This window comes from Ascidiella aspersa, chromosome 6 (assembly GCF_963924565.1).
Source record: "Ascidiella aspersa chromosome 6, kaAscAspe10.2, whole genome shotgun sequence".
In the NCBI taxonomy this organism is placed as follows: Eukaryota; Metazoa; Chordata; class Ascidiacea; order Phlebobranchia; family Ascidiidae; genus Ascidiella; species Ascidiella aspersa.
The window spans coordinates 23,864,150-23,936,238 of record NC_139452.1 but is presented as its reverse complement, the minus strand read 5'-3'; the positions used below and the strand labels follow the sequence as shown (position 1 = coordinate 23,936,238).

At 36.9% G+C, this 72,089-nt stretch overlaps 3 protein-coding genes across 4 annotated transcripts; 1 reads left to right on the top strand and 2 right to left on the bottom strand.

The window, feature by feature from the left end:
• Window positions 1-15,708: 15,708 nt before the first annotated feature.
• LOC146140910 (uncharacterized) lies at window positions 15,709-36,520 on the bottom strand. 2 transcript variants are annotated; one of them, XM_083391378.1, is made up of 2 exons: window positions 34,658-36,520; window positions 15,709-16,314 (listed from the first exon to the last, which is right to left on the bottom strand). In XM_083391378.1, exons 1-2 carry the CDS (start codon window positions 36,385-36,387, stop codon window positions 16,143-16,145), a joined length of 1,902 nt encoding a protein of 633 aa, XP_083247504.1. In that variant the 5' UTR covers window positions 36,388-36,520; the 3' UTR covers window positions 15,709-16,142. The 2 variants fall into 2 exon arrangements, with proteins under 2 accessions (XP_083247504.1, XP_083247505.1); XM_083391379.1 differs by lacking the exon at window positions 15,709-16,314 and having other exon boundaries at window positions 34,067-36,520.
• A 9,937-nt stretch (window positions 36,521-46,457) lies between these two features.
• LOC146140909 (mirror-image polydactyly gene 1 protein-like) lies at window positions 46,458-59,463 on the top strand. Its single transcript, XM_083392737.1, has 14 exons — window positions 46,458-46,636; window positions 47,496-47,542; window positions 47,690-47,750; window positions 48,233-48,502; window positions 49,172-49,265; window positions 50,467-50,586; window positions 50,921-51,026; window positions 51,717-51,860; window positions 52,241-52,269; window positions 53,920-54,090; window positions 54,995-55,087; window positions 55,986-56,080; window positions 57,712-57,900; window positions 59,349-59,463. Exons 1-14 carry the CDS (start codon window positions 46,521-46,523, stop codon window positions 59,461-59,463), a joined length of 1,650 nt encoding a protein of 549 aa, XP_083248863.1. The 5' UTR covers window positions 46,458-46,520.
• Window positions 59,464-60,987: 1,524 nt separating this feature from the next.
• On the bottom strand, window positions 60,988-69,618 carry LOC146140908 (organic solute transporter subunit alpha-like). The gene is made up of 8 exons (XM_083392019.1): window positions 69,132-69,618; window positions 67,680-67,828; window positions 66,223-66,308; window positions 65,870-66,043; window positions 63,531-63,642; window positions 62,876-63,016; window positions 62,088-62,193; window positions 60,988-61,828 (listed from the first exon to the last, which is right to left on the bottom strand). The coding sequence occupies exons 1-8, from the start codon at window positions 69,184-69,186 to the stop codon at window positions 61,689-61,691; spliced, it is 963 nt and encodes a 320-aa protein (XP_083248145.1). The 5' UTR covers window positions 69,187-69,618; the 3' UTR covers window positions 60,988-61,688.
• Between the last annotated feature and the right edge of the window lie 2,471 nt (window positions 69,619-72,089).

Here is a 72,089-nt window from a genome sequence, read left to right as displayed (position 1 = left end):
TGTTATCAGTGCCTAAACGATGATCTAAAATCAATATCATGGTAAGTTTAAGGCAACTGTTTACCTTCCTAATCAAGTCGAACCGCACTCGAAACATTACAATTAAAACCGACTCCATTAGTAGCCCTAATACGGCGCCAGGAGATCACCACATTACTTTTAGCTGTAAATCCCCAAACAGATATAATTTGCCTTAGATCACCGGCCGACCAAAGGCCCACCAAGGGCGCACGGCCACGGGCAAAAGCCTTCATTGCGAAGTTCGACATTCCTCGTGCAAAAGCTTTTCGAAATTGAGGGATCCTGTTGGCAGGAAAATTGTCCTACCTTGCCTGGCCGAGCGGCGATTGAACTGTCTTCGTATGTTGACTGAGTTCCGCTTGGCCGCCCACTGCTGCCGTCAGAAAAGCAGACTCGAAACCATAATAGACGAAGGCCGAACGGTAAAAAAGAAAAAAAGTTATTCGAAAACGCTTGATCCTTCTGCGTTGATTTAATTTTCGCAGACAATGCAGCAATCAGCGTTTGAAAGCGTGGTAATATTTCGCTTACTTCTGTTTCGTCTTCGTAGTTTAATGTCAAATAGGCTTTGGGTGAATATTTGCGATTTCTTTATTTTTGTGAAAACGTAAATTCGATATCCACGCTTTCTAAGTGCAAGTTCTCACCCTTTACGCTTGCCAATTTGTTTGATTTTATGTTATCCATCGGTAAGATAACATCTGTGAAACTGAGCAAACTGCATATGGATGAATAACGCGCTAAATAAGACAAACTGCGTCCCTTCATAAAAAATAAGAGTGTGTAATAACACCGCAAATACATCGCCCCACTTTGCTTCAGCAAATGATGTCTTGCCGCGAGAACTCTTCGAATATGTTATTTGAGTCAATGAAGCAAAATTTTCTGCAGATTTGACATATTATACCCAATAAATGGTCTTCTGCTGCTACCCTAAAACCACGCCTGACATGCTTACGAAAAGAATATTTTCGGAATTTAAATTAACCGTCGGGCATCGTCGTTTTATTCCGGGTTACTGTTTAAGGGGATTTTGCAAACCAGCTATGCAACTTGCAAGTCCCGGCACGGCGGCCATTTTGTTTTTGTTCGAATCCTTAGCACAGCGAGAACAGCAAGTTCATTTTGTTAACTCGGTGGTATAACTACATTTTTCGCATTTTGTAAAACTATTAATTTTTCGTGTTGAAGGGTCCAAGTGTAAAGTGTGATGGCAAAAGTGTTTTGGAGTACACTTATGTCGACAAAAAGTGGTAAATGGAGGATACCAAAGTCTATAGCATTTTCGTTTTCTTTTGATTGATTTCTATAGACTTTGCTAGATACCAGCTACATAACTAAAACCTAAATATCTGTTTAACTTTTTATTTATTTTAAAATGTTGCACAATTTATAGCAGTGGAACTTTATAAATTTTGTCCTGATAGAACGTTGAAAAAATCATTGTGTTTGTTTGATAAAAGAGATTTTCGAATAATTTTATGAGACATAAGTAGGATTTTTAAATATTGCAATATAATATTAGGATTTAAATATATTTTTTCCACCGGTACGCTTCTAATCGTCCCCCGCTTTTAAAAACCCAAACTATTATAACCTACAATTTAAATTCAGTGATTCCTGGATTCCATCGAGCGAAAAAACAAGTTGCACTGGTTTTCTAAAGTTCCTAGGCGAGCAGCGGTTATTTTAGGGTAAACTGGACCAGAGGGCTTTGTAGTGACTCCGCACGGCAGCTGGGTCTTAGTCATATTACTCGACCCCTTTTAATCTCACCCCAGCGCGTCGGCGACCGAACACAGCAGCTTGAAAGGGCGCGAAAACAGTCAGCGCGATTTCCGATGGCTACAGCCCGCCACCTTTTTAGCCGCCGACTCATATACGCTTTGAATTCCACGACTTTTGGCTGAAATGCGAAGTTGGAAAGACTATTAGGGGTTGTTTCTCTTCTGCCGTTGCTTCTCTAACGCCTGTCTTCGTATCCAGTCACACGATCTGCGAAATTGCCCCCGGTTTGTTGACGCAATGCAGTCGTTGCCCTTTCAAGTCGTGTTGTGAGGGTGCTGGTTGGCTAGGTCAGACAACACGCTCGGTGGCAGGCCACAGATTAGATTTTGTGTTGCTTCTTTAAAGCGCAGAAATCGAAGCAAAAATTAAGCCTAAAATCTGCATGTGTAGTTTCTCACGAAAAGTTAAAACTGCAGTTTTATTTTTTTTTACAGAAATGGGTCAACTAACTTTTGTTTAGATTTCCTCAAATTTGTACTTAATTGACTTATTTTCATTCATTCGAATTAAGAGATTCTGACGATGCCTTTGCCAGCGAAATATATAGGTATCTTTTAGAATCTTCTAATAGTGTCATATACCTGAAATGCTACATTTACTAGAGTATTCTGCTGAATTTACATTTTGTTAATTATTTTTTTCCTGACAAAAAGAACACAATATTAGCCTAAACCATTTAGGAACAAATTTCAAGGCCTTATAAATAAAAAATAACGTTTTCTTTTTCAGAATTAAAAAATCCGTTAAAGTTCCTTACCCTCTGTTGTTTTCTTCATTGGATGCTAAATAGACTCACAATATTACCTTCAGTGAAACAATTAACAAAAAATGATTTGTGCCTTCGAGACGAGTTATATTTGTATGTAGCTTTTATACTGTATTTTAATTACGGGTTACCTAAATGGACACAGGCCGAGCTCTCGAGAATTGGCAAAACTAAATTAGCACGACTCTAGTGCGTTCGGTCAACCGAATCTTCGGGACGTGACAAATTTGACAACACCCAGATGAAAACTGCGCGCACAACTCCCCACCCGCGCTGCCCCCTTTCCCTCACCCTAACCCACTAACCCGTAGCTTTCTCCCCCCCATAAATGTTCCTCCATGTTAGTATAGTATGATTTCAAACCTTTTTGACTTACAGTTAACTATGTTGCGTCACAATGACTTACTTTCGCTCAGTTATTTTTTACTGTTACAAAAAAGGAGATTGAAACAGAACATGTGGACTGCGCACAGTGTAACAAGAAGAGTTATTTTACTGTTCCAAAAATGAATTGAAACATTACATATGGACTGTGCACAGTGTACCAAAAATAAGTTATTTTACTGTTCCAAAATATAAATTGAAACATTACATATGGACTGTGCACAGTGCAACAAAAAGAAGTTATTTTACTGTTCCAAAAAGAAATTGAAACATTACATATGGACTGTGTACAGTGTAACGAGAAGAAGTGATTTTACTGTTCCAAAACATAAATTGAACAGCACACATAAACAGTGCAACAATGGGATCAGAAAAAAACTATGTATTGAACATTAATCGTACACAAACAATTCAAATCGCCCACAAACAATCAAAACTTAAATCGTACATAAACAATTGAAAAGCTTACCAATAATAAAAAATACCCCAAAAGATCGAAACAATTTTTTGGCATTTTAGAGCTGTAGAATTGGTATCACGGTGTGCGGCAGAAACCCGGATGGGAACCAGTGCACTAAAATATACTCAGTATACAACTCAGTACAGCCAGTTAATACATCACATAGACAATGCTATTACACTATATTACATAACAAGTATTACATAACACACCATAAATCTGCCGACCATGTCAAACAACTGACAAGAGTTGATATTGGGCACTGTGATTCTGTACAATGCTTTTTATTAATAGTGACACTGTCGGGTTCAATAACGATATTAATGTATACAAGCCTCCATAGCATTCCTAATTGGCATTTACTCAATTCGAAGAAACTGTTTGTCACCAACGCATTGTTCACGCCTCGGTTATTGAGAATAGATAGATTGATTAGCAAAGTCAAATAGACCGAATAAATGAACATCGTACAAACTGTAGACGTTTTAAAACTATATACAATCTATCATTGATAATTTTTATTTCACACGATTTTGTTTATTCGGATCAGTGGTTTTTAACCTGTAGTTTATCACCCCCATTGGGGTTATTTTGATAATAATATGAGATGCTGTTATGAAAAAGACTGTTATATAATTAATGAAACTGAGTAATTAGCCTACAAATTGTTGAAGTTTTTAATAGACGTAAATTATAATTATTAGGGCATTTTTATGTTGTTAAAATTTTAATTGTAGGTCATTATCTTATAATTTAAAGTTCTTATATGGCACTAAAAAGACTTATATGGCACTAAAAAGGTTGATAAGATACTGTTCTAGATCCCAATCAAGCTGTAGTTTTGGAATATTGTACCAAAGGAAATACTTATATTTATAAATAGCATTTTCAATCAAGTACTGGATACAACAAATGTTTTGCATATTTTGATACTTCAAGGACAAGTTATGACAAAAATAAATTATCACAACATATTATAATGATTTTATAATGCATTATCCACAAGCTTTATATTGATTATTATATTAGATCTTCATGTAAGTTACTGAAGATCTGTAAAGGGGATTTGGATTCCGACGTTACTTAGACCTTTAGTTATTTTACCGGATTTTTCTGACCTTAAGCTTTTCCGTTTTACTTAACAAAAGGCAGCTTTCAGGTAATCGAAAACTGTGCAATCCTTTTGTGCTTTTACCCACACATCGCATAGCCTCATGGTCACTAAAGATTCCGACTAGAGCTGCAGACGGGAGACCGAATTGCGTTGCCGGCAGCTACAAAGAGCACTGCTGTTTGCATTTGGGCATCAGATCGCAAAGGCAAACAGCAGCGGTCACGCCAAAAGGAGTACGACTTGGCACAGCTTTTTATCTATCTCACACCCGGCAACCGCGCACCCAAATAGGTTTTCAGCCCCGAATTATCCACACAATGCCACCCCCAGCTCTCCCCAACTGAAAGGGCCCCGATCGTAAAGGACTTAAGAGCCCGTTGCGTCTCGTTTAAGGTTGGATTTCGAGCGTGTGATTGGACGTTTATGCGCGAAACCGCCTTGCACTTGGCTCACTTTAGGGATAATGAACTTGGCCGAGCTAACTTAGGCTTTCCAGTCTTTTTCACACATGATGTGTCCGCCATAAAGGCAGCTGCCCTGTGTGGTTTGGATCAGTTTCGGCAGAGCAACTTTGTTTCGACCAAACGCGAGTTCTCTCAACTTAACGTACATTTTTGATGGTTACCTGTAGGTGTTGAACAAATCGTTTAGGATATTAATGGCAGATTTTAAAAACCTTTATATCGGGTTGTTTGTGTTTTAAAGTTAGGTAAATATTTTATGAGTATATAACCTGCATGGTAAATAGGTTAAAAAAACATATTATTTAGGAAATCAATAATTTAACCATGCGTCAATTAGTTCGGATATTACTATAAAATTGAGAGCGTCGGTACGAACTTTTTAGGCTTAAAAATTTTCTGTGCCTTGCTTTTTTGCAGGTAATATAGCTGATTTCTTGTATTTTCAAAATAAAGTTCTGTCTGCTGATAACATTTCAGTAACAGATTTATCTTCGTCTAGGCCTTTTCTTTAGCCTGCTGACGAAAGCGTGTCAGCAAAACGCTATTACGTCAGCATGCCGTGTCAAGTTCAAATCCGTCTAACGGCAAAATGGCGGCTTTGAAAGTTTGGATAATTACTGGAAATTACGGTGATGCTTATTGGGTGTCATCGATCAACGAATGATGCAGGTAAACGTTTACGGATTGTTGTCACACATATTGAATGTGTATACAATTAATATGTATTTTCTAATTTGTTATTTTTATGGTTTAGGAATTTAAAATTATGTACCATAGCATATATAGATAAACGATTTCTGTGAAGTGTCGGTCAGCTTGATTTTATTTTTTTATAATCGGAGACTGTAAAGCAGACATCTCAGACGATGCCTTGATTTTGATTTGTCAATCAAAAATTATTTCAAAAAGTACATAGAAATAACAAATCTTGCAATAAGTAATTTCAGAATGTAAAAAATGTAATAAAAGCGCCGACGGAATTAAGATAGGTATCCCAATTGAAATAAGGTAGTTAAAAGGAATTAAAATACCTGTGGGCCCTAGTCCATGTCATCTTAAAAGTAAATCTATTTACATATGGGTGTACATTACAGGCTAATAAATGCCAATGCTCAAGCTTGTATAAATTGTATTAACGGTGATCAGTCTTCGTCCCTTATATCGTTAAACAAACTTGTAAAAATGATATTTTCCGCTCCGGTTGGCTACCGTTGTATTGACGCGTGGTATTTCCTTTTTCGTCGTGTAAATGCATTATGGCGGTCAAGTTCATAAACAAAATGGCGCCAAGCCTGTGTAACCAGCAGTGAAGCCATTCAGTTCAAAGCTGAGTTCATCAGCCTAATTTTTTGGCTTGCAATAATATGTGATTTTTGCTTGTAAATACGCAGCCGATCAGCTTTTATAATATTGTTTTAATAGGATGCAAAATAAACTAGCAAAAGTTATATTAAAAACATCAACAAATGTCATAATATTTTATGTGCTGTTTTTTTTGCATTGCTTTGAAAATGTTTTTATATACATTTCTGGTTCACTTGTTTTTATTTCAAACGTTTTACCAAATGAATTATATCCAAAATTAACGAATTCGTATGCAAGATACAATAATCTCTTAAAATTTCAAACAGTTCTACATTTTACTTTAATTCAAACCCAGAGATGTAAGTTGTTTATTATACTTTGCTTCTTTGCAACCGGTGGTATAAATTAATTGTTGCGACTGACATATACAGCAATGCTATACGCACACTGATCATTATAATTGGTTACAGCGATGTATATAGAAACGTGTTTATAACAATTAATTTTTGTTGCAATATTTAGGCTTGTTTGAATTCACTGAAACAAATTGGATGCAATTAGTTGTAGAGTTACAGCCGTTGGCGTGTTTTGCATCAGAACGTTTTTTAACGCTTTCACCACTTGGGTGCAGTATAACCCAATAACAGTGGGAGAATGCTCTCTTCGATCCGTATCGAAAAACACAGTATTTTTGACCGGCCGATAGCTATTGGTAGTTTCATCAGTTTGCGAGTTTTACCGGGCGAATTTTAATGGCGGCTTTAAAAGTATAAACAGAAATAATGAGTTTGCGTATAAAACAAACAATTTATTTTCGGAATGGTTTCTCTGAATTGGGCACTAAGCGAAAATACACCAACAAATATACTTATCCTTTACTAAAACGTGAAGGCCGGCGAAAACAAAAAAACGTAAACCATGTACAAAACCCATGGAAGTTTTAGCATTATACAATAGTTTTGTTAAAATTGTAAATCCACAAGATTTGGAATATGCCCAAACGCGTGTTGTATTTGTTTCGCCCGATATTACATTTGTAATAGCCTACTTTAAATCAGCATTTGGTGTTTCGCAATGAAATATAGTCTGTAAAACTATATTGCGCAAAGAAATATAGTTTTACAGGGCTAAATCATATTTAGTTGGATTAAAATAAAACCAAATAGAAAATAGGGAACACTGAGTTTTTTTAAAGCAGTATAATTCTTTTTAGAGTAGTACCCTCGAGTATAGAGCTTACTAAACTTCAATTTCATCTTTTTAAAGAAATTGCAGTTATAACCAGGGCGTCTGTTTGTTTTACCTAAAGAAATAATTTAGACCTAAAATAATTTTTGTAGACTTTGACAAACTTTTAACTTATTAGGAATACATTGATTTAACTAAGCATTGTTTTTTTCGTGTCTTGTCGTCGTTCGTCACTTGTTGAAGCCTTTATTGGTGTTTCGCAGACGACCAGTAAAACGCAAATCATTTTTGTTTTCTGGTGAGCGCAATACTGTTTAAAATGCTTAGTTGACATTTTTGGCATAACAAAAATACAAAACTGCTATTAAAATGCCATTTGTGTAAAATGCCATAAGTACAAGACGCTTGCTTTAAAAAGAAATTGCTTAGTAAACAATTTTGTTGCTATACAAGGAGAAAAGAACGGAGATACCGCGTCATACCGTAGTCAAAATTACCCTCATCGTCAATATACACTTTTAAGAGGAAATTATCCATATATGTTGAGAACCACTGTTTTAAGGTTTTTACAGCTCAAAGCGCTAAACCCAATTTCTATTTTTTGTAAGAGCATTTTCGAAAAAAATGCGATTGTGTCTTTTTGTTTAATTTGAAAATCACGTTTGAAAAAGAGTTAAAGACTATAATAAAGGAAAATTTCATACTATTTGCCAAAGAGTTTTTCTTTCCAGTTATATGAAAGCCTCTTATATTGGGGCTAGATTTGTTCTTATATAAAAATAGGTTATGTAAATATGTTACTGCACAATAAATCTTCTTGGTTTCAAATTTTTGATGGCAACATCACGATATACATAAAGAAGCGCCTACGTTAAGTTATTAAGCAGAAAAAATAATAATTAGAACAATAATATAGTTATTTATACGAAAAACCGTTAGAGTATAATATTTCTACGCCCCACCCTACTTTTCTTCAGAAAAATTCCGAAAAGGTTTTTATTTTATTTGCTTTTTAAAATGTATATAGTCAAATAAAAATGTATAATACAAAAATAAAGGAATGTAACAAGGTATACCGGCAAGTCAAACTCGAATATGAAATGTTGATGAGAGTCACATTCATTTTATTAAAAACAAATTTAGTGCCAATGGCTATAATAACTGTACGTTTAACAAAAAAATGTAGGAAATAACAAAATGACAATTACACATGGCATCGTGTCTTGTATTTGTGTCTTTATGTGACACCTTCCCTACAATTATATACAACAAACATGAAAAATATGAATAAACTTATAAAGATGGCAATAACACTGGCTGAAGACAAATTTTCCAGTAATGTTAACGTATTTCACTGCTTAGCTTCAAATTTTGAAAGTAAATCATTATTCAGTTCTTCACAAGACGCTTGATGCTTGCTTTGACGCCACATTGGTAACAGCCGTGGTAGAATAAATTCAATGGTAGTGTGGCCACTGGCCAATGATTTTATACACAAGGGGTCGCCCAACGTTTGTTTATCAAGGGCTGGATAATTTTAAATTATGGCGATGGCGGGCAACTAAAACGATTAAAGATGACGGGACGGATCAGATAGATATTGTAAATGGACGAAAACATAGAAAAAATATTTCTCAACATATAGAGTGAGCTACAGAAACTGTCGTTTGGTTAAAAATTTTGACGAAATTAGCTTATTTTTGTTAGTTAATTAGCTTATTTTTTTTTGTTAGTTAGTTCGAAATTAGCTTATATTTTTTGTTTGTTAATTTTTTAGAAATTATTTTTACATTGTAGGCCTATTTGAACTGTTTACACAACACTTTTCTATCAACCAGCGTCTTGTTAGTTTGTCTTTTTCAAATAACAAATATATCAAGTGCGCATTTCCATGAGTTTTTCATAAACTCGTGCTCGACCGGATAGTCAGTAACATCTAAAACGTGTGGTTGACGACGCCAATATACTATAATGCAGTACTTCAAACAACAATATGCAGTTTAAATCAATGTTTTTTTTATAATAAGTCAAAATTTTGTCAAAACAATAGATTTTTATGTCAAAATTTCAAATTTTTAGGTCAAAATTTCTCATTTTCTAGATCAAAAAATAATCGCCCTAGTTAAGGACTTGTATAGCAGCCACTTTTACTGAACAAACAACAGTTTTGTTTGATATGTGAAAAGAATAATACAAGTTCGTTTACCGATTTGAAAATTGCAAACTTGCATATTGTAAAACGGCGTGAGATATGAACAAACAGTTAAAGTTAAAACCAATAATTCTCATTTTTGGCAATACTGCATATTGCTTTTTTTTGGCATACTGCATATTGAACAACTGCGCGGGAAGGCAATAGATAAATATTCTTTTTTTAATATGTTCAATAGTTTATACTGCGCATTAAGTCTTACTATGCTTGCTGTACGAATAGGTTATTTTTTCGCAAAACGTTTTCGCGTGCCACGTGAGTGGAATTCGCTGCATTAAAGACCTGTTTGTTTGGTAGTTCCGTTTACTCTGTATTAATGTATTGCAACTACATAGCCTACAATAACTGTAGACCCCTATTTTAGGTGGACCGTTTTAATTTTTCATATTTTCGATCCTAACCAGATTTGCACAAAATTTTGTGGTTGTTGAATAACAACCCTAAGTAACAACTTAATGGATAAGCTCAAACAAATTTTTAAATTCCAAGGGTGTTTAGCGACTAGAACTTCTTAACCAAAGTGCTATAGAACTTTCGAGATGATATGTAGTTGGCAATTATAGTCGCCTTTCTACGTCGACTTTTCTGATACATTGTGTATATTGCAAAAAGCTTTATTTTATTTCCAGGACCCGTCACAACCCATCAGTTCAAATAAACTGTTTCATCACAACGCCAACATATTGGCAGCGATTAGAGACGTTTCACCAAAGTGCCAAAGGAGGATGTGAAGATGTTATAACGGTGCGAATCGTTTCTGTTTTCCGCTCTTGTTGAATGACTTTTCGCGATGCAAATCAAAGAAGAAAATCAACAGAAATGCCCATACGCAGTTTGTGACATTTAATATCGAGAAATATGATGGCGATTAACCAGTGATTTTCGAACCTGCAAGTTTGTGATTTTATTAAATGACGAAAAGTCTTGCCTTTTTCTTTATACGTCTCTGAATCTTGAACTATAAATGGGACTGAAATTTTACTTTCTGTCTTAAGGTGCCTAGATATTGTTTGACTTAATGTCGCTATAGCAAATATAGCCGCTCTTCGAAACGCTCTCGCCAGAATGCCAACTCTTCACGAAACATTATTATGATTGACCATTTTTGTCACTATTAACTTTTTTTACAAGTTTATGCAACCCGTTAAGTTTTACCGCAATACTTGTGTTTGCATTGAATCTGATGCAACGTGTCGTTTTGGAGCCAACCAGGGCAAACAAAATTTCCCGTGAATAAGTTTGAGGTGGTTGTTGTCAATGTTTGTAGCAAGAAAATTGTAGGGCATACCAACGCTGCATTAATAAATTATATATTTACGCTATAGTTGTTTACAGTTGCGTATAAATATATTTTTGTTTTAAATTAATTGCTGAAAATGTGACTTTATCTGATAGGGTGAGAAACTGTGAAATTGGATATATCTTATAATAAAAATCATAGTTTAGGTTTAATCAAACTTTATACTCAAATTCTAAGCAAAACTAAAAGTCCAATGTTTTTTACAGTAATGTTTATTCCTTATATACCTATGGAATGAATATATCTAAGACTATATATAGAACAAAATTAAAATGGATGCCAAAACACATTATAAAGGAATGAAATTAATGGTTTGTAAATGCCAGGGCCAAGGTAACATTTTTTTTATCTGCAAATATAGTCTTAGAAATGTTCATTTAGAATTTCAAAATCGTTCGATGGGTATTTTTTGACATCATTGATGCGAACGATTTAGCAAATAAAAATAGTCAATTTTTTAAATAGGTGGAAATTTTTCAAATGGGAACGTTTTGTATATCTGTGTGCATTATTGGAAACAGCACAATACAACAGCAGCTTCATTACTATAAAATGATGATAACACATCATTTCACACGTGACATTTACAAAATTAATGAGAAACACCACAGTATAAATATATATATTGGTCGATAAAATACCAAAGTCTTTCTTTCCTTTATTGTTGGAATAAAACATTGTTCAATTTTGTTATTTATTTTTTATTGCGTAAGCGGAAGAAAAAGACGCACGAGAGATAAAAGATGGATAGCACTTTATAATAAGCGACAGATGTACGTTTAAAGACTGGCCCATTTAACCCCAAAAGCAGCAAGATTCTTATTTCCTAGCGTAATATGGCATTCTGAATTTTCCACTGTTTTTACCGTGTTCTTGGACATCATTAAAGAAGGCAAAGCTTTTGCGTACTTACATTAATAAATTAAAACGTTTTTCAAAGCTTTTTTTTTTAACAGGCTGTAGCGCCATCACGGGAAGAACTCTGTGCTTGCATTTTAAGGCGAGAGATAAAGGGTCGTCGAAGCGTCATAGGGCCCATATAACATCAGCGCAGTGCTCGGTCGCAGCGTGTAGTCTGACAAAAAAAACGGTTCCTCCGCCTCGCCAGCCGCTCAGCGCTCATTTTTCCCATCAACGAAATTCGCGTCGATCTTTTGCGAAAGTGCGTTTCGCGCAGCTGAAGACGAAGCGTCGACGAAAACGATCCGGCAAATATTGACAGAGCCGTCGGCTCTTCTCTTTTTCGACGCTCTTCGCGTCCTAACGCGCGGCCATTTTTCGAGGGCCCGCGGGTGGTAGGGGGGGGGGACATGAGAGCCTGGAGTCCTCTCTGTGATTGCTGCCAGCGGTTGCACTCCAGCGCCACTTTCGCGTCGCCAAAGAGCGAAGATCGCATGAGCGTCCCCGTTAGAAAGCGCTTTTCCGTTTATCTGTAGGTATATATAGCTTTTGGGCGAATACGGTTTTCAAGCAACGAACTGGTATTGGGCGTACAGCTGCTATAGGCTCGTTGCAATTATACTGGGATGGCCACATGTTGTTTTCAAGTAAAATTAATTAAACTAGAGCTTTGGAAAAATCTAACAATTTAAAATGCACACAACTGTACGTTAAACCTTCAAACGCTTTAATTGTCAGTTTCACCAAACACAAATGCTCGTTTTAGCGAGAGGTTTGTTTCAACTCTGTATGCTATCAAAAATCGTCATTATCAAATAAAAAATCGCCTACATTTTTTACAGGCATTTTATATGGTGGTCTTCAAATCTAGCCAATATTCTGATAGGCGTAAATGTCGATCGACAAATAACACATTTTAATTTATGAAATTCCATATATAGATCGTAACGTTTGAGACGTAGAACCTTTTTGGCAAATTTTGATTTTACCTTTACATTTACACCACCAAGGTCATTATTTCTCGCCATGTGACACTTTTGAAAAATAAGAAGCAGTATAAAATTTGCTTAAATATCTGTCGTTCTCTTGGTTTAGTTATTCTATGACAGTCGTTTTACGTATGGGAGTTTTTGTTTCTTTATGGAAGCACAAACGTTTTAAACAAAATTATATATATAGTTGTGATATTGTCTAGCCGTCGTGTTTAACATTCTTTTTAACGTTAATATAAATATTTATTAGAAATATGTTTTTCTGTGTAACATAAAGACACCACTCTGTGGACTAAATTACAAAAATGTCGTACTGTAAGGCATTCATTTCCATCTTATTGGGCCAGGAAAAAATCGTAATCATTATTTTTGAGAATTTATTAAAAGCTTAAGCTGTCGGCAATAAATTAATTATTAGACAATAAATCTTCCAATACCGACGCATGCATAATTTATCAGCTCCCCTTATTGGAACAGATGCGTCATTCCTAGTTTATGACGTCACAGCTAAAGACGTGACGTCATGCCGGGGGTATTAGTCAGCGACTGGCTGACAATTGAATGAGCCAATTTCACTACACATCGAAGAGATAAAAAGCGTTTTATCGATTGATGACTGATCTCCTCACAGTTTTCTTTCTTCGTATATAAAAAATAAATTCACCAATCATGGTATTACAAGAGTTTTACCGTGTATTTCGATTTTTTTAGTTATATCGGTTTATGAAAACTTTGATGTCTTCCCACATGTATAACATTGGGCAATTTCAATTAAAATTTTTATGATAGCCGCTGGTACCATCAAAATATAGCGACTCTTATAAAACATTAAACAAATGCACTAATTGTCAACAAAGGTGGAAATTTCCCTTAACGATATTTTTGTTATTTTACAGTCGAATCACTCCTCTTAAAATACATCGAACGTTGGTTTGTAAGCACAGCAATTCGCCATTGATTATTTGTCAAATATATTACTGGTAAACCACGCAAAGGCTTGTCGAAATCAGAGCAAACATCCAGTGAATGGATTCCGTGTTTGCCGTGCTGATCAGAAAAGCTTCCACACTTTGGAAAATCGGAACGGTGCCCACCCGTTCGCCTCTCTTCGCTAAGCAATACAACTGCTGGGGCCCGGGTCTGGCTCAAGATTTGAGCATATAGACACAAGCCATACAAGTCTATTTGCTCGTCCCGCGAAAGTACCCAGGGCTAATATTTGCAGAAGCCGCCTCCCCGTACCCCACATAGTAGTTCGCACACGTGTTTGTAGTTGTACAGTCACACTTTTGCATAGCATATCTACTTTTTCTGAATGGATTGGCGATTATTAGGTTTTTTTAGGGGTAATATTTGTATCGTGGTCCTGTTTATCGTTCTTGGTGTGCGCAAATTTGTCTATATTTTTTTTAGTGTTTTTAACTTTGTACTCGGCCTTATATTTATACATTTTATATATCACTCTTTACCTACCAATAGCGTTTTGTAAGTGTTTGATTTTTGTACAGAAACTGATGATGTCTATTTATAAGGCGAAATAAATTTTTGTGTAAAATTTTAAGAAATTATTTTATGTTTTACACTTGTTTTATATACAGCCTCAAAATATTTTAAGTGATTAGAAATATATGAAAAATTAAATAACGGTTTGCTTTCAGGTAAAATAGCAAATGTTGCAAAGTTTTGCGTCTCGTACTTTTCGTTGTGACCTCGTACTTTTACGTTTGTTGTGAAACCTTTATCGCACAAGCAAACTTTGAAACAAACGAACGCATCAGTCAACCAACCGTTATTTTTGTTTGTAAAAGGCTTTAATGCTTAATACTCATTGAGTGGATTTCTGAAAGAACTGTGAAACGGTATAGAGTATGTAGCCTTATTGGAAATTGTATTTAAACGACGTTATAAGTGTATGAAGCAGCAAAGACGCCTGATCGGTTAAAACAATATAAAACAGTCAAACGCCGTAAAATAAGGAACAAAGCACAAACAAGCAACAATATGGCGTCGCGAAAAATCAGTCGCGTTACGTGCAATATACAGAGTTGAACTTCGAACGTTGGCAGAATAGGGCGATAAACTGTTTTATGAGTTTGGGATTTATAGCCTAACAAAACCTACAGTCTGTATATTGTTGAAGAATAAACTGGCAAATTTGCAAAGCAGGCAACGTTTTCGGTGTAAACATGCAACTTTTGATGTTTCACTGTAATTTTTTTTATATTTAGATTTCGTCCTAATTGACGAAACATATAGTTTTAAGTCATCAACCGCAAAGCGAGTATATTAAATGGCGACAAATTTACACATTTGTATAAATTCATTTTTTAAATATTACAATAACAAAAAAACACTGGAAAAATATCAAACTGAGAGGTATAGCAAGAGCAAGGCGACGTATTGATACAAAATACTTCTTTCGTCTTGTTTTTAAACAAATTAAATCAGTAAAATAAAATAGGCATCACAATAATCTATTAAAATCGCCAACGGCGTTTATATATTTTAATTATTACAAGCGCTCGACATAAGGTTAAGCAAATAGGAGTTTTCAGGGAAAAAAACGGTAACAGGTCTCTTCTTCAAAAAGCGAAGTCGTTTTGGGCTTGAAACTAAGAGATTTCGTATTTCAAGAAAATGTATTCCTAAACCAAAATCGTCAGCAAGCGCCAAGTCTACAAGTTAGGAACATTTTAAGTTTCAAATAACTATAACATCCTACTGGGCTTTTATGTTTCTCTACCGTCCAACACAATCTTCAACAATTATGGTCAAAGTTTCATACCTAAATTACTAACAGCATTATAGGCATCACTTTTCTCAACCGGGGTGCCGCGGCGCACTTGTGTGACATTTTTAATGCTCAAGGGTGCCAAAAGGTATTTGAAATTAAAAAAAATGTGATTTTTTTCTCCATTGGTAAGCTTTCTGATACAACTATTTGTGTAGGATTAGAGGCCATTTTATCAAATGACATTTTCCTACATGTAAGTTGGTTGTATTGTTCCAGTTCCATTTATAGATACAAGTCATTAAAATACTCGACGAAAATTACAGTCGGGGTGCCGCGAATCTATTTACTATTTTTAAGGGGTGCCGTAAGCCATAAAAGGTTTAGAATCATTGAATTAACCTATCGGCTCGAAACAACAAAAAACGGACAGTAACCTTGCACAGAACCATCGCACTCATCTTATTCCTAAAAAAGCTTTATTTTAATTTCGCATTACGCTATGGCGCCGTTGAGCTCATCGTGTGTAGGGGTCCCTGTAGTACCCCGGCTTGTGATGGGGCCATCGCCTGTGGGCCAGATAGTACCTCCTCGGGTGCTGCGAGGGGTAAAAGGCCTGGGGCTCCACCCTGGGTGTCATTTCGCCCTTGGAATTTTGTCGACCGACCCGGCAGGAGGGGCGAGAGATTCTGCAAAAATAGTAGATTTTTTTTATTTTAATTGTTTTTTAATTTATGGTAGGTATAAGAAGGAAAAAAATTAAACCGAGTAGAGAACTTAGTAAACCGAAAATCAGTTTGTATTGATGTTATATGATATATATATATTTCGCTGCTAAAAGCATAATCCGTGTCTTATTCAAATTGAATCAAATTATTACATCCATAACTGATTTTCGTTAACTTAGCTCTGTCGTTAGTTTAATCTTTATCATTGGTGTGCAACCAGAATCGTTTGTTATTTATTGGGATTCAGGCATATTCTGTTAATCTAAAGAAATTTCTAATTATGCGATTAAACTCTGATCAAAATATTCCGATGGATCTGGTTACCTATATTTGTTCCAAACAGCAACATTAGTTCTCAAAATTTATGCGTTTTAAAAAAGCTACTAAAAAAATTGTAAGATAAAAGTAACGAATTGGTAATAATGAACTAATATATAAAATATGTTTTATTTTTTAGCGGTATTATTTCATTCGATTGGTTCCTATATGTTCTTATAAAACAGATGGAATGTGAAAACGACGTACGATTAGTCATTAGCATGCATTTGGGTTAAGAAAAAAAACATGGCATTTTTTTAATTTACAGTGCTAGACATTAACTAGAAAAACCATTTTATTTAATATATGCCTTTAACTGCTACTATAAAAATACAATTTTTGTCAATAGTGATTACGTAATAAATCCAACGCAATAAGTTTCACTATAGATAACTCCAACTCAACAACGTTTGTAGACAGCAAAATATGGTAAACTGCCAGTGTAGACGTGTTAATGGCGGGCAAGAAAGAAACAAAAACTGTGCATGTCTATAGTTTTGCCAACATCCAGCGGGAATTCCAGACTCACGCAGAATGAGAGCTTAATTGGTGGCAAACGAGTGCTCGTAAATCAAACTGAGCGAAAACTGTGCAAAGAGCGTCAGGGTTCTCGTAATTGTTGCGAACCGAACGCGGGGCTTGTAATACCCTTTTAACCGCTCTAACGTTTCTTTCTCATTTGCTACACGCGGGAGTTTAAATTTCATTTTTTTTTTTCAAGTTAAAGCTAAGCAAGTGTCAAACTCGACCTATTTTGGGCTTCTAACCGGAGTAATGCGTGTATGGTTGGAATAAGTATTTTTCAAATCAATTTATTGCCTTGAAATTTTTGTTTTTTATAATTATTTAGCATGTCTATTGTTTTAAAATAAATCACATTTAAGCATAGCAAATATATGAAATGCTTTTATGTTGCTCAATTACCTAGACATTTTCTACGACAAAATGATTTAAAAAAAAAGAAAAAACTTGTCAATATAGGTCTTAGGTTCGGTCTAAACTTTAGCCTACCGACACAAGACGATAAAGAATCAACTGTAGGCTAGGCTAGAATAAGCAGTTAATCTGAACTAGCAAAGTAGGCTACCAATACCTACAGCTGGCACAATTTTTATATCCCGTCAGCATAAAATGTATATTTTGATTGATAGCTAATTTACCTCCTAAAACCAGGAAATTTTACCCCAGATTAAGAAAGGCTGATCTAAAGGAACCACAAACACGTTGCAGTTCCATAAGCTGGATCGTTTAGCCAAAATTTTACCTGGCCGAATTTATTGGCTGATGACAGCTTTATGGGCACGACGATTTACGGAATACGTCTTATTTAACAATTTTATAAGTCAAGCTTTTAAAATAGCAAACGTGTTTCCCTTGTTGGGTTCTTAACAACTGATAGAATGTCGCTTTTAAAACACCCAATATAAAAAAACACCCAATATAAAAATATTGACATATAGATATCATTTTCATTTTATGTTAACATTTAAAGTTATTTAGAAGGATTTTATATCGGATGTCATTGCAAAACCTTAGATTGCAGGAGTGGAGTTACTTAACTTAAATTGCCTTTTTGAGTTATGCGTACAAATTTTTAAAGTATACATCAGAATCAGAATCATTGCTAAACAATACTGCCGTTCTAAAAACTTTCAATCTGCCACACCTTTAAATTCTTGAAAACATATTTTTAACATTTTAGGATTTTTAAATCATAGTCTATAGACTCTAGACCAGAGGCTCTTAAACTTTTTTTACCGCGGACCCCTATTTTTGTTTGCTTAGCGTGGACCACAGTAGGCAAAAAAAATAAAAAATGACGTCATAAAATTACGTCACAATAAAATTAGACTTCATAAATCTGCTGATTTCGGTCCAAAACAGTGAAAGTGAAATGGGGTCTAAATACATTCAGTGCAAATCCGTTAATATTTTAAATTAAACTGTTTGCTTTAACAAGTTGATTACTTTTTAATTATACACTAATATTTCAAGTAGGCCTTCATAGACCCCCTAAAACAAAATCACGGACCCCCAAGGGGTCCATGGACCCCAGTTTAAGAACCCCTGCTCTAAACATTTAATGAGAAAATGTAAAGTTTACTTGCAAAATTAGCAGCCTCAGTAACGTCGGCTAAAAAATAAAAAAGACGTACTTTGGCTTAAATTCCACCTAAGAGCTTTTAACATTTACATATAGTGTTAAATAGTGGATATATTCAGACGAAAATTAAATAAAAGCACTAGAGTCTCCGTAGGGGCGATTTCAAAAGTGGATTTGATGACTTGGTCAGGGAATACGGTGATATTTGGGTAAAACGGGGTCACACTGAGATTTTCATTTTGAAATCTATAAATAATGGGATACAGGGCACACCGAGTCGAAACGTTCAGTCAGAGCGATTTACATCAGCCAGGTGTATTCGATAAATTGAACCAAGCTTCACTTCATATTGTTGAAAAAACGACCAAAAGACATCCAATCACTCGACTTATCGATTTGAAATTTAACAGCTACTGCCATTGAGAGATATTTTGCGAAAGCGAACGCATTCCACTAGCTTCATTTCCACTAGCTTCTCAGCGTGATGCGGCAAAAATTTCGATCCAAGTTCCCCTAAACACACGCACATACCGCTTTCTTCATCGCATGCGGTCGCCAGAAGCAAAGTCGTGCCGGTGCGGTTTGGTTCGCTTACGTGCGATCTGCCGGGTCGCACAGGGTTCGGGCCTGTCTCTGTGCTGATCTTTCTGTAGCCATTGAATCGCGCTTACGTCAACACTTCAGCAGTGTTGCAAGCAAGTCATTTTGCAATGGCTTAAGTCCAAGTCAAGTGTCCAACAAATACAGTCAAGTCCAAGTCCAAGTCATCGATTGCCCTAGTCAAGTTCCAGTCAAGTCATAATTAGAACGACTAAACTTCAAGTCAATCCCTTTTCATAAAAATAAAACGTTAACTGATAAACTCGTCCAAATATGAGCAATACCTCAAGTAGAATTTATCATAAACGAAACGTATAGCAATCAAATTGTGTGGCATGTAGAAATAAGATAAATCACCCAATTGCAAAAATATAGAGAAATAACCCCATTAAAAAAAAATTAAACCATTTGTCCAAAACGACTTAGGTAAAATCAAGTCATTTCAAAATACTGACATAGGTGTACTTAAGTCAAGTCAATGACTTGAGTCATTACAGCATTGCTATACAGTATAGCGATCGTGTCGACCTCCACCCCACGATCCGGTGTCAACCCAGATTTGTTATTTTTTTTCAGGTGGTGTATATCGAACGCGTTTGTGAATACAAGATGATCGCCCTTGTGTCTGGGTACAGTATTATGTCAATACATCTTAAAATTGAGAACTGTCTTTCGTAAAATAGTGCTGGTAATAATTAAAGATTTTGTGGTACTAAATTAGAATTAGAGCCCTAATCTTGAAACGCAAACCAACAACCTCAAAAAATGTGCTCTTGTGTAGAAAAACATTAACTGAAAATAAATTTCAAATTAAACGAAAATCCTTATGGAGCATCGTTTTCTTTTTTCCCTGTTTTATTGGACAAATATTATATTGTGCGATAATGGCCTAAAAATGACATTCTTGATTACCAAAAATTCCAGAAAAAGAAATTTGCATTTGTCAATCAGGTTGTTTTGAAAGATTTTGGTAACTTTAAGGTTTACAACATGTTAAAATACTTTAACTTTGACCTCCATGGCTTAATCAAACTATTCCAACGTGGTGCACACTGCCACAGATTTCACGTTCAAGGATCTTGTTTTTTTAACGTATAAAGTATTATAGTAAAAATGCCTAAAATAATTACAATCAAATAAACAATAAAAAATACGTTGCTTTATGCTGGGTCATTAACTAGAAGAGACTGTAATACTGTAGTCAGGCAGCAAACACTAGGAATTGATTTTTGCAAGCAAAGCTATCAATGCGAATTGGCATCCATTTTACCAAGTAACTACGTCTGCGGGAAATTCACGCCCAAATCCCGGCAAAACATTCGCAAGCAACACGATATACGACCTAGCTAAGAAAAATAAAATCTCCTAAATTTAATGGAAAATCTAAAACAAAACAATTGCAGCTTTGATTCTTTGACAACAAAATATTTTTTAGGTATATCGAATTAAAAACGCTGTAATCACAGCTCGAAAAAAAAAATGTCGGAAAACCGCGAAATGTGCACCGGGCAGTCGCGCCGCGCGAGATTTACTTTCGGAAGGGCCTTGTTTGCGCGGGCAAACAAACGACATTATTCGTTTATTTGCCAAGGGTCACACCCCTGAAAATCTGGAGCGTGGTTTGTTTTTTGCTTTCTGAACCATGGCCGGGGCTGGAACGAGATCACATCCTTGTTGTTTTTGTTGTATATGTCTCTAGGGACTTTCCCTGAGAATAATTACACGGGCTTGGCGACCGAACTGGCGAATTTAATTTACTGGTTAGTTTTTTCAGGCTGTAAGAAAGGTATCAGTTGCAAAATTTAGCATACTGCTTCAATTTTAAAGTTTGATTAAGGAAGTCTTTCTAAAAACCGCCGCATATAGTAACAACGAATCTTTGAGTAATTTTCTTGTTAAATTGACATGCTTGCTTTTGAACTTTTATGATATTCTAAGAAAAACATTTTTTTATTTTTTTGTTGGTGTTAAATAAAATAAGCGATTGAAAACAATAAAATCGTGATTGCCCCAAAATCAACATTTTTTTTAAGTTTTACTTCACTTGAAATTCAGTTCTATTGTTTGTTTTCATGTGAGAGTTATACATTTTTGTTTTGTGCTGTACTTTAATGTGGCAAATATAATGCTTTTTAAATATTTAGGTTAGTTTAAAACATCTTTAAATGCAGACAAGGCCTGCAAATAATTTCTTTAAAAATATGCAGCGCTTCAAAAAAAATATGCAGTTGCTTCAGGTGTTGCGTGAAAATCTTTAATTTAACAACATGTACTGTTGCAAAGCATAATATTTTCTATTCGGACATATATTTTGCTTTTAAATACAGATTTTACATTGTATTTTAAGACCGAACGAATGGTTTAACATTTTTTTATCCATGTATTCTTTATTCGAATAACATTAAAAACTTATGGGAGAGTTTAAGAAACAGTTGAATAATATTTTGGCAATAAAAAACTCGTTACCTGCGTTCAATTGGTGTATGCTACACCATACATTTTGGATCAATACATAGCTGCACCCCTAAAGAACATAGTGATAATTTAATCAATATAAATTAACTTTGAAGAGAAAGAAAGCTTCGCTTGATATTTTAAAATTGAAATTTTAAAAAGAATTTTTTTCACGGCCGTGGTACAGAGGAAATTGGTAATGACCATACAATAAAATAGTAAAAATGGTGTAGAAAAGCGTATAACTTGAAAACGTCAATAAATCTTTTCAGCGTCGAAATTTGTTGCATGTGTCAAAACAAATAAAGTTGAATGAAGACTTAACGACATCTTATGAAACAAGTAACTGATTTAACTCTTACTCAAATATCTTGGCCGAACTTATCATTTCGCTGAAATACCGTGTTTTTCCCATGTTTTCTAGTCCACAATCCCTTTTTCAGAGAACTTTTGCAATAAGTTTGACCTAGGAAATGCCAAAACTACCGCCATATTTGACATTCTGTGAAAACGCATCGCAAAATGATTTTATACTTCTAATTGCGCGTTTCATAGTGGTACAAACATATACCAACACACTTGACAAATATTTTTTACTTTGCGACACAACAGAGTGTTGATCCAAACTCTCGACCAAAACATAATTCAAAACTTGGTCAGATTAATACCAGGATAAATTATACGTGACGCTGGTAATTACGCGTACAACATTAGAGCCGAAAGGTGTGACGATTTGACACCGTTACCGCATCTCTTCAAACAAAATCAATATATTTGATTGCTGTTCTGTTTTGATACAAGCGGAACAAAACAAACAGCCCAACAAAAAGAGCAGAGAGCCGGGCTTTTATAAGGTGCTTACTACTACATAATAAGGTGTATCGTGTGTCGCTGCTGTTTACCATTCGGGTTTACTTAGACAGTGATACGCGACCGGTACAATCAACATTATCATAAGCGCCGTGTTGTAGGCTCGACGGCGAGACAAAAAGCCACTTAAACCACGATTTTTGTGCCCCCTCTTGCCTTACTCGTGTAAAAGGCTCGTCAAAAGAATGGGCGTGCTTTGTTTTTCGCGCGCTTTGGGGGTTAATTGAAATTCACTTTTCAGTTTTGAAAGGCTTCTTGAGGTTGCAAAAAAAAAACTGCCTGGCATAATAACCATTAAAGGGGTTACATAGACCCTTTGTGTATTATATTCTCGCTTCGTAATTATAGAGCTCTTTTATCATCTTGTTTGGCGCTTAAAGTGTAAGTAAAACACCCAAACCAATGGGCTTCAAAAGCTGCTTGCGCTACCAAAATGTAATGATAACTTGTCCATAGCTGAGAGAATTATCTACCAATTTCCATGCGCAATTTTAATTGACATTAACGAATTAAGGAATTGACGATGCCAGTGAAATATGTATTCCTTGAAAAGTGTCTGATCCTGGTTTTACTCGGGTTTTTAAACTTTTAAGTTTTATTGTTAATATACGCGTCAGCGTTACAGTGACCGACAAGAAAAAACCTGCTGCCACTAGTTTTGGATTCCACAAAGATACGCCCTTTTATATATTTAAATGGCATTGTACGGCAAACCGGCCTGCACAGCAGTGGTCACTCATAATTGCAATGTGACCGCGGGACGTGTTGTTTTAAACTTTGTTGTGGGACACTTGACGTTCGAAAACCACTCGCCCGCGGTATTTTGGGTCAGGCGCAGCGGTGTCAGAAAGGTGAAAGAAGTCTTGACCCAAACAAGCTAAACCGGAAAATGCCCGGTAAATATACGCAAAGGGTACGGCGTTTAACCACATACAGATAAACAATTTTCAAGCATTTTTTCGAAAACATACGTTTGATAAAATGTCATACGTAAATAGAGAATCGGCTATTATATCGGACACATGAAAGGAAGCATTAAAAAATCAACACACCTTTATAGCAGCCGACAATGAACGGAAAATGAGGCATTATAGCTGGGAAATCTTCACACAGCAACCTACGAACAGATTAATGGGTTTGCCTGAAACCCTCGCGCCCCCCTTTGGCCCTTCAAAGACGTCACCCTTTCGCGACAGCGCGTACCCTGGGGGCCACCCCGAAGGCCCATAAACAAACCAGTTTCAATTACGGCCCCCACTCATCTTTGGCGCTAAAGTAACGCCCCTGCTTGTCCGCCCGCCGCTACTCCAAAGGTCCAGCAGTGGTCAGCGAACTGCGGCTTCTCTCACGGCGATTGCGTTTTAATGGGTTCCTATCGCGTCCTTTGCAATGAATCAGAAAGGAGAGTGCTGTCGTTCCCAGCCAAAACATCGCTGATGGCGTTATATAGGGGTGTGGGTCCTGAACCGCACCAAAAGAACCCCTATCGTAATGGGAACCGATCCGAGAATTAAAATTCCATCAGCGCGAACAAAGGGCTTATGGCAGACTCGCCTAATGTGCATATAGTGGTCGGACGCGTCGCGCATTTTTAAGTGGCCACATTCGAACTGCATTATCGACACGGCAGTGTTGCGGTCTACAAACGAGGAGCGGACCAAACTGATGCCAGTCTGTATGTGAACAAATTGTAGCTCTATGTGTGTGAAAAAGTGGCCTTCCGGTCGCACGTTTGAAGCCAACAAACAGAGCCTTTTTGAAATGGATAATTTGACAATCTGTTCAGCTTAAAAAAAGAGTTAGCTCCGCCAGGCAACATATATAGATAAAATCGCTCTTCTGGTGAGCGATTCTATCTATTAATCTGTTCAGCTGTTGAAAGAACTATAGATGCGGGAAGTTTTACGACGTTTGCAAGTCATCATGCACGTTCACACAATAAAAAACACACCAAAATTGTGGTACTATAGTGAAAACCAACCGCTACTTTCACACAAGCTCTGACGCCGCCCGGATTTATTTGTTGACTTTCCATTTTTTGTAACCTTTGGGAGAAAGTGGTCGTTGATATGAGTTCATTTTTTAACCTTGTAGTTCGATAGAGCCGCCTCGCAAAAACTGACGGCGCCTTGACAAATTGCTTTTAGTGTTGTTGCCACCAAGCAGTTATTATTGGCACGGGGCTTAAGCAAGGCCGTGGCAGGAAAAAATGAAATCCGTTTTGCATTTTCCGCCCGCAAAGCATGCCCCGGCCGCACAGCCAGGCAACATCGCCTTATTTAGCTGGACGCCGCACATTCGAACTTCGGGTCTCGTCAATTAAGTAACCTTTTAACCCCAAAGGAAAACTCAATCCCGATTCGAGCCCGGGTTAAAATTCTCCGGGCGCAAATTCTGGCTAACGCTTTGCGAGGGGGGACTCGGGTTTCCTGAGTGCAGGGGGCAATTATGGCCCCCACTGGCGCGTGACAGTGTCATGAATTGGCGCATTTCTTGCCAAGAACACTCGTGCGCGTGTGACTGTTAATCCGTTTACTGGCGTCGCTTCTAAGGCAAATACGATGCGTGCATTTCAGGGCAATGGTTTACTCTGGCTCAGTGAATCCAAACCTTTTTGTTTTCGCGACCCTTTTCAAGTTTTCGACAACTTCGCGACACCCAAATTATAGTGTATGATACATACACCAGAGTCATAAAACACATTTCATAATTGGGAAAAATCTAGACGGGTTGTATCGAAGTTTGGCTAAATTGTCCGGATTTCGTTAATTTAAAAGTGTAATGGTGACGTCATAAACACGACTGGTTCACTTTAGCAAAAGCCACATAAACACAAGTGTTAGAACGGTTGCTTTTGTTTCTTCTATACTGCTAATTTTGAGTTCATATTGCTTATTTCTTACACAACCCCTTGCGACACCCTTGAGGGTCGCGATCCCCAGGTTGGGAACCACTGCTCTGTAGCTGGACCAATATTTCCCATTTTATGTTGTCAGTTTTTAAAGCCTACTCGACCCCCAAAGTTTTGTGTGTTAGACATTACCCTGACTACTATCATATCCTATTTGGCAACATGTCTGTATTTATTAACGCCAGACGGAAAAGTGGAAAAAGTGTGATACTGGAAATTACCTTGACCCTTGCAAGATAAATGTCGGTCTTAATTCCTGATCAGTAACAGCAGAATAATTTAGCCAAGCTAGCAATTCAGGTATCAAAAATATCATATTTCGCCAGCAAAGGCATCGTCAGACTATCTTAATTCGAATGAATCAGGCCTGATATGAATTGCTATCTTTAAGTATTCTGGATTTGCGTATAGTTTAATATTTTCGCGCAAAAAATTAAATTTTTGCTTTGTAAAAGACCCGGTCATTACTAAGTCGGTAAAGCGGCGCCGACTGCAAAAACGAACGTGTGTGGCGTAAAAACGTGACGCATTGCGGTTAGACTTTTCACAAAAATGGCCCCCAAATAATCTGGCCATTCAGAAGCAAATAACGCGGCGCAGGGCGTCGGCGTAAACTGCGGTGTACGTTTACTCCACGGTCCAGCGAAGTTTTTCGCACGCTTATATGACCGCCCTGTTTTTTGGTAAACGCAAATTGCCTTGGCGAATGAAGTTTAGACGCGGAAAATTTGTGTCGGTGTTATTGGAATATGGTTTCGCGTATTAACGTAGGCCGACGACGCCCTGCATTCTTTACCAAGCGTGGTTTTACCGCAGTAAGGGTGTTCGCGAAGTATCTCCCAGTATTCTTAGCAAGACATTTTGAAATTACTTAAGTCCCAGTCAAGTCATTCACTAAATAACTTAAGTCGAAGTCAAGGCTTTTCGAATAAATAACGTCAAGTCCCAGACAAGTCGTAATTATAGAGCAAGTTAAAAAAGCCCTATAGTCACAAAAATTAAACGTGCAATCAAATTGCTCTAATTAAAAAAAAAACGCTTACTGAAAAACATTCATTTCAACCCAAGTCATTTGTCCGAAAGACTTAAGTCAAGTAAATGTATTTAAAAACAACAACTTAAATACACTTAAGTCAAGTCAGTGACTTAAGTCACTACAACACTCATGGTATCTCCACAATGTTATGTTCTTCTTAGTCTTAGTACAGAGTAACACGTGTCTATAGAGTTTTGATTGACTGTTGTTTTTTGTACAATGGCTTGCGTATTGATTTTCTTTACACTGAATAATAAAAAAATCGTTTTGTTCAATATTCGATACAAAATACGATTTTACAGATATAAATAGCAAAATAATAGCATCCAGTCGCTTCAGTTTGTTAAGCTGGTCAACCGCCGAAATATATTAAATTCTTTAAAAATAAAATCGATAATGATGACTTCCAGCAAAGATTCATAATTTTATGCTAATGCTATAGCGACCTTAAAAAACAAGCCCATGACTTGTAAGCCACACAGATTGCCAGTATTAACAACTTCAAATTAAATGATGACGCTGTACGACAACAAATCAGTCAACTTTATCGGTTGATTGTTATGTCACAGCACATTGCCTCCGTAAACAAACGATGGGTTACGCCGGACACGGTAGAATTCTTGTGATAGACCCTCGCAATAGCTAAGGACCCGGAAGCTTTTGTCAATTGCACATAATCGTCACCTTAAATATTGATTCAGTGGGTTTGATTGCCTTAAATTCCTCAACGAAAAACGCAAATCATTTCGGTGCATCGAAAGAGTGACACCTAAATGCAGGCCCACATGGAAATACCGAGTAAAGTTTAAAATGTTTTAAATTGCCTTTTACACAACCTCTGGCAAAATTTTTTTTTTTTAATTTGAAAGACAAGAATTTACTTACAGGCTGTGACTACTAAAGCATGGAGCAAAAGCAATGTCACATGACAAAATTAATTCGGACAACTTCACAACACTTTTTTCTCCATTAACCGCAATGGTAGCAACCATACAATAAAACCCAAAATTGACTTGCGAGCTTGGCTAAATGGCTTATAAGTCACCCATATCGGCGGGATTCAAGCCAACTATAAATTTAACCAAATAAAAACACAATGAGCAACCACAGCGCTTTGACACAACGAATTTCGAGCACGCTAGAAAAATTCTAAAAAGATGTTTTCTTGATCAACTTGAAAATTCCAAAAAAGATATGGCATATTTAATTGCAGCTCACCCCTCACACAAATATCTACTTGGTCTTGGCTTTTCGAAATAAGTTTACACTTCGCAATTGGACACGTAAAATACTGTTTTACGCGACCAATCACACTTATTACACAAAAAAGATAATAAAAAACAAGAAAAACAGACGAAATAAAAAATATTTTATTTTTTTTATGGAAACTTTATGCTGAGATTTGAGTTGCAACGCAATATCACCTTTACGGTTTGATAAAGATGAAAGGCCGTGCGTGAAGCTATCACTTGATGCGAGGACAACTTATAAACAGGTCAATTGATGCGACATCAAACGGCGCAGAAGCGATCGGACGATTTCCTTCAAGAAGCTGCACGCGGCCTTTTCGTGAGCGACGCAACCAACAACGCGCCCTTACAAAACACGGGGAAGGCGTGATGCAGAGAATCATCAATACACACAGAATGACTTGTACAACGATGGCCGAGAATAGGAGATGTCTCACACAGCGCTATATTGGAAAAACAGAGAGAGCGAAAGAATGCTCTGGAAACGGCTGGTGACCGAAAGTGGTATGAGGGATCCTAGCCCAGCGGTACAAGTGCTGGTTAAGTGGCCTCCAGGCTCATAGAAGCGTCCACCAGGCGGCCTGGGGACCGGGTGAAAGTGGACTCCACCGGAGTGGCTGGTCGCTTTCGCAATCCTTCCGCCGCCCAAAGCGATTGCCCTCTTTGTTGTTGATGCGACCTGCAATAAGCCTGGTAAGCGGTGCCACTTCAAAAGGCCCGAGTCTCCGTGTGTTTTAACCCTGATTTTGCGCCATTTTTTTTAACTACGAGCCAATTCCGCCTAAACAACGACCGAACGGGCTTTTCCCTTGTTTGTTCACAAGTAGGGCAAATCGGCTGCACAAACTTGTTTTATCAACGATAAATATAATTATATTTACGCAGCATAAAGCTATTTTACCAGCAGATATTTCCTGATCGATATCGATCGATTAGGTTCAATCAAGGGATATGGCAAAGGGTTTTTTTGGAGTTTGGGATAAACTGAGATGACTTCCAAACATTAAATATGCACACATCTTTATTTGTAATTGTAATGCTTGGGGAAACTATTTGTTGGCACAAAATGTGTAGCTGAAAAATTAGCATGCGCCTTATTTAGGATGCCACGCAACAGCCCATATAAACGCAAACAGATCAATACGTTTGTACAGATGCTCGGCATTTCGTTCCTGAATCCATATTTAAACCCCCCGTTTTGCCCAAATTATCAATATCTTAACAATCTATCTTTTAAAAATTAAAACGCGGTAAGATATCGCAATTTTATGATCTCTATAACATAATCAGTTATAGGACGATTTATGTGCTTTTAAAGGACGGCCACGTTCGGCAAATAAACCGCAGAAAGACACGACTTGCCAAAAAATTAATTAAATCGTGTTATTCGGGCGACAATGAAGGCAAAGAAATGCCAGACAAAGAATTCAAAGGCGCTGACCGGCACGCCACCCCGAAAAAGGCCCATGTTTACCGTCTGCTGGGTCGCGATAAAAGACTATCCGCGTTTGCGACGTGGTGGTCCGCCGCCGATCATATCGCTCGCAAAACGACTTAGCCGCCCTGCCCGTTTCGCGGCCCTATTCCATCAAGGCAATATCGCAGGCCCATCTACAATGCGACGTATTGGGCACACAATGCGTCCGACGTCTGTGGCGAAACCGCTCCTGCTCGGGATTAGGGTTGGCTCTTCGTGCCCGATTCTGCGCCGCGGCCATCAGATTCGCAAAAGGGACGGCAACGCGTATAATCCAGCTCTAAAAAGCAGCGGGCGCAGTTGTGTTGTCGCTTATGAAAGGACCTAAACCAACAAACAACTATACAGCAGCCGGTCGCAGCCTGTCGCGTATACACACACGCACGACGCTCGCGACCAAGTGAAAAAAATCCGCACTTTTCGACGCGTTTTCGCTTGTTTAAGCGAAAGCGAATGGTGCTTGGGTAAGCAGACAAAGTAAAGTGGCCCCTTAGCCGAGTACGTACACGTTGTCCTTTGTCGGGCCGCCGCTCTATGTGCGTATGTAGAATGGCTGGTGCACACAAAAGTTTGGTGGAAACCAACAAAGAGTACACACGCCCGCCGTGTTCATATTGGCATTTAAAATGAAAGGAAATTTTAAAAGGGGTAGAACACCAAAAGAAAAATAGGGTTACGGCGACAAAAAAACATGGACTTACAGAAGCAAATTTAACGTATAAATCTCAAGTTTTAAAATTAAATTATCATTCTTAGAAGAAAGCATAGCAATAAAATAATAATACCGAACGGATTTCAATTCCCCCCCCCAACCGCAAAATGGCCAAAAAGTGAGGCACGCAGATAAAACGTAGCGGCAATCGTCAGCCAATTCAGTTACAAATCACCGGGCAATTACGCGGGTTCGTCTGCACAGGGTCTAAGAGGTGTCAAAGCAATGACAACAGTCAACGGCTGCACTAAGCGCCCTGCTAAGTGGTCAGGGATTCCCAGCTGGGTGAGGCGGCGGCGCACAAGCAGGGCCGCCCCCTATTCAAGAGACCAGGGCCATACAGCACTTAATCTAGGTAAACTGGCGAGTAATACAATCACTCGAGTCTCGTGCGCTTGTTGTTTTTGCACCGCGTCCACTGTCGCCCGCCAGTCCAGCACACCGCTTAGGCATCGGCGGACTGTCCAGCAGCATCAGTAGTAGCCTTACACGGACCGCTGATGACCATACTTGTTGGTTTATTTTGCTGTCTGGCGGTGCGTGCTGTTTTCGACCGACACAAGCAACGCGAGCGACGCCGCGGGGTCGCGTTTCTGTACGCAAGTTTAACTTTCCAATCGCGGCTCACCTGTTACGCGTTTTTACCGAAAATGTGGGCGAACACTTTGGCTGTACATTAATAAATAAGCCTTCGTCGCATCAAATATAATTGTCTTTGTGTTTGATACGTTGTTAACGTTCTTGAATTTAATTTTTATCAGCTAAATGATAAAACCCTTCGTCAAACAAAACAATTTTTATACTTTTACTTCATAAAAAGGAGCAATTTTATAACTTATCCTATTTGGATGGTCACTACATGGGTTTCACCAAATACAAAAACAAGAGAATTCCAAATGTATTAAAAGTTTTACCAAAATATTAAGGGGATATAATAAGAAACCAGTTTGAGTATCAAAACCGAACATTCTCCCAAACAACGTTAAAACAACTCTCATGCAGTATACGCGCAAAGAGTCGAGTGGTATATTACAAAGTCTTGGGCGTAGCTTGTGCCTGTCGGCGCGACCGGACGTTGGGCTTTGGTGCGAGCGGCCATTGCCCCGCGTCGCGGCCACTCAGTCAATTGTTATCTGCGCCGGCCTTGTTGACAGAGGCCGTAATGGCTGGACGCTAAATAGGTAACAGCGCGAGACTTCGAATCGGCAAAGGGGGTGGGTTGGTTAGAGGGGGACCACGACTATAGAACGAGGCCCAGTGCCACCCATTTTACACCGGGTACGAAAGTTGTGATGAATCAGGCGAGAATTTTCACCTGCAGGTGTTCAGCCTGCTTACCATGTGTGCACAACCATTGTGTGCCGAGCAGTGATGTATGCGCGCGCAAGCGTCGAAGTTACGCACTTTGTCTTCCGAAGCAGTTCGCGAAAATTGGGCTATCCGATTTTTCGGGCGAAAGTTCAAAGGACGCAAGCGTCAGCGCGTTTGCTTTCCGAAGTCAAGAGACTCACGACCTGCCAATACTGGTGACCTTTATAGTAAACCAGGGGTTTTATAATTTTAAATATTCCTCAATATTTAAAAGGTACTAAAATTTACCAGCTTAGGTGGACAATTTCCATTCAGATTCTAAACAACTAGTGACTAATTTAAATTATTATAATCAAAGACTGCTTAAAAACGGGCTGTTCCTTTAAATTTAGAAAATTTATATTATGGTATTAAAATGCTGTTATATGGAGTCTTATTTGCTTGGGTGGTATCAGTGGATTACCAGTGCTCACGATAAAGACATGCATGTTTTAGGAAGCACACCAACTCATTTTTAGAAATTAAGAGCCACTTAATTTCGCGCTGTCAACACGCAACAGGCTTTGTCGGTTTTCTTGCTTAACATTTTTCGTCGGGCAGGTGATGAGACTAGCGCCCGCGTACCACTATTGCCTGTCGTCGCGCTTCTCTGCAAGCGTGAAGTAGGCTCAACTCAAGAAGAACGCAGCACCCTATAGCAGCAACAGCATCAGCCCTCGAAAGGCATTTAGGTGCACCACTCCGTACCGTACCGCGATCCAAACCAACCCCTCCCGATCCATCACAGCAATTTTCTGACCTGCTGAACGCACGAATGCAGAAAACTCGCCACTTCGCCTGTCCGAAAGCTCCTTTACCACCCGGGTGCCAAATTATCGGCAGAAGCGGGGCCTGGCGGGGGCTCGTGTGGCCGTCGGCCCCGGGTATCGGGTGTCCATACATCTGGCCGCGCCTAAGCCTGTTTGCCAAACTCACAACACGCCTTTAAGTGAAAACGAGGGCGTAATACCACGGGCGTGAGCGCTTCGCTCACATTAGCGATTTCTAGTTGCTTTTCTAGACCGAAAGGGGTTTTATACGGCACACACACCATTAAACCGCTCCAAAAGCTGATCCGAAGCTGGTGTTTCTTGTTTAAACACGAAAACCAGATATGCGCCAAGGCAATTTAAAACGAGATAGGATCGCAACAAAAGGCATCCCAAATTACGGAGTAGGCCTACTGTTTTTGAACAGGTTAAGTGTGATTTGTAATACATTTTAAAACGAAGTTTTTACACAAATAACGAAGTGCATAAAGTAAGAGAACACCGAAAACAGTTTCCGTACAAACTTTATTGCTTCATTGTACATGGCTGAACACTTAGAGACACTTAGCCAATATTATAGCTGATGAATCACCTTCTCGAAAGACATCACAAACAAATAAAGTCTCGAATTAAAACGACAACCTGTTTACCTCAAGCTTAGCAAGATATTTACTTGCTGACTCCAACAGCCTCATTACAATAAAGCTAATCGTCTAGCCTCTTAAGTGCTGGTAGCTCTCAAGCGTGATATGACCTTGAACCAGTCACAGACATATTACACCGCAAACAAAATGGCGGATATTTGCACAAAATCAAGGTTAACTAAATTATTCAATTTTTAACCATTAAATGATATTAAAATGAACTGTTATTCACAAAAGGATGACTCGCTAGTTCTGTCTGACATATTAACTAATATTTCCATACAAGGAGAAAAACAAACCAAGTTATATTTGTATAAATACTATTATTTATAGGTGTGTTTTGTTTCAGTGTAAACTGTAAGTTATATTGTTTCAATGTCGTGATGAAAAGTCATAGTGAATGTTGGCGAATGTCCGACTTTTTTGCAAAGGTTGCTATGTTTCTTAAAATTAACCACATAGGCCTACTGGATATGAAGAACGAGAATAGGTGTTATCCCCACTTTTTGCAAACACAATTAAAAACAACAGACAGTATTAAAACATGTTCTTAGAGTTTCGCACTTAGCACCAAGCCATTCAAATATGAAATAAATATATTTTTTTAATATTTGATCTAATAATAATAATAGATCTAATAATTTTGTTTATACAGTTCCTTAAACTGTCCAGTGTGATGTTTGTGCCTAATTAAAAAGGCAAATCTACTTATTAAAGAAAGCAATTCAGTTAGATAAAACCACTAGATTCTAGATTTTCATTTGAATTATCATAAATAGGTCCACATAAAGAGTCGAGCGCGTTTTTGTTCGATAAGCTTGTACTTTTTTTTAAAGAGCTATGGTCTATAACATTACAACTATTTTCCCCACAAAATATAAAACTATCAAGGTGGTAAGTGTAGTAAACACACTGTAAATTATCACATACCTTAAAACAGTAAATTAAATATTCTGTGTTGAGTTTGTAAGTCCATGCATCTCACAAGTTATTAGTTATTCATTTGTTATATTTGAACAACTGAAAAACATTTTTATACATACATTGGCAAAGGTGTTGCAAAGTTTTGAAAAAGCTAGTTATTACTGTATTTATATTAAGCTGCGAGATTCTGCTTGTTTAAATGCCACCAAATTTATAACATGAAAGTTTATTGCTCGTTTGTGATACGAACTATTTGCGTAATTATATGCACAGTTTCAATGCGTTATTTACAAAACAAAGTACATAATCACATACAAAAACATGCAGCGCATTACTTTTGAGTTGCACTGTAATGAGTTAGCACATGCAATCATAATTGCACAAGCTGAAAACATATATAAACGAAACATATATCCATACTTTCAACTGTTATGCAGCGGACAGTGTACGCAAATTGTGGTTTCGGCAATGAATGTAGCGAACTAGCAGATATCAACCATAGGTTATTGCAATGAAAGGTTCAATGAAGCCTGGTGTTTGTTACTGCAAGTTAGTTGTATAATGAGCAAAATTCTAGCGACAAAATATTCAAAATGGTGCCAAAATGAATTCAATAATAAATATGCAATAAAAAAACATAATAATATTAGGCCCATCACAACACCACAAAAAGGAAACTTGAATAAAAATAACAAATGTTGACACAAATGTGCCGTGATAACATTTGTACTTCACGCAAAAGCTTTTTAGTTGCCGCCGCACATGCTTTCATACCAGGACGACATGCAAGACCTATCAGGTGTTATAAAAAAACGGTGATTTGAAACGGTAATAGGGAAACACTCTTGGAGTTAGCCTTGGTGTATTAGTTTGCTGGTACGCACCCTTGGTAGTAGTTGGCGGCGTCTTGCTGGTGTTCGGCATGTTCAACGTGTGAGGGTTGCACATGGACCGCGCTGTGGTGATGGTCAGGTATTTGCAGGGGGTTGTAGTGCAAAGCCGCCGAGTAATGGCTCAGCGACGAGGACGACGCGGGCGATGGTGTCGACACCGATGCCGCCGACGACGCCGAGTTGATGGGCGACTGAGAGTTGGAGCACTGAGTTGGCATCGCGTCGCTATTGGCCGTGGTTGGAATAATGCCACCAAAACCGTTCATGCCGCTGTTGTAGTAGTGCATAGCCTCTTGGTAGGCGCGCAGCTCCTTTGTGTTGGGGTAGTGCTGCTGCTGGGTGTGATGCAGGTTGTGGTGCTGCGTCTGCTGCTGAGCATGATGCTGCGATGGGTCGGCCACGTTCATCAGGCTGCTGATTGAAAACGGGTGCGGGGCAAAGGAATGGGCGGCCGCCACCGCTGCGAAAGGGTTGTGCTGCTGTACAGCGGCGGCGTAGGCGGTAGCTTGGGCGTAGTGCGAGTAAAAGTCGTGGGTTTCGTGCTGCTGAAGACCGTTTACTTGCTGGTGGTTGGGATTCGAAACTGGAGCCTCGCTACTGTGCGTACGCACGGCCAAACTGTGTGGCACCTCGCCGTTTTTGTCCGACACAGGGGCCATATTATGGAGGCTGGCGACCGCCTCGCTGTTTACCGGTGAACTTGAACCAGCCGACGATGGGCTGATGTGGTGCTGGTGCTGGTGGCTTTGCGATGACATGGTCAACAGGTTGTCGCCGTTCTGGTCGCTTGGTACGTGCTGGCCGGGGTACATTTGGCGTTCCTGTTGCTGGGAAGGCATAGCTAGACGCTCGTGGCCGGCTTGTACGTTGATGGCGCCATGAACGTGGTTGTAGTGGGCAGTAGTGGAGGTTGACACTTCCACTTCTGGCGACTTAATACTGGAATCTGAGTCAACATAAGCGGCTTGGCTGTCAGGTGGGCTGCTGGTCGCCGAGCCGGGCTGGGAAGGCGGTGGGCTTGTGCTGTCGGTGTGCAAGTTATCCAACGATGGCAGATTTTCTGTGCCTGAACCCTTCATTTTCTTCTCGCTCTTGAAGCGTTTTTGACGACGCAGGTAGCAGCCGTTCTCGAACATGTTGCCAGCGTCTGGGTGAAGACTCCAGTACGAGCCCTTGCCTGGCTTGTCGGCCGAGCGCGGAACCTTGACAAAGCAGTCGTTGAATGAGAGGCTGTGACGAATCGAGTTTTGCCAGCGTTGCTGGTTCTGGCGGTAGAATGGAAAGAGGTCCATGATCCAGTTGTAAATCTCGCTGAGAGTCATCATCTTGCTGGTGGACGACTGCAGTGCCATGGTAATGAGCGAGATGTAGCTGTACGGCGGCTTGGCGTGCGTGTAGTTGCGGCGGTAGGCCTTCTCAGTGCGGCGAATCGACATGAGCGCCATATTGGGCGTCAGACCGACGCCGGGAGCCATGCCGGCATAGGGCGATCCCATTCCCGCGGCCGTCATCTGAACGCCGTGGGCCGGGTGGCCTGCGTTAACGCCGTAGCCTTGGTTGACGACGTTGTTAAATCCGACCTGGTTACCAGCGGCAGCGATGGAGATCGAGTTCATTGAGTTGGCGTAGGGGGCCTGCATTCCGTTGGGAATGTTTCCGATGTTACCGCCGTATGACTGTTGGAAGGGCTGGTACTTGGACGGTGGTGAAGACAACATCATTTTGCTTTTGCCAACGAGATCGAATCAGCAAAGCAGTGATATGTCGAGCTTGTTTTTTTGTTTGGTCGCTTTGATTGCTTGAGCTGAAGGTCGCTTCTTGTCACGTTCGTTTGCAAAATCAATATATAGTCAACAAGCGTGAAAGCAATTACGTCTGTAAATGCAAAGATAATTCGGGTTAATTTTCGGTTTGCTGCAATCTATCTGACACCATAAAAAACTCTTGGAAACAATACGGCTCAACACATTACTCAAAACAAAGCTTTTCGAAAACTAAAAGGTGCTCAAATTTCAACCTGAGTATTGCTGCGATTTTAATCGCCTCTTCCCAAATTGACATCGAAAGTAGTCAAACGACTATCATTGAACCACAAACGCTCAAGTTTCCTGCAGCTGCCTTTGATTCCGCCCCAAATGTGCCCGGCAATAAAGTCACGGGTGGCACTTGCCAAATATTTGCGCAAGGAATCGAGAGCCGTCGCCCGGCTCGGTTCAACGCCCGACGTTTACTGTTTCACCCGAGCCCTATTGGCCGAAGCTATACCTGACTGGAATAGATTGCCTGCGCTTCGCAAAATAGCAGCCCGGTAGCTCGGCCCTTCAGCGACCGCGTGCGGATAAAGTGCCTTAATCGTTTTAAATAAAACCGAGCGATTGTAAAACTTTATTTCCACTTAGATTAAAGATTCGAATTTTTTCGCTTGCAATTGAAAATTTCGAACTTGCAATTGAATATTTTTACTGCAAGAACGGGAATGGAACTACTTTGTATACTACTTGTCTATCGCCTGATACTTTACATTTACACTTTGCCTCTGTTGAAACTTCATCCGAACGTGCAAATGATTATTTTTCCTGCAAGATAGAGAAGTATTTTTTAAACTTCCTTCCTATTGCCTTTTACTTTAGGTTTACATTTACACTTGACTATATCGAATTTTCATCACAGACCTATACGTAACAGTTTACCCGAAGAACTAACTTTGCAAATTAAATTCTGGAAAATAAATTAAAAGATGCAAATATATAGTCGCTGCTTAAATTGTCAAAATCTTTTATCCCCGTCTATCTCTCAAATTAAAAAGATTTCTTGTCATTCAAACCAAGAAGACTTCTTGCTATTTTAAACAATTTAAGTAAACCTGAATTTTATAAACGACAAATACAAAACAGGATTTAAATCCTTTACGTGTACAGCTAGCTGACTAGATTGAACACTGAATGTCGCTGGAATGCTGTACTGACCCTCAGACCTTCGCTTATATCGTCCGGAGCGCCGGCTCTTCTATTCTTTTTTCTCCCAATGATCAAGGCCGGCTTTTCTCACGCCCAAGCGGCCGGTCAGGCCCTGGTCACCATTAGAAGCCCGCCGCCGATTGGCTGGCGTATCTGAAGCGTGGCCGTCCGGGGCTTTGATGAGGCGGTGCCCCAACACGTACGATAAGGAATCGCTTGGGTTGAAGTTCGCGCCGACTTCGGGTGAATTCTAAACCATACGAATCGACCTGTATTCGGGAGTTTTCTAATTTACACTTTGGGGCAGTTTAGAGTGTGTATAGCACTTTCCATTTTTCGTTGCCAGTAAGATGCCCAGATAACGATGTTGCACCTGGTGCTGTTTTGTTGCTCCAACACTTGCAAAATCTATTCGCTATATTGTATCACACAAAAAATATTTGCACCTTTTTAGGTTTCTACTAGATATCCATATAATAAATTATTCTCACTATTAAAAAATAGGCTGCTCCCTTCCACAATATAACGGAATATACTTGTTCGAAAAAAAACTAATAATAAAGGTATCACCAAATAATAATATTAAAGTATTACAAAGTATATAAAAATAAACCGTAACTTATTATAACAATTTTTTACGACCTTTTATATATATATATATTATTTCGACTGTTGAGTCTATAAATTTTTTACAGGATTTTAAATTCAAATTCATTGAAAAAGTAACACGATTGTGGTACCCAAAATGTTTTTACCATTTTTTGTATGTGTTTTACGCTCAGTTTATGAGTGTGCTCATTTCTATAGAGTTTTGCCAATCTATTATTTATCGTTTTGTAGATTTAATTTTTAAAATTTTACCTGATATATTTTCGCTACGCTTACTAACGTACTTGAAAATTAAATTTCGGTAATTTGCAATTAATTCACACAACATCTTTGTGCAAAGGGTGGGCCCATAAAGTGGATTCAGACATATTTTTCTATTTGCTTTCGCTGCATGGAGTTCCGAATCGCACACACCTTGGCGTAAAATCAGCATGGTGAGAAGGGAACATCCGGCCAACCACGTGGACAAGGGAAAGTGGGTTGCACACCTTGCGGGACATTGTTTGTGCATTGAAGGGAAGGTGTCGAGATTTCCTATACGCGCATCTCACTGTGCCGAAAGAATCGGAAATTTAATCGGAAAAGGCCAGTTTACATTTAGTGATGGTGCATACCATCGTAAGATGTTTTGTGTTCAAATTTGATGCATACACTATATGTGGTAAGTATGGCATGTTTTTTCGCAAATCTTGAGCTACAACACAACTTAAAAACAAAAGCCACAGTTTTAACTAACTTGTATATTATTGTGGGAATCTAACGAAAGAGTTTAAAAAATATATTTTTTTAATGTTAAAAAATATATTTTCAAAACTTGAAAGCAGTTTGTGGCCGCCTTAAAGTTCTAATGGACTTCATTTGCGTGATGCGGTTCAATCATCAAACAGGAGCCGATCGATATCGCCATCTCTATCGTGAACGATATCTTATCAAGTTCAAGGTTGCGGTCGGTGCGAAATTAAAGGCCTCTAAACGCCCTAACGGTATTACAGAGTCAAGTTAGAAGACCGCCTATCTGTCCATCTAATGCCTGACGACTTGATCTTGATCAAAGTGAAATATGTTCATTTGATTTCCGAGTACGTTTACTTGTTTGACTTTGCACTCGGCGCATCCAATTTGAGCCCTTCCAATTTGAAACGTTTCAGTGACGCTTTTGATAAAAAATGAAAATCGGGAATGTTGGGATTTTTTGTTTACCACCTTTGATGAGTAAGTTTTTCACAGACGCCTTTCGCAGACCCACGCATTAGTGCCTTGGCAAAAGTGATATTCAACGCTGCATTCTGTCAAAGCTTCAATCTTTATATTTTTACGGGATAAATATTGCAAATATGTTTTTAGAACTGCAAAGCGAACCACAGCGTTTACTGAAAAAGCGAATAAGAGTATGTTTTTAAAGGTGGGACATTAGTGTTTTTTTTTTCATGACAGAGCGATTTCATATTTTTATGTAATGCTGTAGTTCTGGGGGAGGCTGAAATATTTTTTTAAACAACAGTGTTGACATGTTTTGAGAATCGCACGTTGGTGCCTTGGCAAGTGTGATATAAAACGCTGCATTTTGCCAAAGTTCCAAACATTAGTTCAAAACGATAAATATCGTAAAACAATATTTGGAAAATAACAAAGAGTCACAGTGTTTACTAAAAGAACGAATGTTCAGAGTGCTGATTTTCAAGGCTGGACATTGGTGTTTTTCTTATGACAAAGCGATAACGTTTTTTTATGACATGTTGTAGATCCAAAGGGGGCTGAAATATTTTTTTATAAACAACAGTGTTGACATTTTTTGTTTAATCCTTTTAATGAGTAAATGATTCATATATGAAGTCTTGGCAAAAGTGACATTAAACGCTGCATTTTGTCAGAGTTTCAAACATTAATTTTTTGTGGAATAAATATCGTAAAATAATATTATTGAAAATAAAAAAGAGTCACAGCGTTCACTAACAGAACGAATGTTTAGAGTGGCGATGTTCAAGGTTGGGCATTGGTGTTTTTCTTATGACAGGGCGATATCGTATTCTTATGACATGTTGTATTTTCGAAGGGGCTGACATATTTATTCAAATGACAGTGGGGCTTGGTTCAAAAAGTTTCATAATCACTGGTTTCTGGTTTCCTTGCAATTTTCATCGAAGGAATTAATTGACTGTAGCCTATCCGAGCCTCATGGTCAAGTTCGACCGTCACGCAAAAGTTAATTAGAGCGTCTTTGGCGGGTCAACAGCCAGTTCGTCGACTCCGGTCGCTCCACTACGAGCTCGCGAACAAGGAAGTCTCACGACTCGCTGGCCTGCATAGGCTTGTTTACCCAAGGGATTGCGACTAGAACTCGACCCCGACTCGATTCGACACTGTTGCGTCAGAATCGCACCAAACAATCAAGCCAGGCCCGTCGCTTTTGAAGGGCGCCCTCGTAAAGGCGGCGGGCGCGAGAAGCCACAGGCTCGGACTTAACGGGAGCTGACCACAGCACTTGGTGAAGATTCTTCCCGTTTCCAGCGACCCGGCATTTGCGTCTATCTCGCGTTTTCGGGGCTTGTTTGCTTTTGCTCTTTTGGCCCGGCAGATTTCGGAATTGTCTGCCGCTGCGCCGAACCTTACGGCTTATTGTCGCCGTTATGATGCTGCTGGGTCGGATTTGGTTTGATTTTCTAAGTCGCACAGAAAGAATAGAAACACTTTGCCAGCGAGAATCTTCTTGCCCGTGCAAATCAAAACTTTTTTAGGAAGTATTAACCGTAAATTTAAAACACACCTACAGTTTTTTTTTGTTCAGCCAATCATCCCCAATTAGGTCTTGCTTCGAAATCCTAATTTTCTCTTGATGTAAATTTACACTTTAAAAAATAGTAGGCAGCCGTATGCTTTACTCTTCTTGAACTATACTAGTTTTAAACGGATCCAAAAAAAGGACAATTTAAGACGTAATTTTGAAGGATATTTCATTAAACTGCTTTGGTAGCATTTTAGAAGGCAAATATTTGCCTTATTTCGATTTTTGAAAAGCTTAAGACTCAAATATAATGTTTTTTATATTTTGTTTGGATTATTTTGCTTGTTTAATTTATGTATGAAATACAAATATTTTCGCTTAAAATCAAAGTATATTAAAAAAATGGTTCGTGTCTTATTATTGCAATAAAAAAAGACACGTGAATCGTTATATGCGAATTGCAACAGCTGTGTTCTGTGGGAATAGGCAGGTCGTGAAATTCGCTACATTCAGGTCCGTACGGAAAAACTCCCAGCTGGCAGGTATTCAATTCCACCGTGCCCCAGTCCGAACACGGCGTATTTACTAAAGCATCAAGCATTCACGACCGAGAATCAACAAAAACGGAGCCAGGTGTCAACAGCAAGCAGCAGCAGCGTGTTTCAAAACCTGTAACGGAAGTCAAATAAACAACGGCCATTGTTCGTCAACAAGTGCTGCGCGTCATCAAAGGGGACTAGCTGCAGGTACAAAACGATGACAAGTTGTTACACAAGCAGCTTGTTCAAATTTGCCCAAGTCGCGTTTTCGTTGGTAGATTTAAGATCAGAAGACTTTTGGTGGGAACAACCACAATTAACGTCCAAAGTTTTCGGTTTGAAATGCTTTCTAATTAATCAATGTTTCTAAGGAAAATGTAGTTGTTGTTGTTGTATTAACATTAACAACAACCTTCATCTCAATGCATGAATGTTCTTTATCAAAAGTTAATAAATTTGGGTAAAGGCACACATGTTTTTTAACCAAATAGTCCTATTCGAACGATAAATAATTAAACCAATCTTGTCGAAATTAAAGCATTCTGTATATACCAATCTTAAGGCAAGTCAAATTTATCCAGAAAATATTGCCACCAGCATGCAAGAAAATGTATTGTATTGTTTCGTTTAATGTATTTTTTTAATCTGACCCAAATTTATATTGTTAAATAATAATCTAACTAAAAACCGATTAACCGTTCATGCAAATATCACCCTATTTTATAGAACTAAAGAAATTGAGACAATATAAGGAGATAAATATTGACAGAGGCGAATACAAATCCTGCAGATTACTGGCAGACTAACAGGTGCTATATCCGTGATGACATACCATTCAGTTGTTGGTGCAAATTCGCCACTAAGGGGTTTTACGATTGAATGTGTAACGGTTTGTAATAACTAAAAAGTAAACGAACAACACGAACGATATTTGCAACACTATATGAAGAGGCTTTGTTGTTATTTTTTGTGTTTATCTGTTCTTTAACTGTGCACCCAATGTTTTAATCAACGATAAGCCAAAAACTGATGAAGCTGTAAATATTATTTCGTGTGAGGAACAATCAAATTTATAATTTTGCCAAGTCAACTTAAAATTGCTAAAAAAGTTTATTTTTACCAGGTAAGTGCAAATTTTTTTAACTAAACGACAAAGTCACAATAAATCATAATGTTGGAATTTAAGCTATGTTTAAAATATAGACAGTAACAGTATAAGATATTTTAAGCTTTTATTAAAATAAATCATGGCCAAACTTATAATGTCAAACATTGCACACAATGAATATTACAACAAACTTTTTAGGATTTTTTGTACATTACACTTTTGGGCTCTGTTCTTTTGTGGAGTGGTAAAGTTGGAGAATTTTATCGTTTTCCTAAAAAATAACTTTTAGATCTGACAATTTGCTTCACAAAAGAATTAATATGCAAAACTTAACATATATACTGTACGCGACTCAATAGGATTTTGCTGTCGAGCTAAAAGCGATGATAAAAATGTGTCTCAAGTGTGCACTTTCATGATTAATGTAGCTGCATGTACGGGATTATTTCACAATATGCATGAAGACATTCTATAGTATAGATACAAAATCAAGGACAGTATGTATTTCAGAATATATCTTTTGTGCGTATAGTGAGAAGCACTATAAATGTGCAGTTGCAATGTAATCTTTAGTGCTATATATCTCAACCAAGATTGAGCCAGCACTTCACGAGTTCTGAGACATAGTCCTGATGGATTGTAACACTGTGAATACTTACAGGACGTCGGCGGTCGGGGAGAAGAACAAATACAAGTCAAGTGGCATTGGGAAAGCGATAAAGCATCAGGGTCAAGTGTTGACGTCGAAATATACCTTTTTCACACGAGCCTGTTTTGCAAGGAGCTTGAGTCAACTAAATCTGTTTCTTTTCAGCAGCAAATTCGTAAGTTTTCTATCGAAAATATTCAAACAAACCCAATCTGTTTAAAAAAATGTCAACAAAATCTTTATTTGACGGCCGTTCCAACATTGTGTTGTGTTTTCAGATACTGATGATGCCTTTATAGTAGAGAAATATATTTATCATATAACATCCAAACAAACTGATGTTCGGTTTATTAGGTTCTTTACTTAGTTGAATCTTTGTGTTTACTGTTGTTAATAATACGACAAATTGAAAAATATTTTCACTGAATTTATTTTTAGTATCAGGTAAAGTTAGGACACTTCTGTACACTTTAACGCTTTAAATACACGGTCGACAATTTCGCTATTTTAATATACAGCAGTGAAAATATTTTCTTGTCTGTTAAGGGTGTATTTTCCGTTTATTCAGTTCGGAGTTACATTCAAACTCCCAAGACGTCCCAAAAAATAATAGTCCATCAGCCTCTTGTTTGGTAAGCTCGGGCTCAAATGAAAGTTAACCCAGCACTGTATAGAGGGTAAATCTGTCTTCGACGGCAAATGACGCTTTTAGTCGAGCCACCGCTAAACGACCGAGCTAAGACCGTGACCACTTGAATGTTTACCCATCTGCGCCGGTAGACGGCGTTGGAAATGATCGGGGCCACCCTGCAATAGCGGTCAGTTGCACATAAAACCAGGTGAGAGTTTCAAAGCAGGGTCGGCGGGTGTCCTATAGTGCCGTTTTATCACGCCGGCCTGAATTTTTAAGGACTAAGGGTGTCGCGCCATTTGCGTTAATGTGCTTGATGTCATGCCGCTTGCCAAGGACGGTGATGAATTGTAGCCTATTTGGCCTTCATTTGCAAACATCTGTCCACAAGGGGCGCCCTTGGCCATTGCACTTTGGAAGTAATTTTCATGGTTTTGGTTTTGCAGCAACGAAGTCTAGCACTCTACTATAGTAATAAACATAACGTTAACCCGGATTAGTTGTTGTGTTACAACGGTATAGACCTATATTCGATTTTCGTATGTTTACTATATATGCAACACGTTTTGCAAACGTTATAATACACAGGCCTGCGTACTTTAAATGATTTTAATTAGGACTAAATTTAGGCGTACCCGGTTGTTTACCCCTTAGCTTTATTATTTTTTCTTTATTTATTTTTTTTTTTTATTTTTTTTTTATTTTTAAGCAAGTTAACATTTTTAGACTATTTTCTCTATTTTTCTACTTTGTATATGGGCAAATTAATATTCTTTGCATAAAATTTCTCTTGAAATCTAAATTTCATAATACAAGCTTCAAAGCGAACGGCACAGTGTCGGTTCCAATGAATCCCATGCAATATGAGGTTAGAAATCGGATAAGAATTGTTAAAGCCAGCAAAATGTACGATAAAACTTATGTCAGCCAATAACTGCAATTAATAAGTGATTTTTTCTTTATAAATTTCTCGGAAGTGGTTTTCTATAAATACACTTGTGCATGAATAAGCCAAGCCTCCAAAATTAAATTTAGGGGAAATATGAATATATACACATAATTTAACTTCAGGTACATACGATTTTATATCAGTAAAAATTTAAATAGATAATTTATCATATATTTTTAACCTTCATAATTATCTACATATTACACTTATAAACGATAATTACTATCGCATTTTGAAATCCCAGAGGGGAAGATAAGTGCCGTGGGGGCGCCCATGTTTGCCTAACTTATGCGTACCGGTAGAAACGTAAAAAGTTCCGCGTTTCGCGCGATTCTTGTTAGGCTTTGTAAACATGTTCACCATTAGGGGAAATATTATTTTAGCTTAAAGGCGCCGTACGCAACATGCACCGTCTAATAAACTTAATTCATTTTTTCTGTTGACGTCTTTTAAATACAAACATGAACGAGTTTATACAGGCTTATTTAAATTTAAATTTTTAGCTAATTAGACTAAAACGATTAAAGTTAATAAAAAAAATCCTGCATGCTATAAGTATAAAGTTTTCATCTAAAAGACAAAAGTTAACAGTTTCGGTATTGATGGCTATTTATGAACGCTAAAATGCCCATTTGAGTAAGTTTCTTTTGAACAAATGAGTCGGTAAAGAGGTTAACAAGGTATAATTAAAAAAAAACATAAGCGTACGGTAGTTTTTTTTTATTTTTATTTTTAGGTCAAACCATTTATTCATTAACCTTGCAAACCAAGCACTCTGCTTCATTTCTTCACCACCTCTGTTTTCCATTAAACTTGCGACACTACCAGACAAAAGCTGGGCAGCATAGCAAACCCGCATTTTTGCATAGCTCTGACTGGAAAAGTGGCCCGTGTTTAACTTACACCATCTTAGCTCATTAGAATTAAATAAACTTGGAACACGACAAAAACGGTCCCACAAGATGAAATGTTGATCATATTTTAACATTTTGGTACCAGATGGCTTACTTGATCTTACATTGTTAGAAGCTGTTTTTAATAAATGCGGAGGGTCAGATATTAAAAAGATTGGTACATCTGGGTTGTACACATTACAACACTTGTAAGGAATTTCCAATTTTAAATTATTAAGCAGTGAGAACATTTTCTGTTGCTAGAAGCACCATCTGCTACAAGAGCTAAAACAGAAAAATGACACTCTTTTAATTCTCTTCCAACTTCCCAAAACATACTTGCAAGGTGGCATGCATTGATGTTATGGGTTGGATAAAATGCCAATGGCCTTGAAAAATCACTCATTATGGAGCGCATGTAAAACTGCAATGCATGAGATACTGCAACATCTGTATTTTGAGAACGTGTTCCAAGGTCAACAAAACCAACCATTTGATCTGTTGTTGCATCATACACGATGTTTTCTTTAACTGTAATCATTTAAAAGACGATCCACATAAGCGTAGTTAAAACGGATTCTCGAGAGAAAATTGTTATGCGCTCATGCGACAGATTTGCAGAGATTCTACTTCCGGCAGGTGGGGAGAGAGGGCAGGACTGTTACTAAACCTGTTGTTACTGTAAACAAGCAGAACGTTTGCGTCGTAAAACTTGTGTGAAGTCAATTCGTGAATTGTTAATTGGAAAACAAATAGCCACCATTTAGGTACAAAAGGCAGTTGTCTTATCAAAATAGATGTCAACCATTCAAGATTGTGATGAAAAATCGAAACGGTTGCTAAAGCACGTGAAATCAGCTGTTGAAGATGTAGCCGCACAACTTTTGAACGCTGAAGAAGAATTGCAATTCAGGTACAAACGTCTAGTTGACATTTACGTTTATTTAAAAACATATTTTGGTTGTATATTTCAGTTCAGTCACTCATAAATATGGGTGTGGGTTGGTCAAGTATTATTATACTTAATATTTAATAATATTGTTTAACCCACCCAACAAAGCTAAACACCTTAACCCAAAATACTGTGCGCGTCGTAGGATTCTAATTAGTAAATGTTTTAAATTTCATAACACTAACATACATTTGGATATCATATTCATGCCAGTTTACATGCCTAATTAGTACCTAATAAATAAAGTAAGAGGCTATTTGCCTGGCGGGCTTGTTACAAAACTTTGAAATTTGCACTGCCGCACTGTAACCGGATCAGCCAAATACAGTATTGCTAAAGCCATTAACAGTAGTGCAAAGTTTATTAAACGGTTGGGAAAACTTCAGCACTGGTCTAGAATTTTGGTTGGGTTTGGATCCATAGGTTAAACAATATTATTAGATAATAAAATAATAATCCCTAACCCACCCCCACCTAAACACTAACCTACACCCTAACCCAAATAATGCACAGAAAAAGGTGCTTCTTAATTGCAAACTAATTCTTTAGCCGTTTACCGAACTTAGAATTTCAAACTCGGGGGCCGGCCCTTTCTTCCATATATGGAAATGGATTGGTAACCATACTTTGAATTTTAAAGTTGAGTAACGGGTTGCCGGGAAAATAGCCTCTTCGGTCTATTTCATAAATAAAACAGTGTTAGAGTAATAATTTATACAAAGTCTTCTGTTTAAAACACTTAAAAGTTAAAACATATAACAATCAGTAATGACATTTTTAATTTGGAATTATATAACAAGTTTTTACACTTATATTGCAGTCAGAGTGAACTTGAATCTGAAAGTTGCGACAATGTAAAAACTTCAGGTTAGTAATAGTTTTGTACCATTTGGGTTTTTTGTTTGTAAGGACAACGACTTAAAAGTGTTTTAAGAAATGATTTAAATATGTGTTTCACCAAACACTACATTAAAAGGTTTACACAAGCTATATTTTTTCTGTAAACCTTTTTAGAAATGGTTAACAAGGATGAACAAACAGCTCTTTTTGATGATTTGGAAGAAAAACAAACAAGGTTTGCAACATGATTATAGCTTCAATATTGTATTTAGTGAACACGTTTTTGTGCTAAATTTGTATTGGTGTATCTGGTTTATAAATGGAGATAAACCAACATATTGGGTAATGAATAATACTGGCTGGGACCTACCGATATATCCTACTGGTACGGATAAATTTTGGAAGATATTTTTGATAATATATAAAATAACACTGAGCTCTTTGTTGAAAGAAACCAATTTTTATTTTTTTTTATTTTGTGATTTGCGTTAATGTTTATGTTTACTAATTTAACAGAGTTTGGTTGTTCAGCATTATGCAAAATTAATACAAGTGCAACATATTTTTATTATACAATAGACAAACACTAAGCTTTAATAACTTGAAGTCACATACTTACCAGTTTGTTTAGGAATGTCCAAACAAATTACTTTTACCTGTTGTATCCCCCAAGGTAACATGATGTTAATTAGAAAACCTAAAAACAACTCTTTTCAGAACTGAAACAGCACCCAGAAGTAACAACTGTACTGACAGGGATTCCATTATGGAAGAAAAAGAACACCATGCAAACTGTAAAAAAGAGAACAGCATTACTCCACACGAAGCAGCATTCAGAAACAGATTGGTTGGCTTTGAAAGAAGAAGCAGCACCCCGAAGGTGGAAAATGCGACAACAGGGCACACAAAGAGATCTGGTTTGAAAGACCGCAAGCGTCAAACTCTAACATCGGAGAAGAGTGATGGAGTCTGGAGCTTAGAATCGAAGTGGGTTGCATGAAATAGGTTAAAAATATGCCATATGACAGTGTTGTAATGACTTCAGTCATTGACTTGAGTCATTTTGTCAAATAACTTTGGATTAAAGAAGTGTTTTTTATTAAAAATTGTCTCAAGTTTTGCACTATTAAAGACTTTTAGTGCTGTATATTGCGTTTGTGTTATTTTTTAGTTAGATTGTCGCTAATTATTATTGGACGGGTTTACCGATTTTAATAGTTTAAGAGTTTACTTTTATGCCAATGACATGACTTAAATTGACTTGCTCTCATAATGACTTGACTTGGGCAACTGATGACTTAGACTGAGACTTGACTTGTTATTTTGGAATGACTTGACTGGAACTTTTAAAATGACTTGTTTACAACACTGCTATATGGTAAAACGGAAAAGGATGAGAAATTAAAATAACCCTTGTAACTTGTGAAAATGAAGTGCCAGTTTGGTTTCCTGTAAGTTTTTTAAGATGTGTTGGTTTATTCATAGAACTTCCCCCGCAGAACGCCAACAATAAAGTTTTTTTTAAATATTTTTAACTGTATTGACAAACTGAAATGAATATTTTGTATTTTAAGTTTAAGCATCTTGCTGGCTGATTTTTGTTTGAATCTGTGACACTGTGTACATTATAAATGTATATTAATAATTTTTTTGCAGACCCTCTGCGCTTGCCCAGTCCCAAGTGGACAGCAGTACTGTTGATTTCCACCTTGTTGAAGCTGTGCTGCCAAAAAGTAGAAGATCCCTACGTGTAGGTTTCAAATAACATTAAAACATTTATTTTCAACTTTTTTTGAATATAAGTTAAATCTGTTCTGCCATTTAAACAAATAATAAAACTTATTTATTTATTAAATGACATTCCAATACAGTAGTAAACTTTGGGTTTAAATTAGCCAAGAGGTTTTCAAAGTGTGTGAATCAATGCTCCAGTTCGATTTTTTTAATTTTTCAGGGGCGTGTTTAAATAAAATGTTTACAAATATTGTTATCCCCTGCTATGTGCGTTCAAATTCATTTGCATGATAAAAAAATGCACCAATCAAGATTTTGTGGTAATAGAAATAAGTAAATCAATAATAAATAGCGAAATTCCTGTTGCTGGCTGTGTCACAGACCCAACAAAATCATTCTAAAGGCATTGCATGTTTTAAGTATCACTGGGAAGAGATGTTCAATGTACAATCTCAAAGGATTCTGGAATATTAGGTTTTGAATGTAGAATACCAAATCTGGAATACAAAATTCTGGTATATTTTTAATTAAATAATTAATTTCTTTTTAATGTGGGGAGGTTTTTTTTTGTAATATACCCTTTATGAAAATCAGTTGTTTAAATTTCCGGTTGTTAAACTTATTTTTTTACCATTAGAGTGAGTGTAATGCAACACGATGAACTGTGCACAAATTGGGTCCGTTTAATAGAACATTGTTGTGTTTTAGTTCTACAAGTGCTGTTCACAACTTCTTGTAATGCGTTTACCATTACTTAAATAAGTAACCCCGTAGCGCATTTTGTCTGAGGCTAACGCGTTTTGCAAAGGATTGTTGCTTTTGCAACTTAACGCATTAAAGGAAACTGTGGACTCTACACCTGGCATTGCACGCTAGTCGCTCATACATTAACATTTGATTGACACTTAATGAAAAGGCGAAGGTTATCGTCAAGAAATTTGTTGCCCGAAAAATTCGCTGACGTCGCACTAAATGGCTACATTTAAAGCAAGCACTAAAAATGCTTCGTAACAGCGATAGGCCTTAACCTTAACTTGTAAAACGAAGGAATCATAGCGGTTCAATTCAAATTGCCCGATATAAACGTCATGGTTGAGGCCTAATATTCTACGTGGAACATCCCTACCACTGTGTCAGTCGTTAAAGTTTTTCATGCTGGGTATGAATTAATTTTTTTTAAATTAAATATTTTTTAAAATAAACGTGAATTTACATAGGGTCATATGGAAGACTGTGATCAAAATGATGATGAATTATCTGATGGCGAGTCACACAGCGTTTTTACCATTGCCAAGTTAGTGAGCAACTTGAATGCGGAGAAAAAGAAATCAAACGAGGTAATTAAGTATATTTGCATGACATTAATATACATATAGCATATTCTCAGAATGTAGTGTAGTACAAACATTGTATGTTGTACGTTTGATTGTCTTACTCAGTGATGGCTAACCTAGACACTTGCCTCCATTGCGGCGCTTAACGCGACTCATGTGTCGCATTACAATGACCACATCCTTAAAAATAACGATAAAGCGTAATCCCGATCATAACAAAAATATCCAATTCCATGAAAAAAGTACAACCAGATTTATGTAAATTTAACATAGCAATGTTTTTTTATTGATTGATAAAGTTCAGGCAGGTTGCCTAAATTAATTTATCGTTTTGCAGCTGGAAGAAAGACTGAAGTCCTTACAAAATGAATTGGATGCGACTAAAATAGAGCACGAATTGGAAGCAGCCGAACGTAAAGAGGAGGAAACCAGTAAAGTTGCAGGTCACTATCTTACTTTTTTTCACTTCCGGCAAAAAATGGGTCGCTTAAAAATAAGTCCTATTACCAGTTTCTATTCATTTTTTTACGCCAGGTGAAATACATCTGGTGGCAACTTTTAATACATAGATCCTATGAAGTTCCATTAATTACTAAAGAAAGACTGATATATCGGAATACCGATAATAACGGCCGATATATCGGTATCGGTAAATTTGAACCGATATATTTGCCGATATTTTACTATAAACATATTATAAAGCATTTCCCTTAAAAACAAATAAATTCCCGATTTGTTGAACTTACAAATTTGCCGTTTGCTTCAATTCTTATGCCTAAATGATTAAACAGTACAGTTTGGTTAACTGTGTTCAGCATCATGTAACTTAGTTGATATACAAAATAAAAGTGAAAAAAATGAAAGCAATTTGCACTTATTTTAACTAATTAAAAAACGGTATAGGTATCGGGTTTTACTTGACTAAAAATGAAAAGCTGGTATCGGTATGGCCCAAAAATGTGATATCGGTCGATCTCTGTTACATACCGACTCAAAATTGTTGTGCTCTACTTAAATACATAAAGACTGTTATTCGAAGATGCTGCTTGCCCACCATTCTGTTTCCAAATGGGTTTCGCAATTGGTTTTGGCAGAAGCGAGTTACTGATTTTTGCCATGTTGTTGTATTTTAGGTTTGGTCGAGGAGATATACGCCGCCCAGAAAGACCGAGAGGCAGCCGTTCACGCTCGAATCAAGCTTGCCACACGGGAACGAGATGAAGCACTGTTACGGGCCAAAGCCTATGCTAAGGATGCCAGGTTTGCCATTGGACTCGGTTTATTGCGTACTGACTTCAGTATGTTAAACAGTGCACTGCGCATAAGCAAAAAACAAACGATTAAACGCCACAATATTGTAGTGGTAACTTTCAGTGTTGTAATGACTTAAGTCATTGACTTGGCCTGAGTGCACTTAAGTCTATGTTTTTTGGGCTTGACTTGGCTTCTTTTAGACAAAAAATTTAAACCAATGTTATTTGACACACATAAATTGACACAATTTAAATTACGCTATTTGTTTTTAAAACATTACTTAATTATAGAATTATTATTTTTCGTGGCCGTCGCAAAAAATGTTATCTTTCAGTCTTAGCTACCGATAAAACACTAAAATGCTAAATTAAAAAATACTATCCTTTCAGATTTGGCAAACAAGACGAAAACAACAATTCCGTTCCTGATGCTGTAAGTCAATTTATCGTTTTTTGCAGAATAAAACATTCCATTTTCCGTCTCTTGTCTGTATTGATGTAAATACGTTAAGACTCTCATTATATCGAGTCTTTATTTTTGAATGTCAGTAACTTATTAAACCACGCGGATGGTGACATATAATACCTAATAATGTTATAAAATCAATTAAATTGTGATATTACTCTCTGTTTTATTAAATAGCAATGCAAAATGTAATACTATAGTGATTGTAACAGGCGTTGAGAAATAGTTAACCAACTTTTCGTCTAAGAATTAAATAGATAATTAAAAAATATATACCGGGATACTGCAGCCCGTTTAAAGTAAAACACCTACAACCAGGGTTGTTGAGTTGTAGTCGGGGCTTGAGTCCCGAGTCCGACGTATGCATGCGCAGTACCAAATTCAAAACCACAAAAGCCGCAAACTGTAAAGTGGAACATGTTTTAACTATACATATTGTGGAATTGGATGAGTTAAACGGCACTCATATGAATGAATTGCTGCATATCCCACCATATTTGAATTACATTAAATTGGTGCAATACAGGCTATAAAATAAGCTAATTTTGCCGAAATCGGACTCGGGACTCTGGTTGTTGTCAAAAAACAGCTCCTCTGGCAATTATGTTTCTTCTGCAATGTTTCGGCAAACTATTCAAGCCACCTTCTTCAGGGTGAATGACGTCGACATTTTAATAACATTTTGCCTTGTAACCAGGGCTGGGGAGCCACCGTAAAATAGCATTAGCTCCGGCTCCAGCTCCGGAGCCATCAGCCAATTATTAAATGGCTCCGGCTCCAGCTCCGGAGTCGTAAAACTCAATCCTTTGGCTCCGGCTTCAGCTCCGGAGTAGTAAAACTCATATTCTTTGGCTCCGGCTCCAGCTCCGGAGCCATCAAACACACACCCAATGACTCCGGCTCCAGCTCCGGTGCCACCAGTCACTTATTCAATGGCAAGTTTTTAAAATTGCTTTTGGCTAACTAACGTTGGAGATGGAACAAAATATAATTTCTTAGCTTTAGCACCACAAATTGTAAAATGGGTCCAGCTCCACAAAAATAATAAAAATGGCTCCGGCTCCGGCTCCGGCTCCGGCTCCAGCTCCACAAAAATAATAAAAATGGCTCCGGCTCCGGCTCCAGCTCCACAAAAAAAAATAACAATGGCTCCGGCTCCGGCTCTGGCTCCAGAGAAAATGCTTAGCTCCGGGCTCCAGCTCCGGCTCCGGCTCCCCAGCCCTGCTTGTAACAACAGTTCATACCAGGGGTGTCCAACTCAAACATGCCGACGTGCCAATTTTTATCTTATAACTTCTTCCCGTGCCAAGGTTTAACAACTATTTTTTTTTCTAATATTAAAAGCGCTTTTATGCAAAAAATAAAAACAGTATAATGTTATAATATCAGAAGTAATTGTTAGTTGTCGTAATTACCGCGATTGTTTCAATTGTGAATAAACAATGACAATTGGCTGTATAACAAATTTAGCTTTTTTGACAATTGGCTGTATTTTTTGCGTGCCATTTTTTATTAGGTCGCGTTCCACATTTCAAACGCGTGCCTCATGTTGGACACGCCTGGTTTATACAGTAATGCCACGTTATCACCGCCGAAAAATATCTTTACCGTGGGCAGGGTCTCCAGACCTTACTGGAGATGGTCTGCTCGGCCGAGTCGGGCAGAGCAACCGAGAAGTACGGCAAGGAGGTTGCTTCTCGAATCTCGACCCTCAAGAAAGAGAGGGATCGTATAACCTGTGAGGAAATGGCGGCGGTCATCGGCGAGCGAGATAGCGCCTTGTACAAGGTAGGTACACTTTTACAGTGTTCTGTAGATTAAAGCAGAGCTGCGGAGTCAGTTAAGAACAACCAGAGTCCGACTCCGACTCTACAGCCTGTATTTAACCTAGTTACGTCACTAATACAAGATGTATACATATCAATACACTCATAGGGATGTCATATAATTCATCCACCCACAGTACGTGGTTGGAAAATTTTCTACCACATGCTTTTCCACTTTTTACAAATTTCGACCTCATCAGTTTTTTCGAAAATTGTTATTGCGCATGCGCACATCGAGTCCGACTTCGCAACTTCGATACTCGTCCGATACCAGAGTGGTATCGGTGCCGATCCAAAATCAAGTAGATAATATGTAAATTTAAGCCATGAATTGTCTTCAAACGCTGCGATTTTACTTTAAAAGGTAAATTTATCAAAAATACTAGGTTAAATGAGTATCTAAGCTTTTTAACACTAAAGACAAAAAAAAATTGCATAATAACCTAAAAACCTTTAAACGTTTTTATTTTATTTTTAAAGTAAAAAAAACAACAATGATAATCCCATTTCCCAGCATTAGCCGCAAATTTTAAATGCTAGGTTAAAAAAATGAAATCTTACTTTTTGCAGATGTAATATTATTGTACCTGCTCTGCATTAAATTCTAAAGTTGCTTGTGTAATATACCTAGAATAACTGTAACACAGATTTTAAAAGACTGCTTAAAAAAATGAGTATATAAGTTGAATTTGGCCTACCGTCAACAAATTTATTCGCTGCACAACATGTTTCAAACTAAATACCCCAATTTAAATTGGTATAAATAAGTGTAAATACTGATCAGACGTTTGTGTTAGAAGGAGTTAATATTTCGTCAAAGCGGCTTCGCCAGTTTTTAATTAAAAACAGAAAACCTCTGATTTTAGTGTCGAAGTTTGAGAAGGGAAGTCAAGGCCCTAAAGGAGAGCATCACGAGAAACGACAATACACTTCAAAGTCAAGAAAATCGAGCGATTAAGGTAAGCCATCGCAACTACCGAACACACCTTTCATTTCGATCCAAAGGTTTCACAATGGTACAACTCTGTAGGATCGCGCCTCGATTGTCCACTTAACTAACCAGGGGTCGCCAACCACTGCTCGCGGGTCAGTTCCGGCCGTGCTTAAAACCTTTCATTTCGATCCAACGGTTTTACAATGGTACAACTCTGTAGGATCGCGCCTCAATTGTCCACTTAACCAACTATAGGGGTCGCCAAACTACTGCTCGCGGGTCAGTTCCGGCCGTGTTTAATTAAACCGACCGGCTGCATGTTTTCCTAATCAAGATGAATTAAAGACAAAATTTTGTCGGATGCAATGCCAAAGCAAATTTTGACGTTTGACACTTCATAAAGCCCCCACACGGTTTTTATTGCATAGTTATTTACAGTCCGGCTATGCTTCTCCAGCCTGTATTCCGCCAATACGTAACTAAATAAGGTGGTTATTCAGCAATCCACTTATAGTGGTTTTATATAATTCATCCACTCAAAATACATGGTTGTAAAATATCCACCATATGCTATTTCACCTTTACAATTTACAACTTACCGTTTACGGCCTTACTACAATATGGCACTGCACATGCGCATGTAAGACTCTGGACTCGGGTAGTTTTACGTGATCTTACTCGACTCCCGATTCCGACTCCAGCAAAACAAACCGACTCCTTCGAGTCCCAAATCCACCTCCGACGCCCTGATTAAAAGCCCACTACAGTTTTTATTGCATAGTTATTTATGTTACTTTCGGGTGAGCGTGGTGGCCATTCAATACTACCTAAAAAAAGTTTAATAACTGTAAGCCTACTTTTGGCCCACCCTGTATTTTAATGAAGTTCGACAAAAAATTATATCTCGCCCGCTTTTTGGACAGACACAGCTGCAAGCGGCCGAGGACGAGAGAGACGCGGCGCTCAAAAAGCTGTCAGCCGCACGGGAAGAAATGGAGACTTTAAACGTTTATTACAGGTAAAATTGTAAATGCTTCTTATAGACATGAAAATTGACACAACGTCGATTACAGCCGAACGGTGTGTGACGATTGACACGGTGACACGGAAGTACTGTGTGGTTACAACTACACTTTGTTTATTTTTTTGGTTTACCAGCCATCACTCTGTTTCTTCTTCACTTACACACATACCTTTACGCAGCTAGATTTAATGTAGATCAGTGGTCTCCAACATGTGGGTCGCGACCCCGAGTGGGGTCGCCTAAAATTTTTGTGGGGTCGCCATAACTCATCATATTTCTATACTGTTTTATTACGATTTATGTATTTCGTTTTCTTAACGATGACGTCACACTAACAAACGTGTAGGTGAGACATGCTTTCGTTTCTTATACTAAAAATGCTGTTTAAGCTCTGCCAAATCAATGTTATGCAATCAACGTACCCCATACTCTGTCTATTATGTTATTGAAATCCTCATTTCGTTTAAAAAGCATGACATGCGATTATTCTTATGCAAAGTGGAGCCGCGTTTGCAAAAACTAGCGGATAGTGCGGGTAGGCGCAACCATCGCATTTAATGCAATTTACTGTTGAAACAAATTGAAATTTATGTGTTCGTTCGTTTGTTGAATTTAGATTTTTCTGTTAAAAAAACTTCCTAAAGGCAATCGTTTTAGTGCACGTGCGTAACCACAGTTCTCTGGAAGTGTGTACAATTTACGCATATTCGCTCGTGACTTAGTTTCAGCATTAATTGAATATTTTTATTCGTATATGACACAAATGGGGTCGCAGTGTAAATTCTCTGTTCATTTTATTCAAATTGGGGTCGTTTGTTAAAAAGGTTGAAGACCACTGATATAGATGTTGCACACTGACAATACTGCGTATAGGCGAAGTTTAAGCGAATTTCTACTCACACTACCAGGGCTAAGTCGGGCTCGGAACACTGGTTGTTGTCTTTCCAACCGCAGTCGAACTCAAAGTTGTTTCAAGTAGGATTAGGATCTGAGTAGGATTGGGCCCGTAATTTGTTTGGGCGCGCATGGTGAAAACGTGAAGTCTTAAAATAGGTTTCAAGCATAAGTACATTTAAGGGTAGGGCGACAAAGGCTTTAGAATAAGATGTTAGCAAACAGTCATAAGGCGCCCGGCGTGTTCAGGCTAATAAGTTTTCTCAAAACGGGCTAAGACATATCAGAAAGGTAAAAACAAGACAAACAATTTTGATATAGATATTTTTTTGTCTTAATAATTATAATTAACTTTTATCATATTAGCCCTAAAACATTAAGTCTTGGTTTGTTCAATAATATCTGGTTAAAGGCGATACCCATGCCAATCAATAGAATTGGTACTTGTCCAATACTCCATACGTAATCAATTTGTGCATTACAGGCAGGTTTTGCGATCTATCGTTACATTTATGAGAAAATGTTATAATAAAAATCTGAGTTAAACAGGCTTCCTTACACACAGAAATTTCCTACATTTTACCGTGGTAATGGCGTCATTTTGTTTTGTGACTTTTTGCCTAAAATATCTGTTATCGGCATCGGAGTAAAGTACCAAGTCCATAATAGGCCTTTAAATCCCTATTAGCCGGAGAACTTGCCCATGCCTAAATGCCACTTTAATCGCGCAGCTTCCACAAGCAACTGGTCGAAAGCGGTCGTCTCGGCACCTTCGGCCAGTCGCCGCTCGGAGGGGAGGGCGACGACGCTACCCGACTGGCCCAGGCCCTGAGGGTTGCCCACCAGCATAACGACTTACTGGAGTCCAACGCGAAACGGCACGAAGCAGAAGCCAACAAGCTCAGAGCCAAGAACGAGAGGTAAGTAACCTGTGAGTGTGGAAGTTTTTTTCATTGTCGGACTTGGCTTCCCGAATGAGGCCACTTAAAGAAAAAACATGAAAACATTGAATTATGTGCCAAATTTTAATAAAAATATCAAAGCCATAATGTTCGATAAAATTGACATTTCGCAGTTTACAGACATAAACTGCGAAGCAAATACCTCATGCCATCATCAGTGTAAAAATCCAAATGAAGATAAAATTTTATGTTGCCTTACCGAAAACGGCCTATTTAGGATTGTTGTGCACTAGCTTAAGGTGAGGTTCGAACTCACTACCTTGGCCATACCGGGGCCGTCGCTATACCAACTGAGCTAAAAAGGCTTAGTGGGAGCTGGTCGAAAACCAAACATGACACCGTTGCCCCCGGTTTCATGTACTAGTCATCATTGTCAATAGGACTCTTAGAAGGTTGAAGAGAGTTAGATCACAAAATATAGTAATGTGTTTAATGAATGTTTCAATTTCCATGAAAATAAACATTCCAGAAGTAGATTTCTGACGGTTTAGAACAGCAGGATGGTCTAGCAATTCTAGAATTGAGGTCCTTAATTCAAATGAATAATTTATATAGCACGATTCATTTAAAAACCTTTGCCGGAGAAATATTCATGTATATATTTTTTGCCCATTCTTTATATAGTGTCTCACCTTTGACCTATCAGGAGTTAAGGTCGACATTTGTTTTGCATAGGTCCAGGCGATTTTAAATATCACACATTCCGTGCAAGATTATATGACAATGAAGGAAATATTTGTTTAATGCTCGGGCCAGATTATATTAAGCGAATATCACGTCGTTGGTTAACTATATTTCTGAAAATGTAACGCGACCTTCATTCACACCACTCTAATAAGTCGAAGTTGTCGTTTTTTTTAATTGATGGCAATGCTTTTTTCAAGTTATAACTAAAAAAATAGAATTCAACGTATTAAACTCTTTTACGACTGTGAGTTTTTAGATCTATCTATGGGTATACATAGGCTAACACTTGTCATTTGTGTAGGTATTGTTTATACTAGGGTTCTTAAACTTTTTTAACCGCCGACCCCTAAAATTTTTTTTTTGCCTCGCCACGGATCACGGTGTGCTCAAAAATTCAAAAATGACGTCAGAAATTTACGTCACAATACAAATAGACTATAAATCTGTTGATTTCTGTCCAAAAATGAGTCTTAATGCATTCAGTGCAAAACCGTTTTATTTTTATTAAACTGTTTTCGAAAAATTGATTACTTCTTAAATTTGCACTAATATTTCAATTAGACCTTTATGAAACCCCTAAAACTAGTTCATCTACCCCTAAGGAAAACAACCCTGGTTTATACCCAACGGATGTTTCACATTTAATCCATAAGCCTAGAGCTCACTGATACTACCATTTGGAAATTAAATAGCGGAGCAATTTTTTTATCTATCTACAGGCTTGATCGATTGGTGACGGTTCTTCGCAAAAAGCTGGCCGTCATGGCGCAAAAGTCGGCCAGGTCTCTAATGGAAGCAAGCGGAAACAGCTCGAGAGACGAGTTTCAGGAATAGAGCGAAGTGTGAACCTGGTGTGATTGCTATTCAAAGTGATATACAGTCGCCGAATGTAAAACACGTTTAAACTTTTTTCGCTTATGATGCGACTCGGCATTTTTTGAACATTTGCGAGAAAAAATCCTTGTTTCGCTTATGATGCGATTTGGTAATTTTCGCACATTTTTTTAAATTCAAAAAGACTATCGCGATAACTTTTATTTAGTTTATCAACTTCACTCAAAAAATCACCGATTGCTCAGTGTTAAAGGCTACTTGAAAGCGATAGCTTTGTCCAACATCTTGAAAAAATCTTTGTAACAAATTACATTAAAATTTAAAACGAAAATTACTTTCTGGATTGTGATTAAGTCGAACAAAGTACGCCAAATTATTTCAGTTAACATTTTTTTAACGCAAGATGTAACTATGGTCTGACAGTGACAGTTTACACGGTTTTCATCGCTGTTTTATATTTGAAAACACGTGATAGTAACCTAAATGATGCAACTATCTGTACGTTTAAAAAATGTTAACTATCGCACTCTGGATTACAACCGCGGTATTAATTTGTATTAATAATGCCAATATTTTCAGGACAGTCTGAATATAAAAAAATCTTGGTTTAGGTAAAAAAAAACGCTTTTATTAATATTTTCAACAAGAATTGCTTCAGTTAAACTAAATTTGTATCTATATACGACGGTTGTTCTGACCGAATGTTATGTGACTTAAAATGATCATTGTGAAGCGCACATTTTTTACTTGCCTGTGAAAGTTATTACACAAATCCTTATTTTCCTTACTTGTTGTTTGCTACTGTAATACCTGCTACGCTGACTGTTAATTTACCTAAATTCCCGAATTCGATCCTCTGCTATTTTGTTGATCATTATTCACTGTGCTGCTTGTACGATAGTAGGCTACATCCAATTACACAACTAACAGTTGTATATTTAGCCGTATATATTTAAATGAAATATCGTACTATATTACCTTTATTTATTCGTACCTTGTGTGTGCCAAGCTGATAGTAAGATATCACAGTTTCGCTCGCTAATAATTTAGTCGTTTATTCTCATAGAGCCCACACGTCTTTATAACCCTTATGACTATGGTTATTTTGACCTGGTGATTGTTGTTCAATATGGTATGTACGTCTTTAAAGGGTGTTATTTCATTTTTTTTATTATAAAGTGTCAAACTGAATGCAAAATTGCATCAATAAAATATGTTCAATGTTTGATTTTGCGTTCAAACGGACGGTAAACCAATAAGAAACATGTTAACTGAAAAAATAAAACATGTCATAAAATCGAAGACGCAATTAGACATTAGGAAAGGTTAGTGCTCCGCATCCTATTAGAATTAACATTGGTCTTACGACAGAATAACATAAGCGCAATTTTTCGTTGTTTTAACATGTTAGAAAATATGGTTTTTAGCATGGCCTGATGCTCCATTGCCCAAGATCTAGATTTTTGAACATCCATTTTAGAACTCTATCATGCTTAATTATAATTTCCCCTAGAAACCATTTTTTTGTTTTACTGTTAGATTTTCCAAATGATGAGTAATGAGTTACTTTTAAAGACGACTCAGTCCTGTAATATACAAATACATAGACAAATTTAAACCAAATTTTAAGAACTGTATTACTGCATAGTAAGTAAAACAAAGTAGCAAATTTAGCATTTTCACCGGATGTTTGTTTAATAATCAGGAATTAGTAAACAGAACTAAACTTCGTATTTTTTACCTGTTTACAAACGCAGACAACAGCTTTTTTGTTAGCAAGTTGATTTTAACATAAAATTCAGCTAAAAAGCGTATATAACTATATATATTAAAATTATAGCACAACAGATTAAAAAAAAGTATTATTAAATCATGGAACAAAATTTTAAACACAAGAACTACAATGATTATTCATCTGAACCAAAACTAAATAACTATTACAGTTAAGGCAAATAAGAACTTAAAATACAATAAAATTCATTAAGAAACTTCATAAAGTTAAGGCACGTAAGAACCTAAAAAAAAATAAAATTCAATAAGGAACTTCATTAAATCAACACTGACGTACATTAAAATCACAACAAAAACGTAAACAACATGTAATATGAAAAAGCTAGTTAATAGTGAGTTGCTACATTTTGAAGTGTATAAGTACAATGTTTTACGGAATGCAAGTCATACGTGTACCACCACACTAATAAAGATATTTTTATAATATTTTGTGGTTAACCAAACGTTGGCTCGTGGTTAAGCAAAGGCTTGGTTTCATCCTCATTAGGAACTGTATAACGTGGTTTGTGACAAATAGTACTTGAAAAAAGTAAAATTAGAGGCATCTCAATCAGTGCAAGAAAATGATGCAGAGCTAAATTGAAAACAACATAATCATTAAAGTTAATAAACACATCACCTTGTAGTAAGTTTGAATCAAAATTTAACAAAGAATGAACCAATGTCATAACAAATACTGTTCTACAAGTAAAATAAATGTCGGGTAAAATGACTTTTTTAAACCATCGTTTTTTATCAATCAGAGTGAAACTACCTTAAATCATACTTATTTAACCAAACAGCTAATCCTATCAAAAAATAACAACATACTACTTTTTAATATATGGGTTTACCTGATGCATTTACATAAGCATTAAAAGGGTGAGAACAGGAAATAACTCCTCTTGAAGCCAATTCTCTCATAATAGCGGATTGAAGAGTAACTACTATCATAATCACCTGTACAGTACAATATATGCCAATTTAAACCCCATTGGGGTGCAGGAATACTTATTTAACATATAGAACTTTTGATCCTAGTTTATATTTGAAGTCTGATTATTATTTGAAAGTCTATATCAAAAGGAATCCACCAACATTGGGCATCCATCTCAACATAAACAAATCAAACTAAATTTTTCCTAGAGCACTGGTCTCCAACCTTTTTAATAAGTGACCTCAATTTAAATAAAATGAAATCTGAAAAATTTGCACATGAATTTTGCTAAACATGGCCATGTGGTTACAAAAGGAAAGAGTAGTTCACTCACAAAATTGAGTCTGGTAAGTTAATTGAAGTCCAAAAGTAAATATTGGCTGAAATCTTTGTAACCTAGGATCTCTTAAGAGCTAAAAACACCTATTTTATGTAGAAGCAAAAGCCTATCTTTGCTATGTACTCAGTCACGTTTATTAGTGTGACATCACTGTTAAGAAAACGAAATACATAAATAAAAAAAAGCAAAAATATGGTGAGTGATTGGGCAACCGCAAAACAATTTTAGGAGACCCATAGGTTGGAGACAACTGGCCTAGAGAATCATACAGTAAATAACTGCTTTGTACAATATACATGAAAACGTTATTTAGCTTTAAAACAACTCATAGCTAACCAATTTTTATTGACAAAACTTTTACACACCGGAATGCAAACAAGCTTGACTCTCATGTAATGAGGCTTCAAGATTTTAATGTTACCCCTATATTGCATCACCATGAAGTACATAGAAACCAAAACACACATTGAGTTGATGACTTCCAAAACCACAATACCAGCATTCTCCTGCAAATAAGTTGACTTTTATAACTAACAACATAAACTTATAGTGTTAATATGTCTTAAAATCTCATCCAACAATATGTCGCATAACATTGTATTTGGACTATTGACAAAAAAAGAACAAATAAGACGTCAGTGAACCCGCAGGCTAATAACGCAAGCACTTCGAACAATTCATATTAATATCGTTTAATACAACATAGTACTTAAGAATATCAAAGCCCATAGAGTAGAAGGTACCATTTTTTTTGTTACTCTATATAACATGTTCTTAAAAGCACCCCTTTTTTTCGGGCAGTATTTTGCAGTTGTGCTTCTAAAGCGGGAACGCTCAACTAGGTCTAGGGGTGTGAGGATTTTTTAAGATTCCAAACTGTGAAGTCTTCCTAAATTATAAGCTATATTTATAACTAATAACATAATACTCTAAAAATCCTACACAACAATTAAAGTTGATATTTTAGTTTACAGAATTCCGGTGATTTTTAATTTATTTTTAAATAATAAAAAACTGAACCGAATCAAATCCAAACAATCCGTTTGTCCAAAACATCGCTTGAATAAAAATCAAAATTGGTCTCAGTATAATGGCTTGGTGCACTCCTATGCATATCATTCTTTCAAATTTTCTGGAACAACAAATAAAACATAAACAGTTACTGGAGGTCTTGCTGTAATTCCAAAACCCACATACAATTACTTGAAATAGCAATAGCTAATTAATCATTAACAGAGATAATCATTAAATCACAAGTGAAATACCCAGGGTGAAAGGGTGTATTTGGCTTCATTAAAAGTGTTTGTAAGCTGTAAAAATGTAGCCTTAACATATGTTTAAGCATGTGACATTTGGTTTTTCGGTGTGTAAAGTTCTTTCACAAAAATAGAAAAGATGACCCTAAAGAAAACTTTCAGCATTTATTATTTCGCAACAAAACACTATGGAACAAAAAATATTTAACTTTGTATTAGTTTACACACAAAATTTAAACATTTGATGTTCTCTCTTTTTCACCCTTTTATTTTCATCAGTTAGACCAGTGGTTTCCAACACGTTTTTAAGGCGACTAATTTTATAAGAAAAATTCAGTTCGGTAAAGTCTTGCGACCCAAGCAAATTGTCGTAATATATTTTAAAAGCCATACAAGATTGCGTTACAAACAAACTGAACTACAAAAGCAGTAACTTTTTCCGAAAATAATATATTTATTAAATCACTAATGAGATAGCTGTGCTCGCTTGCTGTCAATGAGTGTTTGGGATATAGCCGCATGTTGGCTTTAACTACCAGCTTTATTGTATGATCGTTTTGTATTTTTTCGTAAGCCTTATAATTAATTGAAATATAGGTCACTCAGCAATAACAATATTAATATTATAATAACAATAATTAAAAGGAACTGTTAAATGTTATTGCACTACGAACGTGCTACAAAGCTTTCCGATGTCTCGACATAAAACGCTTCGTGACTTATATTTAAATTTCCAGTTTTAAAATCTCTTCATGTTTTAATTCTTTTATCGTTATTTTTTCGTCCAAGAAATGTTATGCCTAAACACAAGCGACCCAAAAAATTATTCAGACGACCCAACTTTGGGTCACGACCCATGCATTGGGAACCATTGAGTTAGACTATTTAAGCAACCAGGATATGAGTTTGTACACTATAGTCAAGTCGGGTACATAAAAACGAGTTTAGCTACCTTGTCTGTCTAACTTTTGTCTTTAGCAACAAGTGTAATTTTTTATTTTAATTGAGCTAATGGGTCTACCTTTCTAATCACATAAAGGATTTTTAATTTTATTATACAAAAAAATATTTTTCAAAATTTGTTGTTTTTCTTTACCCTGGAGAAGGGTCAAAAAAACAATGCCAGGGAAAAATACAAGTGTACATTAAAGAACATTTATGATTAAATTATGGTACCCCGAATTGCAGAAGTTTGGGTATTTTACGTACAAGCCTGTTAGGAGTCTACCTTAGTATTTTTTATCTCAAAGTCTACTAACAATCCTCAATATAAAGCTTTTTTTTTATTTAGTTCACTTTATAAACCTAAAGATTACAAAATTAACATATGGGGTAAAAAAAATACATTGGAGTAACAAAAAACATTGCTTTTTTACCCCATTCCTATAGAATCTATTCGGATAAAAAAAAACATTAACAAAATACCTGAAAGCATAAAACAGCTAGCAAAGTAAGGTATTTTTTGTTAATAAATTAATGTTATGACCAGGTTTTTTTTTTTTGAAAAAAAGTTTTTTTTTGTTTTTTTTTTTGAAAAAAAAGATTTTTTTTGTTTTTTTTTGAAAAAAAGTTTTTTTAAGTAGTTTTAAGAGACCGCAAGTGTATCATTTAAATACCAAAAAGTTGCAAGTCCAAAATTTGGGAAACCGCTAGAGAAATTTGGGGGACCGTTTCGGTCCACCAAAACACCTTAAAAAAACACTGGTTATGACACAACACAAGGCCATTTCCTCAAACTTGGTTGTATAAGAATTACACAAAGATTTCTGATAGGCTTGCAAGTGTTTGTAATATACAAATTTAACAACTGTTGTTTAAACCAGCATAACTCTACTCAGAAAAAAAAATGAAGATGGTTGATGGCTTATTGGTGAGGCTAGGAAAAAAAAATTAGCTGATAAAGAAATTAGTAAAAAAATAGTTTAGGTATGATGGCATTGTTTTTTTACCCCAAGTGACTAAACAAAGAAAAAATATTCATAAAAATAAATACCCAAAGCACACCAGCAAAATTTTATGATTTATGTCCAGTGTTTGTAAAGTATTATGTTGCCTTAAAAATAATTTAAAATTAAAGAAATAAAAAAAATATTTATTAACAACCTTCCCATTGAAACCCTTGGACAGCAGAGAAAAAAGCAGCATGCAAGAGGAGGTGCTGCAAGTGAAACTGTTTCAGGTTCCACTTCACTATCATTTTCATCTCGACTACTTTCTTCTTTCTCAATGATATTTCGCATTACAAGAAAGAGCTCTTTCAAAGTAAACGTAAAATATCTAAAAATGGAGGAAAACATAGATTTAATTTATTGGATATTTTTTTACAGAACTTACATAAAATATATTACTATTCTCATAAATTCTAAACAGCATCAAACAATATATTACAACCTTCAGCAATTTATTTTTAGGTCTATTTAGAATAAAAAAAATAGAACAATTAAAATTGTACTCACAAAGCAAACACAAATTCCAGCAATTGCATAGACTGGGGTGAAATGAGAGAAAGATATGACATCAAAGCATATAGAGGGTAAGTGCCCTAAATATTTATAGAAAAAAAGGTTTAAAGATTATATTAACTCAAAAATCCACTCAAATGTAGAGCATTATGTAGTTAGTTATTTGCCAAAGCCCAGATAAGTCACAGTCATGCTATTTAGTAAAGTCATTGGAATAAAAAACTGCCCCAATAGGGGCAATAGTAAACTTTTTCCATTCAGAGCAATATTTAACATAGCAAATTAGGGTTGGCAAGCGGCAAGCCTGTCAATTGACTGGTCAATAATTGACCGCAGTTTATTTACCGGTAAAATACATATATTTGAAGCAAATGTTGTAAAGTTTATCAGCCTTGTTTTGATTAAAGTTTTCAATTAGTATTCAGAGCATGTCCTGTAAGGAAATAATATTTTGGATAAAGGGTGTAAGGAATAATATTTTGGATAATGATGTATTTTGAACCAAAAATGCTGAACTTTTAGAATTACTTAAGCCAATTCTATTTATAAATTGTAAAGTGACGTACCTACATTGTCGAATATTAGACAATAGTTTTTAAATATCCAAAAACACATTGATGGAGCTGTGCATTTCAGCCCATTGAGATGCTTAAAACAAGAAAATGTAAGAACAAGAATTTTGTTCTATAAAAACCGATTAGTTACATCAACACACAATGCTACATACTTACTTGACCCCGGATTTTCAAGTTGTGATGAAGAGTAAAAATATTTTTTTACTGATACATAAACTTGTTTGCATAACTTGGTGGTTGTAATAGTGGTAAAACTTTATACAGTACTGCTATAGTATTACTTGCAAGATGGGCATAGTTTTGCAAGATTCTTACCACTGCTGTTTAAAAAATAATTGTTTTTCTTAAATTGTTTTTTACAAACCATTGTACCTGAGCTAAAAAGTTTATATATTTTATTAAAGGGTAAAATCAAGGTTTATTTTTAACTTCAATTGCATTTTGAAAGTGTGTATAATATTTCCCAATATTTGACCTATTTGACGAGTATTTGACCGGTCTATTGACTGGATTTTATTTGACTGGTCAAATGCCCAACCCTCTAGCAAATACTAATTAAAAATCACAATGAAAGTCTTTAGCATAAGAAGAGGAATATTAAGCTGTTTATAAAGTAAAAAATTCAAAAAATAAAGTTAAATAGTTTATATTACAATGTTTCTTAACCATGTATCACACCCCCTCCCCTACATGGGGCACCAAAAACAAAAAAACCAACCAAAATGAAAACCATTGCATGCGGTAATGGTAGTTATTGTAATGGTGTACAGCAGTACATAAAGTAGTACTGGCCTGTACAACATCAATTTATTTATATTTAAATAATGCAGTTTTCAACTTTATTTAAACAAATGTATTCATTAAACACTATTTAACCTGTATGAATATTATGTGTTGTAAATAGCGATATGACGCATATCTTCGGCTTCGAATGAACAGCACACTCTCAATGACATAGTAGACAAGTGTAACAGCAATCAGCACAGTAGCTACGCTGAACAAAACCACATGCACTTCTGAAATTTCTAAACAAAAACATTGATTATTATGTATTGCAGTGTTTTCAGATATTTTGCCAACTTTCGGTTTAGACTGAAGTGCATAAAAATAAACCTTGACTTGTTATCATTTTTCCAGATCATGTTGTAAAACTTTTGACGCTTTCCTTTATAACTATTTTTATTTATACATATCTATTTAATATTTTACGATTGGCCATTGATTTGGGATTTGTGATCCTAGTTTTAAGTTCAAAATACAGTTTTGTAAGACTTTATTTTTCTTCAACAAAACAAACTATCTGTAAAAAACAAGTACACACAAATATCTTTATTAACAAGAACTAAAAGAGTGAAGTACAAAATGGACAATTATATATATGTTCAGGGGCCAATATTACTTTTCAGCATAATTTAGCCTTCATATAAATAACTTAAACTTGAGCCATACATCAAGCAGTCTTGTAATTTACGTTATTCAATGACTTGACTTGAGTGAACATAAGTCACTGTTTCTAAATGACTTGGCTTGACTTGACATGCTATTGGTTGTTTGATAAAATGACTTTTAAAAAAAATGACCTAAGTCCCAGTCTCATTTGCAAATAACTTAGGTCTAAGTCAAGTCATAATCAAAGCAAGTCAATTGAAGTCAAGTCCTGGTTTTAAAAATTCCATGTTAACCCATTAAAATTGGGTAACCTCGTCTGATTGTGAGAAATACCTCACTAAAAGTACCAAAAAGGGAATAGAGGGCAAGGAAATTATTTTATGTGCAAAAATTAGAATAAATAACCCAATTCTACGAAAAAAGGCCTTATGAAAACACTTAATTTCAAACATTAAGTCATTTGTTTAAAAGACTTAAGTCAAGTCAAGTAATTTTCCAAAAAGACTTAAGTCAAGTCAGCTCATTGACTTAAGTCGTCACAACACTGTAATAATACTTGACTTAAGTCTTTTGGACAAATGATTCCCGAGGGTTAAAATTAAGTGTTTTCTTTTAACATTTTTATATAAAGCTTGCTATATATTAGGTTTGGGTATTTAAGCTATTCCACATAATTGGACGAGTTTTCCTATTTTCATGACTGACATAAAGTCAAGTAATTTTTGCCCAATGCCCTATATAAATAAAAAATAACAATGACTTAGTTGCACATAGGTCAAATCTTTGACTTAGCCATCACAATTACACTTTTAAAGTAACTCCACTTCAATGTATCAACAAACAATAAATATACCAGTGCAAAAAGGTCAAGTCAACATTAATTCCCAAACAAAAACAACAACTTAAATATTATTATATCAAGTTAAAATTTAAACCAACCTTTGAACAAAGTGGTGATGTTCGGCGGCTTGTCGTAAGTGCAGTTGACAGTCATGTTCCATTCACATTGAACAACCTTACTCCATTGCCGGAATACGCCGGCACGTCGTAACTCGTAACCAAATCGCGTTGGCGAATGTCACATGTTTCCGATGGTGTATCTGTTTACTCGGCTACCAATTTGTTGCGGCCGCGACCTTTGTTTTATAAGGTCGGCGGTTTTTTTCTACCTTTCTTAATGTCGGCTGCGGTTTAAGCTCGGCGGGGTAATGATTAACCGAAAATTTATCTTATGTAAGTTGGCTTTAAAACTACTGTATGACAGCCAAAAACTCCGCTTTCAACATTTGTTGCAATTTTAACGTGTTCAACATACCTTTTTTGACATTTAGTTAAGGGTCGGTGGTTTACATAACCAACCACATAACCAACTGGATTCATTTGTACCACACTACGAAAACTCAGCATTTTGACTTTTTAGATAAGATCCAATAATGATCACTCGACCGCCGCAAAAGCAAAGCATAAGGGGAAACACCACTCTGCCGATTGACACTTTTTGCTGCAAGGGTTGCTTAGTGTTATTGCTAAAAGGAGATTTTTTCGGTTTGCGACATCTTTTAAATTAATAAAACTTTTTGCTAACCTTGAAGTTTAAGCAATAGTTTTTCCTCGATGCCTTCCCTAGTCTATAGTATAGGCCAGTGGTCTCCAACCTGTGCTCATCATATACTCCTACTGTTTTTCTTTACGATGACGTCACACTAATAGTGCGATGACGTCACACTAATAGTGCGTAGGTGAGACAACTTTCGTTGCTTCTACATAAAATTGTTATTTTTAGCTCTTAAAAGCTGCCAAATCAATGTGATGCAATCATGTAATTCTGTTATTGAAATACTCATTCTGTTTTCAACCATCATGGCTTTGTAAAGCTGGATTCAGCGCAATGAGCATAATATTAATAACGAAACATCGTAATCGCTTTGAAATCAAGCATGACATGCGGTTATATACTTATGCAACGTGGGGCCGTGTTTGCAAAAATAGTGAAAACTATGCAGGCGCAACCATCGCACTGAATGCAATTTACTGCTGAAACAAATTGGAATTTTTTGTGATCGATCGTTTGTTGAATTCTAATCTATATGTTAAATAAAACTTCCTAAAGCCAATCATTTTGGTGAAATTGTGTGCAGTTCTAAGCAAAAAGGTCTACGTCTACGACAATAAGTGCATCCTAAGGATCAAAAAGTCTGACTTTTACTTTGTGATTTTCGACAATGTATTAATTTGACTTAACAAATCTGCATAACAAGATTAAGTTTGATAAACTTGACCAAGCCAAACCCAAACGCTAACCAGCACCCTAACCCAAACAATGTGCGTTGATTTAATAATTAAATATAAACGCTTTAGGTCCCAATACACCAATTCGTGACGTAACAATCCTATTTACCCTGGACGAGAAAATCTGATGCCCATTCGAGTTTGAGCTTTTTCCTAAGCGTTCAAATAATTATTACATTAACACACATTATTTTGGTTAGTGTTCGGGTTAGCGTTTTGGTTAGGGTGGGTCAAGTGTTATTAATTTTATCTCACACTTTTTGTTATCTTTTGTGAACTTCCAGCGAATATTTTCCATTCATCTACGCCGGGAGTTTACCTGATGGTACATTTGGTGCATTGTCCAAGACCTCAAGGTATAAAAGTCAGAGTTTTCTGCCATTGGATGCCCTAATTGTCATAGACCTTTTTGCTTAGCAATGCGCTAATTTCAACAGCAACCTCAGAAGGGTCTCTGCGGGCCGTGATAAATTTTGACTTATACAATTAAGCATTTAAATGCAATGAGTTTGGCGAAACTTGCATTTGTTGTCCTAATACAGGCAAGAATTACGCTTTAAATCTGAAAAAATCGCATTTGCCTATAGTTGAAATAGCTCCAAAACATGAAAAATGGTTCCTACCAATCTCGAATAGGAGGTGACGGGCCGGATGATAATAATTGGCGGGCAGTAGTTTGTCCAACCCTGGTATACATTTCGTAAAGGTAATTTTCAACTGTGAATTAGGCCGTAGGCCTACATATTTTGCAGCAAATGTCCAGCGAATTCCAAGTTTACTTTGTTAGGAATCTTATAAACATGGCTTAAAAAATCGGAAATTACGTGATAACTTAATAGTACAAAAACCTTGAGAAACACTGCGTCAAAATATGTGTATAGGCCTATTGCCCCCAGTGGCGTATCCAGGGGTGCGGCAGTTCTTACCCCCCCCCCCCCCCCCTTTTTGTAAGTGGTATTATTGTTTTGTTCGTTGTCATCGTAACAAACTGTTCGAAGCGGCGTGCTTTTTAAGTAAATGGGTCACGCGTCTTAATCTAATGCGAAACCAAAATCGTCGAGCGCAAAACGCCGATTTTCGTCTTTTGTTTGGTCGACCGTAAACGTTGGAAGTTTTTCTCTTCTGCTATTTGTTTAGGTTGACTGATTAGCAAGTGTGTATTTGACAATTTACAACGCTAAGTCAAACCTTCTTTCTTTTTTTCTCGCTAAAAAGCGTCGAGTTATACGGAGTATGTTTCTCGCTATTTGGTCTCTGGGCTAATATCCGATGTTGGTGTAACATTGACATTTGTTTAACTGAAGCAGATTCTTAAACGAAGGTATAATGGTGACTGTCGTGCGCGTCTCAAAGTATCCATTTTTAAGTAATAATGGTTAACGCAAAATTATGCTCTTTAAGCATACTCTAACTAAGACCACGTGCTAAGTGTGCAATGGACACAACTTATTTCCCCTCAACCGCAACATGCAATTTAGCTGACTTTCACAAAGCTCGGCGCAGAAATCGTGGCATAATAACACAGTACCCTGAAAAAACGATCTTCGTTTAGTATTGCGGGTGGTGAAGACGTGCTTGTAATTTAGCGCTCGTTCCGTTCATGGAACT

What these genes read in the sequence shown, in the direction of transcription:
- LOC146140910 (XM_083391378.1), bottom strand. Translation starts at nt 36,387, where the DNA reads ATGATGTTGTCTTCACCACCGTCCAAGTACCAGCCCTTCCAACAGTCA. An exon ending in GCCGCCAACTACTACCAAGG is followed by an intron (nt 16,315 to 34,657) that starts GTGCGTACCAGC and finishes CTATTTTTGCAG; the next exon opens with AATCTCTCGCCCCTCCTGCC.
- LOC146140909 (XM_083392737.1), top strand. Translation starts at nt 46,521, where the DNA reads ATGTCAACCATTCAAGATTGTGATGAAAAATCGAAACGGTTGCTAAAG. An exon ending in CAGGTTTGCCATTGGACTCG is followed by an intron (nt 51,861 to 52,240) that starts GTTTATTGCGTA and finishes TTGGCAAACAAG; the next exon opens with ACGAAAACAACAATTCCGTT. An exon ending in ACAATTCCGTTCCTGATGCT is followed by an intron (nt 52,270 to 53,919) that starts GTAAGTCAATTT and finishes TACCGTGGGCAG; the next exon opens with GGTCTCCAGACCTTACTGGA.
- LOC146140908 (XM_083392019.1), bottom strand. Translation starts at nt 69,186, where the DNA reads ATGACTGTCAACTGCACTTACGACAAGCCGCCGAACATCACCACTTTG. An exon ending in AACACATAATATTCATACAG is followed by an intron (nt 66,309 to 67,679) that starts GTTAAATAGTGT and finishes ATAAATATTTAG; the next exon opens with GGCACTTACCCTCTATATGC. An exon ending in CTGGAATTTGTGTTTGCTTT is followed by an intron (nt 66,044 to 66,222) that starts GTGAGTACAATT and finishes CTCCATTTTTAG; the next exon opens with ATATTTTACGTTTACTTTGA.